Genomic DNA, 72089 nt, shown 5'->3' on the forward strand with positions numbered 1-72089 from the left:
CCTTAAAACAGAAACTCCTTCAAAGTCGAACCTGATGCATAGGTTCCCATTTCCATTCAGGACAGACTGAAGTTCTAACATATCCAACATCTTCATATGTTGGTCATAACTAGTAGGCTTTCCCATATTCACTGATGTCTTTCCTCTGCATGATCCCAGTTCCTCTGTTTAATCTTCCCAGTGAAGTAATCCTAATTTTATCCTAACTCCACTCTCCGGTGCAGCCCAGAGGAGGATGGGTTCTCCTGGTGCTGGCCCAAACAGCATTTTACAGGCTTCGAATGAGCTTCTCAGTACTACCCTTAAAAAGTTTTGTTCATTTTAATCAAAACTATTCCAGTTCCAAATTGTAACATTCAGTTTCACACATCCCTTTTTACAATGGAAGTCCCAAAGGGAGCGAAGCAGTGTTCAGCCTTCAGCTAATGCTACCTGCGTATTGTAGCCTAATATGTCCATCATTGAGTAACTCACTCTCTTTCTTTCTTTAAGAGAACACGTTTTGCGTAAAACAGTGATAAATAACTCTGAACAGTTATGAGTCTTTGAGAATTCTGGTGAGGTCTAAAAGGCTGACAGTGGTACTAAATAACTCTTGGCATTTTGAGCCTTGGTTGTTTTCAGTGGTTCCTCCTTGTGGTTTTAGGTAGTTTCTCCTTTTCAGTCTTGGTTCTTCTCAGTGGTTCTTTCTCATGGTTTTAGGTAGTTTCTCCTTTTGAGTCTTGGTTATTCCTCATGCTCTTAGGGAGATTCTTTTTCTAAGTATTGGTTCTTCCTCATGCTGTTAGACAGTTTCTCCTGCTGAGTCTCTGTTCTTTTTAGTGGTTCTATGTCATATGTCTTAGGGAGTTTCTCCTTTTGAGTCTCGGTTCTTCCTCATGCTCTTAGGGAGTTTCTTCTTTTGAGTCTCGGTTCTTCTCAGAGGTTCTTCCTTGTAGTTTTAAACATTTTCTCCTTTTGAATCACAGTTCTTCTTAGTGGTTCTTCATCATGTTCAAGTTTCTCCTAACACTTCCACCCTTGGCTAACTAGGGGCCTGGACCCACATTTCTTGAATGCTGCTTTGAGACAATGACTGATGTAGGAAGAGCTGTGCAAATAAAACTGAACTGAGAACTGAATTGAGACACCCAGTAAGGGAGCAGATTATAGTTCAGAAATGGGATATTCTAGCCGCTGTTAGTTGGGGTGCCAAAAAAAGTCACCTTCAAATGATTCTAGATGGAGTTGAACGCCAAAGTTTCAACACAATTCATTTATAGCAACTCTTGTAAAAAACATGAACAAAGGTAGGAACACCTTACGTTTGTGCATCCCTGGAGGCTCATATCTGAAACTACAACAAAACAGTCGCCACACATTAGACACAGGGTTTAATGGTTGGTTAACGTAAAGGCAATATTTTGTCTTTTCGGACTGGGCTTCCATCTTCTATGTATAACAGCCACAAAAATGACCTCAATGTGGAAGCTTCAGCCAATATACCAGTTTTGTGGAAGACCCCCACAATTAAGACCCCCATGCAGATACAGTACCAATCTTAATAAGGACTCTCCATTACTCTTAGACCAAAGCTCAACCTGTATCTATACTTACCCATCAGCAGCCCAGTGCAGGCAGAATACTGGGCAACTAATGACCATTAGTAACACTACAGAGGGTGTACAAAACAATGGAAACAGCACATTAACATTGGCCACTTTATCAGAAACACTCACTATGTAGGTGCACTTTGTAGGTTTACAGTTGCTGAGCCTCCCTCAGCAATTGTACAGTCAGCGGAAGACCTGTAGGGGGGGCTCTTTCCATGGATGGACAAGGTAGAGGTGGGCGGATCAACTGAGCATCAGCAGATGAGCAACAGTCTGTAAATGTAACCCTATGAAGGGCACGTCTGCAGTAGGTGCACACTGATAAATGGCAATATGTATTTTGTGTGGTGTTGCCATCATTTTGTATCCAAACTTTGTTTAAATTTTGTTAAAAATAAAAATAGGGTAACACTTTTTATGAATATAAAATCTGTAAGTCGTTATTTTATTCATAACGCATTATAATGCATTCAAACATGGCTATGAACATTTATAAAAATGCATTTTACTTCATAAGCATGTCTATTATGCAATCAAGGTGATTCATTCTAAATTGTGTTCGTAACAACTGCGTCCCAGCCTGCATAGTGCATTATAACCTGTCCTGCCATGAGTGCCACAACTTACATTAGCTTTAGTCTAATTTGTGTCACTTGTAGGTCACAAATACAGCTTATTATAATTTGGTTAAATTATCATATTCTATATCTGTAATGACGAGTATATTAACACTGTCACTTAAAAATGACTGAGCTATTATTCCATTTCACATCATAGGATAATAACAGAAGGCATGACATGGTTCAGCGTGAGGAGTCTTTTTTTTTTTAAACACTGTCATTGACAATATAAACAAATATGCTATAAACACCACTTGTAATAGCTATAAAGCGTAATACATGTTTGTAAACATTTATAGCCAAGGTTATAATGCCTTATGAATGCATTGTAACGTTATAAAGCTACAAAAATGGTCATGTTTGCAAATATTTACAAAAATGCATACACAATAGCTTTATGAGCACATTCATAAGACATTACAAACATAACTATTAATATTTACAAAAATTGCATGCACCATAGCCTTCTGAATCCATTAAAAACATTTATAGCCATGTTTATAAAGCCTAATGAATGTATTATATTGTCCTTACAAGGCTACAAACAATATATTTTTGTAAATATTCAGTCATGTTAACAATGCCTTATGCATGCATTATGTGTTGCGTTCATACAGCTAAATGGTAATGCCTTTTTTGTAAATGTTTATAGGCAAGTTTATAATGACCTTACGAATGTTATAACGAGTTGTATTCATAAAGTAATAGTGTATATTTTTGCAAAAATTTACAAAAGTGCATACACTTTACCTCCTTATGAACTGATGCATTTATAAGGCATTATAAATATGGCTTTAAATATGAACAAAAAATGCATTACCTTTCATAGCCTTCTTAAAAAACAAATATTTAGTCATGTTTATAATGACATGAATGCATAAACTAAAATATTGATCATAGCTGTTTAATAATGCTTTATGAATGCATTGTGTTGTCTTTATAAGGCTATAAAGTGTAATGTATATTTTTAAATATTCATTGACATGTTAATAATGCCTTACACATTGAGTTATAAACAAGCTTATAAGACTATCAAGTATTCATAGCCATGTTAATAATGCCTTATGCATTATGAGTTATAAATGAGCTTATAAGGGTATGAAGTATTCATAGCCATGTTAATAATGCCTTTTGCATTGTTATAAATGAGCTTTTAAGGTTATAAAGCATTTTAACATTTATTGCCATGTTAATAATGCCTTACAAATGCTTTATAGTATATTATATTATGAATATGATCACCGATTCTTACAGACATTGTATTCATAGAAAACATTACCAATCAGGAATTCAAGGAAATTTATTACAGCCGAGGCATCAACAGGTATGCCGTGTTGAGCAGTGTGTGAGAGGTGTTGATAGTACAGAACTGATGGATATTTAGTTCTTGCAGATCTTCGACTACCAAACTAAACCTGGGCACCATGAGAAACAACCACATTATTAAAATGGTAGCTCAGGAAAATCAATGTGCCTCATTTGTATTGGCAACTGTCTCTGGGAACCCCATTTACATCTTAACACACACATCAAACCATTTGGCAGCACACAGGCATGTTAGAGGGGGGAAAAACACTGCAGTACCTGGGGGTCCCATATGAAGACGCAGATTCACTGGCCTGTCTGGTCCCGAGTGACTGATTCAGGACGTTCATTATAATTGAGCTATAGCAGCCTCTTGTGGTTCCTCACTGTATTACAATCAATAACCATCAAAAGCAGCTTGGTTTGCGATTTTCCTCTTAAGCTACAGTCAGGGAAGCTTTGTCTGCTCCATGTCCACAATCGGCGAAAAGAAATAAAGCAAACAGAAGTGCGTCAGTACCAAACTTTGTGTACAGCACGGTAAAAATATAAGTATAAAATATTAACAAAGAAAACATGAATATATTTTGTTCCAACTGTACAATATCGACACCTCTACAGTTTTTCTGCCACAGTCAAAAATTATTTTTTTTTTTTTAGAAAGTAGTTCCTCCCAGAAACTCAATGACATCAAGAAAACAGCATTAGCTTTTCCAGTTGAAAGTAAACTATGGCTACTTCTCCATGTCAAGCAGTTATTAATTCAAAATATTAAAAATGACATACAAGCAAAGAGAAAACTCCTTCCATCAGCCCTTTCTGTAATCGAGCACTCACAGAATAAATACTGACAATAAAATTTTTTAGATCTTCCACAAAAGGGACATGAGCCACATAAAAAAGGGGGGAATAAAGCTAGAAGTGCACAGCAGTTTTTTCAGTTTAATAGTTTCCTGTTATTTTAACAGGTTGTTCACCCGTTAAAATGTATGCCGGATTTTTGTTGCCAGGTAACGTGACAGTCATTCAGAGTGGTTTGGTATGAAATGCTGCATTCTAGAAAATCTAGAGTCAGACTTGTTCTCAGTGGTGGTGACAGGAACCAGGCGTCCACCTCTAAAAGCTCCCTCACAGCAAGCTTTTCCACAGAAGACCTGTTTCAGATTTACCATCATCAACATTCCTTATAAAACTAAGAAGACACATGTAGGTTCACTGGTGGTTCTAGATGGTAAATAAAATGGCTATATGGCTATATTTGTGTTGTAGTCACGGTGACCCCTGGTTCCCATCACCACCACTGTAAAGACATCTGAATGACTGTTTTCATCTCAAATGACTGAATTATGTATTGATTTTGAAAGTCAGTGGATTTCCTCTTTAGGTCTATTAATAGGATCACTGACCCAAGAAAATGTCAGAAAACTGATCCAGAAACAGATCTTGTGAATGTGGACTATGGTTCTGGAGAACAGGAGGAAAGTTCTTAATGTAAAAAAAAATATATATATATATTAATGAATTAAAAAAACACCAAGGAATTATTTAGACTATCTTTTATATCTTCTGTTTGGTGAGGGAGAACAGTGACGCTCGTGGCTTCGTCTCCGCGGCGATCGAGAGGAGTGGGCGGAGCTTGAGTGGGGCTGAGGAACCGAAATGCGGCGGTAGGAGTCTCTGTGCAGGTGTGGTGCAGGGGGGTGCTGCTGTTGGTTGGCGGGGCTCCGCCTCTCTCTGTGTTGTCTGTGGTCTCTGATCGGCTCCTGTAAGCGAGGGTCTGAAGGCCTAGTGGACAGTCGGGGGTCTCTGGGCCTGTCAGTACGGGCCATCAGGCCGCTGGTGGTCAAGGAAACTGTGGGGGAGTGGTTCCCGCTGGAGTCAGGGGTGACGGTGGGTGGCGGAGACAGGGGCAGGGGCCGTTTCCATGGGGATGTGTGTGGGCTGTGGGGGCGAGGTGGGGTTGCCATGTCGTCGAGCTGTGGGGGGGTGAGAGTGGCTGCGAGAGAGCAGGTCCGGCTTCAGGATCTTAGTGGTGGCCTCACGGAAATGTCGCTCCTGAGTTTTTATTATGGTACCTCTACATGCTGCGTCCTTTATCAGAGCCCCCCAATCACCACTCTGCTCCTACACACACACGAGAGAGAGAGAGAGAGAGAGAGAGAGAGAGAGAGAGAGAGAGAGAGAGAGAGAGAGAGATTTTAATGCAGGTCTTATAATATCGTTGTGTGTGTGTGTGTGTGTGTGTGTGTGTGTGTGTGTGAGTGAGAGAGAGAGAGAGAGAGAGAGAGAGAGAGAGAGAGAGAGAGAGAGAGAGAGAGAGAGAGTGTGAGAAAGTGTGAGTGTGTGTTACCCTCAGGGTGTGGAGATGTCCCAGGATGAACAGACTGTATTTGGCTCTGGTGATTGTTACGTTCATCCTCTGACGATTTGCAACAAACCTACAGAGAAGAGGAGAAACAGTTCAGTTGGAGTGTTCAGGATATTTTTCATGGCTGTTCTCCTCCTCAGTGAAACTCCAGCTGATACTGATTTGAAGTTCGCTTCTTTAGCTTTGTACTGGAGCTATGAGGCTAATGTAGCCAGCACGCAATGGAAGCTCATACCCCACCGATTAGCATGTGCCAAATGTCCAGTATGGTTGCAGAAACAGTGATTTCCCATGTCAGTGGACTCCTATAGCTAATCTCACCACTCTTATCCTCATGATATGCACACGCTATAATAAAGTTATGTTACTCAGACTTCCTCTGCTCTGTCATGAGTGCTGGACTGTATCAAGTCAGCTACTCCTTCCACAACAGGCCTAGGCTTAATCTACGCCTTCTCAGCCGAAGCCGACGTGGTTGATAAGAGCAACACTGAATCTTTGTACAGCGGCCTTGAAGCTACAGCTCATCCTGAGGACACCAGATGTGAGACGAACCTGTTTGCTATGTTTGGGTTCCCTTCCTTCTCATTTGTTATGCTTAAATGTCAATACTCTCGTTTATTCATCAGAACTCGTTGTTCTCTGTTGACCAAAGAAACTTATTTTTCACCCCACTGGGGAACCATATAACTTTTAGTCTCAGTGGAGATCTTTGGGTATTTCACCAGGAGCTTCTCACTGGCCGTGATTCTTAAATAAACATTACTGTGGAGATTTATGACATTTTGCGTTTTTTGTGACTTTATTAGACGTTTCCTCCACATGATGAGGTTTCTCACACTGTACAACATAGTTATTTATAAAAAATGAAGTACACTGTATTGGTAAAACTGTAGTAGCAGCTATCTAGAAGGCTGAATCTCAATACTTGTGATGCTGATTTTGTTGAATGCATGATGCTAACTGGTGGGCCACTTACTACATTACTTCCTAGTGTCCATCTAGACCAGGGATCGGCAAGCCAAATGTTAAGAAGAGCAATTATGTCCCATTTCAACAAAACTCTGAGAGCCACAACATTTCATGTCCATTTTATTGAAGTACCGTCTTGGCTGTAAATATGTCTCAGTATGTGCTAATGCAGACTGAAAAGTATAATAAACAAAACCATGGACTTACTTTGCTCTGCTTTAAGCTTCAGCCCAGATATAGCAACTTTTCTTGCATCTCTGGCAGGAAACTTTTCCTCAAACGTAGAACAGTTTCTTATAAAGATACGAGGCTGAAGTCAATTTCTCATTCGCCAGCTTCTTGTTCGTATTCTCCCGTTCCACCTTAAATGGTGCCTGAGGCACCAGAATGTAGCTAACTATGTAGCAAATTGTTGCACCATTTAAGGTGGAATGAGAAAATTTGAACAAGAAGCTGGTGAATGAGAAGTGACTTCAGCTTCGTGACTTTAGTGTTTGACAGTTTCTCGTTGAAGATTAAACATATCAGAAAACCAGCTGGAGTGATAAATGCAAATAAGACATTTCATCTCCGAATTATCGATGTTCGTCTTAAATCTTTCTCTTTGCCGTTTTCTTAGGTACCACCTTGTCTGCGTTGCTATGGTGACCAGCAGTCTGCGTGCCAATCTTCAGAGTTAAAGAGTGAATTAGCAGCTGTACATTAACTTCGGTGTTTAAGACCATTTATTGTTAAACTGTGTTGAACGATCAGCAGAGCTTTATTTTACTGTAAAGGAGGATTATTTTATTTTTACCTACAAGTCTAATTCTGCTGTGGAGCCACAACAGGATAGCAGAAGAGACGCATATTGCCGACCCCAGTGCTAGACTACTTTTGGTAACAACAAATTATACACATTTGTTGTCGCAAACACACAAAAGCTAAAAACTGTAACAGACAAAAAAAAAAGCTCTATACATTCACAGGCATACAGGTCTTACCCAATAGAGCCTGCTTCACTGCTGGCTCTGACACAGGACACAATAACACAGTCCATCTCTCGGCCCTGGAACCCATCCACCGTGTCCACATCCACCCTGACACACACATCCACACAAAAACCCAATCAGTGACCTTATACATTAAAAAAAGGGACACAAATTAAAACACATATTAAAGTGTATTTAGCTCATCTCTTTGAACTTATGCGTTTTTAAAATCACCAACCTGTAACAGTTTAAATCAAACCTCTAAAGTTCCTATCACTATCAAAACAGGACTCCAGCCCTCCGTGTCTTTGTTTACATGCAGAGATTTGTCTATCTGATTGAACACATTCTGATTAGATTAAGACTGAGGTGTTTATTCTCACTCTACTCAACAATGTGATGAAAATCTCTGTTTACATTCACACTACAAGTAATCAGATCCACAATGATGCGCATGCGCAGAGAACCACCTAGTGTAAACGTTACCATGACAACGAGCATCACATGAGTCCAGTCAGAGTGAGACGAGCAGCAGTGAGCAGCGCTTGTGTTACTTTAAAATGACGTCAGACTCAGGAAAACGTCCTTCACATGTCCTTATTAAAGAAGGCCGAGAGGAAGACGTCGTGTTCTGAGACACATGAGCTGGACGTCCGTCCCACCGCCGTCTTTTAAAGATCAGAGCAGAAACTTTGTCTCCTCTGCAGACCAGTTTCTGCTCTGCCATGTTGAACGGTATAAACTTTCACTATGACGCGACGAACATGATCAGAACGGACTTAAACTTTCCGATAGGGAATGTAATCAGATACAGGCGTTTACACGGCTATTATTCTATTTAACAGATTATTTACAGGATTACCTCGTTCAGTCGGATAGAAACTGTATTCCAAATAGCCTTAATCAGACTAGACTATCCCGACTGAGGTGTTTTCATGGACGTATTCTATTCAGATTGAGCTATTAGTCGGATTATTAACGGATTATCAGTCTGCATGTAAACGTGGCTACTGAGGCTTACTGAGGAAATTTGCTGTCTGCTCTGCTCGACTCCTTGTTGACAGCCTCCAGGATGCGCTGCTTCTGGGCATTATAGGGGGTAATGACACCCACACGCACTGCCTGCTTCTCACCAATCAGCTTCAGAAGCATCAGCACCAGCTTCACCTCCTTCACGTTATAGAACGAACTGTGGGGAGCAGAGAAACACACACACACACACACACACACACAGTAATAACTACTTTATTAAAATACTTCAATAACTACTAACCAGCTGCTCAAATAGCCATGCACATGTCCAGTAAATGCAATAATGTAATATCACTGCTGCTTCCCTTATACACCCATCTCGCCCACCCCCAGCTTACTCTTTTTCTTTGCTCTCTCTTCCATCGGTGACATCAAACACCCTGTAGGGCTCAAACGGCCAGCTGAACGAACACCGCTTCTGAGCCGTCTCACTACAAAAGGGGAGGGAAAGAAAGCAAAAAGTGAGAGAGGAAAAAAGTAGCATTCCATCTGTAACATTCTGTCTTGCCCTGTCCTTGTCTTTCTCTGTTTCAGCCTGTTTTCTTTTTCCATGTGCTTTTTGTTGTTGTTCTGGTCTTTGTCTCCTCCCCAATCTCGCCTTCTCATCTATCTCACCTGTCTATTGCCTGTAGCCTCACCCTCCCATTAGTCCCAAGTGTTTCCGGTTTGTTCTTTGCGTATTTACACCTCTGGTTGTGTGCTTTGTGCTTGCTTGGTGTTCTGGGTTCTCAGACTGTTTTTGTTATCTCCTGTTTGTTGTCTAGTCCTCATGTTCCTTAGTCTTGTGTCCTTTCTGTTGTAGTATTTTGTGAGTGTTGTTATTGTTTTGTTACTTTGTGGATTCTTTCGCCACGGCTTTCAGTAAAAACAAGGACTTGTGCTTGAATCCTGCCTCTTCATCTCTCCCAACGTTACCCTGTCTTTCTTCAGATTCTTTTAGGTTCCACTGGAAGTAATCATAGTATCTTTCCACTGGGCTTAGAACAGAGTTCATCAGACTACTCAAATTACATCAGAACTGTCCTTACTCTCCGTGAAGGTCAGACTTAGAAAGCCTAGATTAGTTGCATATGCCAGGGGCTAACAACATCAACGAATAAAGATAACAGCCTTTCTTGAATGTATTCTACACTTGTAAAAGGCTACAGATTAAGTGACTGACAAGAACAGTGATCCATCTTTACAGCAGCAGGTAATTTATCACTGCTTCGCTGTAATGTTAGTCCATTTTGTACTTTCTTGCAGCAATGGCAAATAAAATACACCACTACACTGACGCTGACTGCTACAATAACTACGCTGACAAAAAGACACAGCCTGGTTGTCACATAAATATAAATGGATGGTTTCAACAAAGTGCTATATGAACAGTTCATCTGCAGGTTTGCCAGAATCTATTCATTTATACTGATACACTGCATGCAAACTTCAAAATGGCAGACAAAAGTAAGTAACGTTCATCACACAAACTACACCCCAATTTCTAAAAAAAGTTTGGGATGCTGTGCAGAATGTAAATAAAAACAAAATACAATGATGTGCAAATCATTTAAGCCCTATATTTCATTTTAAATAGTACGAAGGCAACTTATCAAATGTGGAAACCGAGAAACTATTGTTTTTTGAAAAATATGGGTGCCCATTTTGAATTTGATGCCAACAACACCTTCCAAAAAAGTTGGGGCGGGGGCCTGTTTACCACTGAGTTTCATCACCTCTTATTTTAACAACACTAAGCGTTCGGGAACTGAGGAGACACTGTTGTAGTTTTGATAGTGATATGTTTCCCCATTCTCGCTTAACATAGGATTTCAGCTGCTCATCAGTTCGGGGTCTCCTTTATCGTTCAGCATTAATGGTGCCTTCACAGATGAGCACGTCACCCACGCCATGTGCGCTAATGCCCCCCTATACCATCATGAATACTGGCTTTTGAACTGTGACAACAAGCTGAGTGGTCTTTAGCCTGGAGGACACAGTGTCCATGATTTCCAAAAAGAATTTCAAATGTTGATTCGTCAAACCACAGGACACTTTTCTGCTTCCCCTCAGTCCATTTTACATGAGCTCAGGCCCAGAGAAGGCAGCAGCATTTCTGGGTCCTGTTTATATATGGTTTCTACTTTGTGTTTTACAGATTTAACTTCCGTTTGTGGCTCCAGTGACAAACTGTGTTCATAGACAGGTTTTTTTATAGAAGTGTTCCTGAGCCCATGCAGTGATTTCCTCTACAGAATCGTGTCTGTTTTTAATGCAGTGCTGTACTATTTTCAATGAAATATAGAGTTTGAATGATTTGCACATCATTGCATTTTGTTTTTATTTACATTTTGCACAGCATCCCAGCTTTTTTGGAAATGGGGTTGTACTACACACAAAATAAAGAGCAGTGTACCCCATTAGCAGGGAGCTGCATCATGAGCTTGGCCATGCCACAAGTACCACACACCGACTGGCTAAGTCAGAAATGACCATTAGTTCAGCTAGAATTTTGATTAGTTGAGTGGAATCTTGGTTAGTTTGTGGAAACCTTAGTAGAGATTTGCAATTGTTTGGGGACAGAAACAGGCACCAACCCTTACAAAGAGAACTGAGGAGTGCCATTTATGCATCTAATGCAGGGAAAGGCAATTGCAGTCCTTGAGGGCAGCAGCACCATAATATTTTGCGCTTTCCATATTGTGACACACGAAGGTTCACAATCAAGGAAGCATCTCAAGAAAATAAACATTTTCTGAACATTTTTTATTCTGTCATGACCTGGTAGTCTTTGTATTTGTATTAGTTTCACAGATGATGGGCTATTTATGGGGTTCTGGTGAGGTTATTCAGTTTTTAGCTGACCATCACTTGGCTTTTTACAATAATGCAGCAGTATATCTTTTACCTAACTAGGCTAGTCACCCAGCTGAATCCAAATCAGGCTATGAGCCACAGTATCCCAGATTTATGACCAAATCAATTTGCCACTCCTACTGACAAGAGAATAGGTTTCTACAACTTTATCAAAAACATTTTTTTGGAGGCAAATTCCTACACACCATTAAAACAGTCAAAATACCTTCTGTCTTTTTGCTCGCCAAACACCCTTAAAAAAATCTTGATTATTTTACACAAAAAAACCCCAAAAAACCCCACTACCTAGTGCAAGACTGCACTAACTCAGGACTGATTTCCCACCCCTGAACTATCGGCGTGTTGACAGCTTGCATGCCAAAGCACTTCCTTCAGTTCAAGACTCACCAACAGCAACGAACGGCCCACGGCAGTCCGAACCTATAAAGCCGTCTCTGCTGTGGCGGCAGATCCCTGAATTGCAGACATTCTCCAGCCCTGAGCATCGCAATGCAACAAAACAAGGTACTGAAGGATAAAGGGCCACACAGAATCCCTAGATTCTGGAGACAGTTACAGCTAGGGGTGGGAAGGTTAAGCACCTACTGGAATATGGGTGGTAAATTCAGGAAATTCAGTTCTGTTCATAGCTGAGTAACAGGCATGTGGGCGAATCTGGACGAGTGTTGGTGTGCGTGTTGTCATACCAGTCATTTTTCAGGTTTTTGTTGTAGATGTACTTGGAAGGGAACTCGCAGATGTCGGGGTGCATTCGGTACTGGATGCTGAGGAAGATGCTGGGGGAAGGGTTCGACTGATGAAGGCTCTTACATAACCGTGCCATCAGAGACTGGTCATAGCCAAGCTCTTTTGCTTTCTGAGATCAAACACAAAACATCAAAGTTACAATTTATACATAAATGTGAATTTAACACCATCACCACTGAAACCCTGAGTGAGCACATTTAAGCTCACAGCATTTGACAGACACTTTTATCCAGAGTGGATTACAATTTAATCAAGTTACAGAGGTAAGTGAAAGTAGTGCTAAGAGTCTTGCCCAAGGGCTCTTATTGGTGTGGTGTAGTGTGGTGTGATTGCTTGGGCAGGGAAACTGAACCTGAAAAAATTGGGGTGAACAATTACAAAGAATACCAACGCTTTGCATTGGTGCCCTTTTGATCTGATATAAACAGCCCAAATACTTGTTCTCCAAATCACCCTTAAAACCATTAATATTTCCGTTTCATAATTAACCATAATTAATATTCATTACTGCAGCTCAAAATTCAGTAGGCGGCAGCAATGATACACTTCCATTGTACTTAATGTTTCAATCCATACTCGCTGTCCTATACACACTCCATTTGTCAAACTGCGAACCATTGCTTCCTGCTATTTTTTTTTATCCACTTGCATTCATCAGTGAAGCCTAGAGAACCAGTAAAATTACACCATCCTACAATCTATATCATTCTAAATTATATATACACATTATATTCATACATTTAAAATGACACACTAAAACATCATGAATTTGTCCTTCCACCTCTGCACTGTGTTGAGGAGACTCTGACACCATATGCAGTAGAACTTGCGATTTTGATTGTCCCAATACACATATCTGCAGTTTGTTGCTTTCTTTAGCTGTTGAAATATATTGTTATATGAAATATATCTGTTATAAAAAATAAAAACATGAAGCTTCTAAAAACTAAACAGAGAAACATCTACCATAATCAAGGTATTGCCACAAAGCATTCTTAAAGAACATTTGTGGTGGTACATGCAGGGGAAAATTATTTTCTCAAACATGATGCCCAAATTTGTGTTGTAGACATGACTTTCACCACTACTGTGGAATCAAAGTTGCCAATTTTATTTGTCAACAATGGGAAAAGAAGACTGCATACATTAAATTGTTCAATTCTTTTGTCAGGAAGCTGCAGTGTATTTTAGGATGTGTTACCTGGGAGACAACGGTGGGCGGGAGCTGCTCAGGATCACCCACCAGAATGAAGGAGGGGCATCGATGGAGCAGAGGAATTAGGGTCTCTGTTTCTTTAGCCTGCCCTGCCTACGAAAATACACACAAGCGAACACACACAATAGAAATAAATAGAATGAAATTTGTACCCAAACATTAATATAATACGTTCTCTCTCCATTGTAGGTAAGGCTCATAATATCTCTTCATATTTTTGAGTACATGCAGTACCTAAGACTACATTTGTGTTAAACATGCATTACTTAAGACGCAATACACAGTCAGAACATAAACTATTTCCTGAATATGAATTACAAGAAGCATCAAGCTGAACAGACCTCGTCGACGATGACGCAGCTGAAGGGTTCGTGTCCGAGGCGACGGAAGGCAAACTCGAGGACGGTGCTTCCACTGGTGCTTAGAGTGCAGCAGATGACGTGAGCATCTCGAAGAAGACCAGCCTGAACTTCCTGCCTTTTACTGCGGAACTAGAGACAGAGAGAAAGTTAGAGAGAGAAAGACAAAGAACAAAACAAGCTTTTCAACACATGATTTTATCCAGAGCAGTTTGCACGGGAGGTGAATATGTTAGAAGCCTTTCCTTATAACAGTCTCACTGGTTTTCTACAGTGGCGTTTCTGATACCTGCATGTTACCCACTGCACTATCAGACCTTTCCTAACAATTCCCAAGTTCACATGCACACAACAGCTCAAAGGCCAAGTTTAGTCAGACTTACTCCACACATACAAGTTTCCTGCTGTTTAAAAACATCCTTCCTTTATTCTCATCCTTGTGAAACTCAATATCACTTTCCCAGTGATGTAAAATCACTCAGAAAAATAGTAAGATTTCACAATTTATTCGTAAGAATTTCAATTTTTGATTTGTTGGACCACAGGACATGTCTCCACTTCGGCCCAGTCCATCTTAAACGAGCTGGGGCCCAGAGAAGGCGGCGACGTTTTTGATCCTGCTTATATGTGGTTTCTGCTTTGCTTGGTAGAGTTTTACCTTACATTTGTGGATGCAGTGATGAACTGTTTTCACAGACAGTGGTTTTCAGAAGTGTTTGAGTCCATGCAGTGATCACGGCCAGCAAATACTGTTTTTTGGCCTTGTCCTTTGCATACAGAGATTTCTCCAGATTCTCTGATTCTGTTAATGATGTTTTTAGGTAGCAGTCATCACGTGTGGCAGCGCAAACTTCTGCACTCTGCATGCGAGTTCAAAGTGTTTACTTGTCTAAACTTATTTTGAATTGTCAGTCCTGGGCCACATGTAATCATACTAAACTGACTAAGCTTCCATGTAGTTTACAATCACATCTTCATTAGACTAGCAGTCTTTGTCAGATTAGTATCGAATCATTAGTGCGCATTTAAGTGAAATTTGTCAGCTTAAGTTTTAATTATACAACACAAAAGGCCTGAAGCTTAATCAATTAGGTATTTTCCCCCAAATTGTTCAGTCCAACTTAATGCATATTAAAAATATTAAACAATAAAATGTCAAAACTTGTCAAAACTCTGTTGGTATTAATCCAATACATCACAATTTTATACTGTACTGTTTTTCTTTCCTCCCACTCTTACAAAAAACAGAAATTCTTTTAACATAAGGAGAAAAACTGTTCAGAAAACTTTCTTGGTGACGCGTTTACCTCTTTTGACTGTCGGCTGAGTTTCTCTCTCTCTGACAGACATTGCTGTTTCCTGTCCATCAACTGCTTAAACTGCAGACCATCCATTGAGAAAATAGAACAGACACAGCAAGAAGAATCCAAGCGAGGTAGAGAGAGAGGTAGAGAGAGAGAGAGAGAGAGAGAGAGAGAGAGAGAGAGAGAGAGAGAGAGAGAGAGAAGAAGAAAAAGACGAAGAAGAAGAGCACAATTTTTGATTATGGTGAACACAGCATATCACTTCACATGCACAGAGCAGACACTGCCCTCTATTGTGTGGAGGACGCATTACCTCGGGGGACTGTTTCTGAGTCCTGGCACACTGCCGAGAGAGATTCTCAATAATCTGGTCCAGTTTTTGCTTTTGCCTCTGTACGTCAGAATCTGCATGCATTTGTGTTTTCTCTGCACACAGAAACACATTCAAACAACCACTCAGTGAGATTTGGTGTGAAGACTGGATACCCAAGTTCATGCATGTGGGCATACTGTCCAGCATATATGCTTGTTGTGTCTGCAGAATTTAGTTTTTAAAAAAACCCACAACAAAAAAAAAGAAAAAAAAGAAAACGAACTAATGTGTTAAATTAGACGTAAACAGGCTAAAACAGGCTAAAATACGGTGTTGTGGTGTACAGTGCTGTGAGACACCCTGTAAAGCCTAAAATAATCATTTAAAAGTCAGGGGGCGTCAGGCTGGGAGTTTTTCACACCACATCATACATCTTTACATATTAACATGACACACAGACTCAAAAAGAAGATCCAGCTTGATGTTCAGGTCTCAAAACACAAAAAACATCATCATACATGAAGATATGATGACAACAGTAGATAATTCACTCGAATCCTCACCAGAGAGGTCTCCAAATCCCCAAATCTTGTGTTGTCGCTTTAATAGTGCCAATGCCATTAGGCCAAATTGACCTTTTTTTTTGCATTGTAACTTTTTCTTCCCAGAATCTGATAAAAATAGTCAATAAATGTTGACCTAGGCTTATAAACATCAGCAATAAAGGCTCACTAAAACCCCATGTTAAATCATGTCTGAAAATGCCTGGCAAATACACTGCAGACTATTACAAACATTCATCATTAGATATTTCATATGACTCATTGATTACAGTTTATTAAAAGACAATTTCAGTGATAAAAGGCTTTTGCTTGCCAAACAAATGCCAGCTTAAACTGCTGCCTGCTGGAATAACATCAAGTGCACCACTGTTCCAGCCCAAATGAGAAGAAATGGTGGTGCACGTTCTGGTGTGATGGGGAGTTTCACTGTAATTCACTCACTGGCAGTCTGGCTGTCGAGGCTGAAGGCTGTCAGTTCTTTAGAGATGGTCTTCTCACTGCCCAGTCGCACCAGCTTAATGTCCCCACAGTTCCCTACAGGCACCAAACAGTAACGTCACTCACACGCACATTGAGGGAAAATGTATGCAGGCAAAGCCAGATTTGTGCGACTGTGTGCTAGAGTTGGGCAATATGGTTTAAAAAATGAATAAAAATAAGCAAAGAAATAACTCTGTGTTGATGTTTTTCAAGCTATTGGGAATAAACTGTGGAGCTTGGTATTTATGCACTCTCAGAAAAGGAACATTGGTCTATAAAGAGGAATGCAAACATGGACCTAAACGAAACTGTTGCCAAGCAGGTTTAAAATGTTTACTGCAATAAGATCTAAAATACAATTATGAATAAATAATTACAAATAAAACAATAAATAATTAACAGTGATGCACCAAAACAAATTCAGCCAAAAAACAAAAAAACAAAACACTGAACAAAAGAATTTTCATTTTATGTATGCTTTTGCGTTAGTGTAATAACGCTGATGGTGCTTCAAAGCGGATACTTGCCATATTGTCATGGGGGGTGGGGGGTTGGGCAATGATCAGCGTCAAGAGTAATGTTGCCGTTTATTTATACTGCCAAATCCATCGAGGCAGACAATCAAAATTAAATGGCAGTTAGTGTTAACAGCAGATTATAAAACTGATCGTTATGGTGCTAAAATCTGATCGGCTTCAAATGCAGCTCAGCCATTGTAAAATCCACGACATACTACACCTATGACCCCCTCATAACAACTGAACTGTTGAACCACGGCACGAAAAAACCACTGTGCTGTTAATGGAACAATCTTTGACTCTCATGCTGCTCACATGGAGCGCCGAGTGTACTGATGAAGTAAGAACCTGTTTTTGTTTAAACTGAGGGGCTGAAAACTTATGTTCTCATCTAGAATTAGGCTGGTCAGCTAGCTAACAGGCTAAAAGATAGCAAACATGCTAAAAACTCCATTAATAGCACAGGCTTGAATTAAAGTACTTACAGTACGATTCACTGTAAAACGGCACTGTAAAATGTCACTTGAATGTTTTACACATTTCAAATGTCTGTGTTTCAGTCAGATGTAGCGTCAAACCCAGGCTGAGTCCCAAACAGCTGGAAAGTTTGGAAATTCTAGCCTCTACAGCCAAACAGTGCCTCTTTTATCGAGTGTGGATGTGTCTGAATCCCAAATGACTTTCTTAGCTGTATTTTGCTCTGTTGGGCTGCAGGATCCAGTATTTACACTGCTACGTAGTGCACTATGTAGGGAGCAGGGAGCTGTTTGAGATTCAGCTCCAGTGTGAGAAGAGGGGCCGCTGGATTGGTGCTAAATATGAATCGCGCTGGTAATTTGGTGACCAAAAATACTCATGATAACACAGCACTGCTTAATGCAAACACTTTTGCTTTATATGTTCATTGTTATACGACAAAAAGTTGAAAAGATTATAAAGTGACCGCAATACACAGCGATGGGCGAATGAATGTTCTCCTTATTCAGCAGCCCATGGCTGCTTGGTAACGATACCATACTCTAAAGCAACGACATTTCTTGGCGGGATACTTATGTCGATTATTATTATTAATAATAATAATAATAATAATAATAATAATAATAATAATAAACAACAAATAATTTTCAGAAAAGTTGTGTATTTTATCAGATTTTATGTTGGCTGCCATTTAAAAGCAATTAGCCACTTTAGGCCCTGCGTTACTGTGATTTTATCACAGGGAAGGGAGTTTTAGGCACTTTGCTTCGTGTCATGAAATTCCTGATTAGCTCTTTATTCTGTTTTAAACTTAAATTTAAACTTCTTTTAAACTCACCTTCAGGTTTACAGTAATACATGTATGAGAGGGTACACATGGTACCTTGCGGAGTGTGGATGTTCCTGCACTTCTCTTTGAAGACGACGATGACCTTCTTCATCAAGCTGTCAATGGCAGCGTTGGACGGAGCACAGAGCAGAACTCTCATCCTGTGGGACTTACTCTGGCGGTTCACTGCAGCATTCTCATTGTGCTAAAGTTCCAACACAGCAACAAATGGCCAATGAAAAACCAAGCAGATGATTTAATTTACTAATTTTGTGAAGCAAGCAGCAAGTCTTCCTCAATCTCTCAAACTTCAAACATATTCCCAAAAACAATGCTAAGAATGATAAAAAAGGTCACTGTCTAGTGAAGACTTGCTACATCTGCTAACTACCTTTCAGGATATATAGACAGAAATAAAAAGAAAGAGAACTTACATCAGAGAAAAGCCTCTGCAGAAGGCCAACTATGGCCTTGCTCTTGCCAGTTCCTGGAGGGCCATGAATTAACAATATTTTTGGATTCCTCTGCTGCCTCCTCACCATGGCAACACCACACCTGATTGCCTTCGCCTGGTCCACATTGTACTCCTACAGGAAAAGGAAAAGAGTGAAGTTGAAAGGAAAAGTTTTATGATCAGTATTTAATTTGTTCACTCTTCCCTTTCTTGCACCCAACGCCGACTTCAACTCTTTCATCCTAAGAACAGTTACAGCTGTGTCCTCCCAGCAAAAGGAGCCACTGGCATTATGATCCCCTTCAAAGAGACGCTAACATTCACACAAATATCTACCCAAACTCACCAAACTCAGGAGATGTCAGAGGAGACTGTTATGGCAGTTTAATTTATCTTTACTATAAACTCAGTCAGGTAGACCAACTCACCTCCTTGTTTCTACACTCATTGTCCATTTTATCAGCTCCACTTACTATATAGGTGCACTTTGTAGTTCTACAGTTACAGACTGTAGTCCATCTGTTTCTCTGCATACTTTGTTAGCCCCCTTTTACCCTGTTCTTCAGTGGTCAGGACCCCCATGGACCCTCACAGAGCAGGTACTATTTGGGTGGTGGGTCATTCTCAGCACTACAGTAACACTGATGTGGTGGTGGTGTGTTAGTGTGTGTTGCACTGGTCTGAGTGGATCAGACACAGCAGAGCTGAGGGAGTTTTTAACCACCTCAATGTCCCGGCTGGACTGAGAATAGTCCATCAACCAAAAATATCCAGCCAACAGCGTCCTGTGGGCAGCGTCCTGTGACCACTGATGAAGGACTAGAGGATGACCAACAAACTGTGCAGCAGCAGATGAGCTATCGTCTCTGACTTTACATCTACAAGGTGGACAGACAAGGTAGGAGTGTCTAATAGAGTGGACAGTGAGTGCTGAGAATGATCCACCACCCAAATAGTACCTGCTCTGTGAGGGTCCATGGGGGTCCTGACCACTGAAGAACAGGGTAAAAGGGGGCTAACAAAGTATCAGAGAAACAGATGGACTACAGTCTGTAACTGTAGAACTACAAAGTGCACCTATATAGTAAGTGGAGCTGATAAAATGGTGTACATCAGTTGTCACATATCCCTACATCCTGTTACTCATACAGATCTCCCTAAGCCAGGGGTCACCTACATGTGGCTCTTTCACTGTCCTGTTGTGGCTCCACAGCAGAATCAGATTTGTAGGTAAAAATAAAATAATCCTCCTTTACAGTAAAATAAAGCTCTGCTGATCGTTCAACACAGTTTAACAATAAATGGTCTTAACCTCTGGAGTTAAATGTAGAACTGCTGATTCACCCTTTAACCCTGAAGGTTGGCAAGCAGTCTGCTGGTCACCATAGCAACGCTACTTGCTAAGAAAAAGACAAAGACAAAGATTCAAGACTAACATCGATAATTTGGAGATGAATAGACTTATTTGCGTTTATAATCACTCCAGCTGTTTCCTGATACGTTTAATCTGCTGTCAAACTGTCAAACACTCAAAAGTCGTAAAGCTGTAATCAGCTTTTCATTTGCCAGCTTCATGTTTGAATCTTCCTGTTCCACCTTAAATGGCGCAGCACTTGGCTACATAGTTAGCTACATTCTGGTGCCTCAGGCACCATTTAAGGTGACGTGGAAAAATTCGATCAAGAAGCTGGCGAATGAGAAGCAACTTCAGCCTCGTAAAAAGTTGAATATGAAGAGACATTTTACAAGACACTGTTCTGCTTTTGAGGAAAAGTTTCCTACCGGAGATGTGAGAAAAGCAGCTGCAGCTGAACTAAAGCAGAGAACAGTGAGTGTGGATTTTCATTTATATTACACTTTAGTCTATAGTAGTACATTAGCACATACACATTCACAGTCAAGATGGTGAAACGTTACTTCAATAAAACAGACATGAAATGTTGTGGCTGCCAAAGTGGTTTGATTTTTGTTGAAACTTAAAATGGCTCTTCTTAACATTTGGGTTGCCGACCCCTGCCCTAACCTGTAGACCTCTTCATCCTGTTTTCCATTTTCCCCCTTTCTATATGGAGCACAGTTGCTCACTACCTCTCTAACCACTTCCCCATACGTTCTGAAGGACATGGGTGTCAAAAAGGCACAGACTTCTTGTTCTCTTGTTCTTAACTCTCACTTCCCTTGCACAAACACAGAGCCTCCCCCTTTTTCTTGTTCTGTTGACAGTTTTAGACACAAAACCCAGACAGCCCAGACAGTGTATTAATCCTTATCAAATCTTACAGTCATATGCTATGACTCAAAGATTAGGCATAGATTCAAACACAGATTCAAAGACAATTTTTTTCCCCATCACCGAGATTAGATACAATATATTCCACTTGCAAAAGGAAGAGAAAGTCAAAGGAAAATAAGTCAAAAAACAGGAGTGTCCAAAACTGGAGCTTGAAAAATGATCCAAAGCTACAGAGAAGATGGGCCTCCTAACAACCACCTGGAAGACCTGGTAGACATGAAAACTGACCCCATCAGATAAACAGTACTCAGGCTACGCTCACATTACCAGGTTGAAGTGGCACAAATCCGATTTTTTTGCCCTAATGTCACTCAGATCTGATGTTTTCAGGGCTGTGTGGACACACAAATCTGATCTTTTCAAATCCGACCTGAGACACTTATGAGACACTTCATATGTACCCGATTTGCGGCCATGCAACCTTAATGTGATGCTCAGATCGGAATTCATGTGCGTTTTCCCCACTGCATGCGTGCCATCATTCAGCGTTACCATGGCAGCAGGCTTGAACAGATGTTAAAGCCTGTAAACGGTGGGAAAGCAGCTCATCTCACCTTTTTCTCCTTCGTCTCGCTCTAATAATGAAGCTGAGAGCTGATCAGAGTTAATTATCTTCAGCGAAGCTCGTTCTGCTCGTTAGTTTGTGCTGATGATGCACGTGATTCATTCACGTGACGTTACTGAGTAGGATGTGCGCATGAGGGTCATTTCAGGACACCAGTTCATCACATTAATGACAGACTTGAATCACTTACCTAAACGAGTGAACCATTGAGTCAGAGAGATCGGATTTGAGAAAAAAAAATTGGATTTGAGCAATAAGACTTGTAATGTGAACGTAGCTTTAAAGCCTTCATCTTTGAGAGAGAGGAAAAAAAATCAAGCTGCTTCAGATCTGAAAACATCCACAGGTGTTTCTGCCCATCCTTCCACTGTGAGAAGACGACTCAGCGCTGTGGGTCTGAAAGGATGTGTAGCTGATCAAGAAGAACCTCACTGAGAAAAGGAGACGGACACATCAAACAAAGAAGCTGAACAATGGACTGACCACCCCAGAGTCCAGACCTCAACACCACTGAATGTGTTTGATTACTTCAGAAAATCATCAACCAGCTTCTAAGACTGAACTTTGGAGGTGTGTCTGCAGATTCTTTGAGGAACTGAAAGTGAATCTCTGGAAAAGAATGGAAGCTGGAATAAAAGGTAAAGAGTGACTCACTGAAAAATCTGTGTAATTTTCTGTTACATATGTTTTCTGTCTTTAATGCTGAAAAATGCACAACTTGCACAAATTTGACAGGAAATTAAATAAAAGGTGAAAAAAAGTGTGATCTGACTTTTGAGCTTATTTTATAGTTTGATGAAAATGTCTTAAAACAATTGGCAGTAATCAAGTCCAACAACCAGTAATGGGCCATTTAGCAAACACATCTCAAAATCCCTAAACAATTCATTGTCGTGTGATGGTCATACTGTTTGAAAATGGTAAAGTTTACCATAATTCTTAAAGGGAAGCGTTGAGATAATCTTTGTACACAGCTCAGTACACAGGTTCAGACGAGATTTGCCACTTTAGCAGAGCTAAATTAGCACAACAGCAGACTACGCTCAGCTAGCATACCAGCATTCCTTAAAAACCAAGGACACAGAATGGATCCACCTCTGAACTATCCTACTGAAAATATGAAAAAATAAAGTTTGAATCTGTTTCGTTTCTGTTTGTGCTGCACTAGACAGTCTAATTCTCGTTAAATGATAACTCACAGGCATGTCGAGGTCTGGCAGGCCCTCTTGGCTGGGCGTGAAGACTGAGACATGTGGAGTGAGAAGGATATGTGGACGGGCCATTATCCCACTCCGCAGCAAACACAGTGCTCTGAACTCCCGCAGCGTGCTGATCAGAGAGCCAATCACCTCGCAGCGCACAGGCTGAGTGTTGACGGATGACACATTCCCCTGCGTCTGAATGGTCAGGTTTAACGTCGCGGGCTGACCTAGAGATGAAGAAAGCACATAGGACCAACAAACAAAGACAGCAAATGTCTTGTTCTATTGTTATGTTTGTCACTACAGCTAACCACCTGTTTGTCACCATTAACGGAAAATTCCAGTTTTTTTTTTTTTGCATAATGAAATGTTTAAGACGTAAATAAAAAAAGTCATTCAGAACAGTTTAATACAAAATGCACTGTTCAAGAGAAACTTAAGATCCATGAGTTAGTACTGCTCACAGCGGTGCCAATGGGACCCAGACATCTGAAGCGTTTAAACACTTCTAAAGGCTCTCACAGAAACTGTTACAAATACACTGCTAATTTTTTTTTTTATTTAATCCATTCATGGTTGAGGGGTACATGCACCATTTTATCCACCACTTTAACGCTTTATGTAAAAACCTTACAAGACATGTGTAGGACCCTGGGTTCCTATCACCACCACTGTAAAGAAATCAGACTTAGTAAGTTTCTCTACAATGAACCATTTCACATGAGACTACGCTGAATGACTGTTTACAACTTAACCACTGAACTACAAAAGAATGATAAAGAATTGGACCTCATTATCCCCCAAACATTTTCACTGGTTATGAGAACCAAAGTACCTTCTTGCTGCAATATAACATAATATAAATGCACACCTCCACCATTGCTGATGACATTTGATCGCGAAACACAGCCAAAATGGGCATGCAGGTCATGGAAGTCAGATTCATCGTTGGCATACGCTCCAGTGTTCTCCGGCAGCCACAGCAAGACCAGATCGTCGTCCTTAGGATATAACTGCCTCATCTCCTGCTGAGAGTTCAGGCTTGCTACACAGACAAAAAACAAAGTCAAGAAAAGAACACATTCAGGTTAAATGAGAAACTGAAGGAAAATAGAGGTTGTGACAGCAAGACTTTTTGTGAAGATGACATTCACCTGTGTTCTACAAACAGGAGGAAATGACTGCAGAGAAAAGTGACTGATCACCAGTCATTAACAGGGAACCATCAAACAGAATTGCCAGTTCTCAAACTGGCAGATTTCCTATAAAGCAGAAACTTGCTAAATAATGGAAATATTGTAGCGTAGGAGGCGGAACCTTCCAAATTCTGTGTGGTTTTGTTGGTTTCTGTAATTCAAGTTTTGGGTTATCCTCATGTTAACGGTGGTTTGTGTACAAGTTTCAGTTCAGCCTGTATAGCTATAATAAAAGTACAGACTGGGTGACCGATAGCTCAGCAGTTGGTGTAAGACACGAGTGTCCAAACATTTTTTGAAGGGGGCCAGATTGTACTGTGTTAAAATACCGACATATTATTCACAAATGACTCAAAATATTAAAGATTTCAAACTATAAGCGCATAGAATCTGAGCTTTCTGTGAGCTACTGTGTTTCTGATCACTGTATAAAAGATACAAGGCTTCTTTTATAGCTAGATTGTTCATTCTGAGTAGTTTGGATCAATAAGGGCTTATAATAAATAAAGTGTTTAAGATTAATAATACAACCTGTCTAATGTATTAATCATATTCCTATTCAAGTGTTTACTTGTTGAAAAACATAATTTGAGAGTCAAACTAAACAAAAATCCATAAATTTTACAAATAGAGTTTTGTTAGGTAATGTTTTTTACATATCAAATATACACAGTGTAGCTACATTGTTGTTCGACCTTAAAGGGTTAATATTTACTGTACTATTATTTTGCTCTGATAAGAAGTTTTCCATCTCGCCAAAGCAGTCAGTTTTCAGTGCTTAGTTTGAGCTTTATGCCTGTATGTCTGTAGTAATGAAGCTGCAGGTCGGGTCAACTGCCACCTTCACGTGAAAGCAAGAACTGCAATGTACTGGCTGGCAGACCACTTATGTAAAACGGAAGCCGGGGGCCAATTAAAACCTGTCCGCAGGCCGCATTTGGCCCTGGAGCTGGACTTTGGACACCCCTGGTGTAAAAGCATGAAACCATTAAATTCCTCAAAAATTAGCTTTTTGCTTTATATTAAAACACATCTGTTCATCATAATACAAAACTATCAGCGTTTCCATCAGCACGACTTCCACACACATGGCATTCATGTCCAGTATAACATTTCAGCTGCACACGGCAAACATGGCTGACATTTCACAATGCCTTATCAAACGCATGACCATTCCAGCGACAAGACTAACGGGTTCACTATTAGTTGGACATACCTGTGAAGCTGGCAGTGGCAGTGCGATTGCTGTACTCAAATCCCTGAACCTTGAGGTCAAGAACGATCCTACCACTCCTAAGCCATTCACTGGCCATCTAAGGAAGAGTGGGGGGGGCGGGGTAGGGAAACACAATATGTATGACTTCTTAGATATCACAATATGAGGATATGGTATGAAATTTTGGCAATTTGATAAAGCAGCCCTACCTCATCAAATGCATTGATGAGAAGAAGTGGGTACATGATTTTGAAGTACTCTTCGTAGCTAGAGAACCGTGTTGGCACTTCCTCAGGGGTGATGGACACAAGCTGCTGGGTGTCCCAAAAGTTTCATAGTTCTCGAACATGCGGTACTCCCACTTCAGAATTGCTTGTATCAAAATGGATTGGTCATACCTCTGAGGCTGGTCCACTGTTGTCCTCGGTACTGAGACAGGATCTTCTGGTCTGGAGTAGGTTTTGTAGGAAGGTGGATGGGAAGCTATGTTATGAGGGACAACTGACTTGAGTGGCTTGTTTGAAGGATGTGGAGGGCGGGGCAGAGGTTGGCGAAATTCAGGTTGTGGTGTGGCTTTTGGTACAGCTTTTGGTATAGCTTTTGGTGGTGGAGTTGGCAGTGGTGGCATTGCTGGTGATGGACGTGCAACCTTAGCCTTAATGACGTTAGCAGCTGGCGGGGGCTTGACTGTTTTCTCCATCTCTACAACCAAAGAGGCACTGCGGGAACTGGCTGCATATATTTTTGTTGTGGAAGGCTTTGCTTTTTTCTGCAACAGAGGCATGCTAGGCTTTAAGAATATCTCAGTGTCATTTACAGAGTTGTGAGTGGACGTGGCAGAAGATGCCCTTTGGGACATTGTGGCAGATAAATGCTTAGGCTGCACATCTGTGCTGTTCACAGAAGTATCTGACTGGTTGTCTGCATCAATGTCCATGTCCACAGGTTCTCGTTGCGTGTTCTCACCAAATGCTTCCATTTGCTCCATTTGAGAACATAACTCCATGTCTGTGGGTTCATTCTGTGTGAGGTACATCCACTCGTCATCAACACAACCACCTTCCCTTTCTGTTTCAGTACATTCTTCTGTGGAAGCAGCATTTTCATCAACAACTTTATTGTCCTGATGAAAACCAGACTCACTGCATTTGACATCAAAAGATACACTTTTTGCTCCACTGAATTCAATCGCACTACTCTTGGCTTGTGTGACCATCTGGACAGTTCTTCGGGCAGGATCAGGCTGAGAGCAGGGAAGGAAACTCTGATAATCATCCTCCTCGTCCTCCTCAGCTTCAGGCTCTTCCACATTTTCAACTGCACATTTCAGTTTGGGAAGAGTCTTTGGCACAGGGTTCCTGACTGGCTTGGGAGGTGCAACAGTGGTTGGCATTGACTTCTGAAGCATTACACGGCTCTGCCTGAAGTACTGCAAGTCTTGGGATGCAAGCAACTTCTTCCCACCCTTCCCTGTAAGCTTTGGTTGTGGTTTGCTTTTGCGAGTGACCCTTTTGGTTTTCTGTGGAGGTTCCACATGCACTTTTTGGCCATGGGTCCGAAGCTCACCCAAAGTGTCCAAGGAGCGCTGAGAGAGATCAAATGCTTTCCTCTCCTTCTTTTTTAACCCCATACGTTCGGCTACTGATTGTGGCTCAACAGCTTTGCGTACCTTCTTTGGTGGGACTATGGCAGGAGTCAAAAAAGTATTTGTATTGGGGGAAACAGAGGAGGAAGTTTCCTGTAATGCAACGTTGAGTGAGCTGCGCCGCTTCTTGATTTTCTGACCCAATGGTTCAATAAGAAGAGATTTTTTGCTTGAGGAATGCCGACCTTTATGAGCCACACCAGGTTTCTTGGTGGGACTTTGAGATGGCAAAGATTTTGGCTGGACGAAACTGTCCCACTTTTCAGCAGAACTATTGGGCTTGCGCGGCACAGGCACGCTTGAGCCAGATGGAGTATGTAGGTGCTGCTTTTTACTGATCTGCTCTTCTACTTGCTGACCTGCTCTTGCTGACGTGCTCTTGCTGACCTGCTCTTCTACTTGCTGACAGGCTTTCTCAATGTCTTCATCTGTGACCGGCTGAGTCTCACTAACCCAACTTGTCATGGCTTCCATATGGGATTCTTTGGAACTGGTGCCACATTTGGGCTTCTGGATCATGACTGGAGAAACAGGTGCGTCATCCCAGGCAGACGCCACGTAGTCTTGTGTTTCAAACTCAAATACCTGTGATTCACTCAAATCTGCATCATAAGCCCGACTTGGACTCTCATTCAAATCAGGGTCTGAAGAAAGTTCAGTTGTTCCTTGGTTGCCTGCACTGCCTGAAGAACAGTCTTTTTCCAAGACATTGTTTGTAGCAACTTCATCATCTGAAATGACGATCAAGTCAGAGGTCAAGTTTGAATTACTACGAATCTGCAACGATGTTTGTCTGGCATCATTCGCTTCAGCTTCGGATTCTCTGGACGACCACTCGAGGGATTTTTTCAGACGGCTCCTACGGACATCAAGGGGTTCATCTTCGTTGTCATCATCATCATCCCATTTATTTTTAGAGGGCCTGCGTACCTTGGCAGAGTCTGAGATTGTAGGTTGTGAGGTTGTATCATTGGTGCTTAAATGCGGTGCATGTGCCTCCTCTTTTAAATCACCGCATCCATTTTGTTTTTGTTCAATCTTGTTAGGTCTTCTGCTAGCAATAGCTTGTATCTTTGAAAGGTTCTGATTGTCATTCAACCTGGATCTGATTTCCTGTATTTTCCCCAAGTCTGGCTTCAGGCAATTCAAATCTAGAGCAGGTTGAAATTCTGAAATCTGTACTGGGCTGCTAGGTTCCTTCTTTGCCTTAATAATATCTTCAAGGTTGTCACAGAAATCATCTTGACCTTTCTCATATTCCCACAGTGGTTCATCTTTAATAAACTCAACTGCAGATTCAGCACTACTCGTACCTACCGCTGCATCCTTGTATTGTGGCTGTTGCATGAGCTCAATTAATGTGGAATTTGGATGAGATCCTACATTTTCTGGTGGATCTGCTGGGGGTGTTGGCGGAGCAGAAGGAACAGTGGCTGGGACTGCAACTCTATCCATAATTGCTTTTACAAGCTTGGTTAGGAACTTCTGCAGGTTTTCAGATTCTGACGGTCTAAGACACCACACTCTGGGTGGGATTTCACGCAAGTGCCTGTTAAGGAGGTCCTGAAAGTTGCCAGATTTGGGGACCATGCGTATGCGCTCCCCTTCCCTTAACAGTGAGCGAATCAGCTTCATGCAAGCTAGACTCATTGCACCAACTCCGGTTGCAGATATTCGGTTCCCTCTACCAAAATTGAAGGAAGTGACCCTGTGAGACATACCCCTCCTATCTGGGATTCTGTTACTGCAGGTTTCATCGAGTGCAGAACATTGCACTACCACCTTCACCCATGTAGGAGCACAATAGTAAAGCGTTCTCATACAACCCTTACAGACGAGCAGTTCAACTATATCAACAAGGATTCGGATAAAGAACTCCGTGACCTTATCGCAGGTGACCATTTGTCCGGCCAGTACATCCTTATTAACTTTATTGTGCAGATAGTGGATAACCTCATCAATGTAGCCAATTCCAAGCTCACCCAGCTCCATAACGGAGCGGACAAAAGGGATGAACCAAAGAAACGTGCTACCATAGACACGCATGCCTTGTCCCATCTCAGACTGCAAGACGTTAACTAGACAGCCCATCTCTTCAAAGATCTCACTGATGTTGTTCTCACTGCTGTTGGATGACCAATCTGAAGACTACAGGATACATGGAATAAAAAAAAGAAAACAAAATAGTTTGTAGTCTACATCAAGGACTCCAATTCATGCAAATCAATGGCACAGACACTTTGTGGTCATCACTGAGGATATTTGGTTCCAAACTGCATTATTTTGTGTATTGTTCTTCAGCATTGTCTTACTCTGTCTGCTTGCTCTGTAGGGTAGCAATCATACACTATCTGACTGCATGAAATCATGTCGTCATCATCCTCAGGCTCCTCTTTCACCATCGTCCTGATGAGCAATTACAAAAGGAATTAGAGGATAATTACTTTTAAACATTTACTTATAAACCTGTATCAGTGAATAATCACATTACAGTGGTCATTTCATACTCTTCTACAGTCCAGATTTAGGTGTTAACCAGTTAAGTGTATGGTACAAACTCCAAACATTGTAGTAAGGTCCAACGCAGACTACAGCTATACTAAAATACCCAAAATACTATATAAATTAACAGCGTAAATGTGGAGTACAAACTCCACAGTACCGCGCAATTTTGGGTAAAGGTAGTTAGTTACATGTTGTAAAAAGACTGTACACAAATTAAGTACACAGTATACTTGTATTATCTAGAACCAATACTTGAATAAGCTCTGTAAAAGAAAGCAAATATTCTTATTAGGGTCCAAAAACCCCTTGTATTTTACGTCAAATAACTAACTTGATACTTGGAGGTATTTTCAAATTACTTTCTGGTTTAAACATGGGACAGGAGCAGGTTTGTATTTAACACCTTGTTACTTCAGATATTAGAGGTATTTTATTACATCCTTTATCAGTTTAATAGCCAAAATCTGTGGGTCATTTCAGTGTGCTTTAATAAGACTGTTTTGGCATCATTTTACCAAAAATAATTACACAGCACTTTGGTGACCGTACCTGACACAGACTTAGATACCTGTTTGGCATGTCAGTGTAGAGCCCAATTCACACGCGACGCGGCGGGAGTGTAAATCCAGGCCCACTCGCGCTGCTTGTTATTTTAAACTGGATGCGATGCACATGCATGGCGAAGTAAGAGCGGTTGCTGTTTGTGTTGCGTTTTCATATAATATAAACGTGTGTATTGTCCATTTATTACTCATATAAACTTTATGTAGATGACAAAGAGATCAACAATAAAATTCTGACTAGCTGCCATGACCGTTGCTGGCTTTCTCACCAGGTGATGTAGCTCTATATGATGAGGAGGAGATGCCTGTGTGTTCACAACATTAACCGACTAGAAGGATTTCAATCTACTTGTCAAGGAGTTAAAACTAGATCTGCTGATTTGTTTCTTAGCCTAGATTGTATATTACAGCATAGACATTGCATTTCTCTACTGTTTCTGTATAGAAACTGCTGCCATGCCGCACTCGGCACGCTTCGGAAACGGACCCAACGCGTATTTTTGCGCGTCCTGACCAACTGTCATATTACTCAAATCAATTATCTAGTACATTAAAGTTTGTAACTCACACTTATCTGGTTAACATCTAGAATTTAAAAGACTGTAAAAGAAAGTGTTTCCAAATAAATGCAAATGTTAAGTCAACAAGCCACCTACTTAAATTTGAAATAACACTATGAGAGAAATGTAATGGAGTGTAGGTATAATTCATCACACTGTAAGACAGTCGTCTCGTACCCTGAAGTTTTCTGACGGATATTTTCAATTTCAGCTATGTAGCTGGCTGCTTGAGTGATGGTTATGAAGGCATCTGCTGGTTCTATCTGACACCAGATTTTTGAGCCCAGTCGGTCTAGAATGACCATGAAGCAGTGCAAAGCTGGCCAAAATGGATCAGAGTCCATGTTTCCCCCTGAAAAACAAAGACGGGACTTTTCAGAGTAAGAAATTCGCCAATATTTATTCTTCATTAAAAATCTGAATGTCTAGCCTGAAAATACAGCCTGGGACACTAATACTGTTTTTATTCCAAATGTACAGCATGTTGAAGGCATTTTGATTGTTGTCAGGAAAATGGCGATGCTGTCATGTAGTGACATCACATAAGGCAGACTGTACCTTGTCTGCTTTCAGCCATGGTATTTATGATGCACTGGGGAATACTGCCCTGTTTTTCTGGGCCCATAAACAACGAATCCATTGCCTGGGAGTCCAGCTGCATCAGTAACATACAGATACCTGGAACAGATGTGAAGGCTTCAGTGCTGGAGAACCATTTCCGTAGCTAGAAATCCCACCAAAGCTCTTTGAAATCATTGCTAGAATGAATCTGGGATAGTGGTGACAAAATAATACCATTTATGATACTATTACCCAAACCCATTTCTGGGGGGAAAATAGGTTTTCTTTGAATAAAAAAAGAAAGCATTAACTGTAAATTGGGATTTCTGATAAGCAAATTAGCTTCTCTGACGATACATTCTTATATTGAAAAACCTTAAGAACTCTGAACTCTATGTTGCAACAGAGGGCAGTGTGGAGCCTACATTTTGGTCAAACTATCATTTACTTTAGTCCAATTATGTAAGCACAGAAAGACTACTGCAGCCAGCTAAAGGCAGCCAAACACTGGAAGGGATGCATCTCACTGCTCCGCATCTATAGCACATAGTTTTGATGTGGCAAAGTTAGTAACTGCTGCCTGAGGTAATAAGTTTGTCTTTTTATCTCCTTATTTTCGACCGACAACCGTTCTCAAATTTAAATACACGCAAAGTATAAAGAAGAGGCAAGAAAGAACAAAGCAAACCTAGCCAGTAATTCTTCTCATTTTTGGAGTCGTAGAGATGTGAGGGTATCCACTGCAGCTTGCCAGAACAGTATGTGTTGTCCACATCTGGAAAGTCCAGAGAGATTCCCAGTTCGATGATATAGAACATGCAGGAGAAAACCTCCTTAAGCTCATAATAGCCGTCTCTGTCCACCCTGCCCAACCACCTAGCAGTAGATATTGCCCAGCGACGCACCTAAGTGCAAGGATAAAATAAAACATATTACAACTTAACTGACAAAACAGTTAGGAACATGTATATATTACCTAATTATGTAGCAAGAAAAGTACCAATAATGACATATGACGAAGGAAATAATCAACCAGTAAAACAAAGACTCCACCCTTCAATATGGCAATTTTATAACCATATCATGAACTTGAAATCATCAAAGTTAATATTAAAACTTGCTAAATATTGGTATTAGTTATGCATTTGATTAAGCAGACACAGTTAACTTTGTTCAAGTGCCCTAATAGCATTCAAAATAAAGGTTGTAATAACCTAAATGGACAGGAGACGTTGAATAAATCCAAAGCACAAACAGGCAGGCATACCGTTTCATTTGGATGTACCATGAGCAGGTAGATTCCCTGATATTTTTCCAGCGCTTGTAGAGGGTTCTTCAAACTGTCCATTTTACACAAAACACTCACCACCGTTTCACCTGAAAAAGAACAATGAAAGATGCCCCCAGAGGAGTCAATACTATTTAGCATTTAACCTTGGAGGGCAGGGTTATTTTTAAAAAATGTAATGTTGATAAATCCTGGTTAAATAATCTGCAACCCAAATATTATTGATATTGTTAACGAAATCTGATTGTGTTTTATACTCATACAGTCAAAAGACAAGAGACATGTCAACATGACATTTAAGTCATGGCAAACTGGAAAACTGCAGTTTTAAGAACCAAAATGAAGCCATGCAAAACACAATGACTAATTGGAAAGGTCATGAAATATTTTAGTGGGGTGGACCAGGTATTTTAACACAGCAAATTAAACGGTGCATTCTCTCTTTTTTTTTATTTTACTTATTTAAGTGACACAAGCAGCTGATATGGCTCACGTTTACATTTGTACAGTGCAAGTTCTCGTTTTGTAGGACAGCTGGTAGTATGTTAAACTGATATGCCCACTGGTATCATATTACATCATGTCCAAAACAATCCACATGCCTAAAAATCTGCACAAGGGGAGATCTGTTACCACTCATTTGTGTGTGCGCAACATTGAAAGGTATGAAACTGACAAACTAATGGCACCCCCTTGTGGAGCGTTTTAGGAATAACATGATATTAGCTGACCTAAAGAACCATAATTCGCACAACTTGTGCTGTAAAGATGTGTCATGTTTGGCAATGTCAAAATAGATTTGGTAATTTCGGTAAAGGTGAGACTAAAATCAACGATTGATCACTGTTTTAAGATAAAATCATGGACACTGTGCCCTCCAGGCTAAAGACCACTCAGCTTGTTATCTGTGCACTGTTCAAAAGCCAGTATTCATGATGGTGTAGGGGGGCATTAGTGCACATCGCATGGGTGACGTGCACATCTGTGAAGGCACCATTAATGCTGAACGATATATACATGTTTGGGCAGCATATGCTGCCATCCAGACGACGTCTTTTTCAGGGAAGGCCTTGATTATTTCAGCAAGACAATGTAAAAACCACATTCTTCATGTATTACAACAGCATGGCTCCATATTAAAAGAGTCCAGGTGCTAAACTGACCTGCCTGCAGTCCAGATCTGTCACCACTGAAAACATCTGGTGTATTATGAAATGAAAAATACAACAAAGAGGGGCCCTGAACTGATGAATGAGAATGAGAAAAAAAATTCACTTTCAAAACTTCAGCAGTGTCTCCTCAGTTCCCAAATGCTTACAGAGTGTTGTTAAAAGAGGTGATGAAGCACAGTGGTAAACAGGCCCCATCCCAACTTTTTTGGAAGGTGTTGTTGGCATCAAATTCAAAATGGGTATATATTTTTAAAATACAATAACATCTCAGTTTCAACATTTGATATGTTGTCTTTGTAGTATCTTCCTTTAAAAATATGGTTTACATGATTTGCATATTGTTGCATTCTATTTTTATTTACATTCTGCAAAGCGTCCCAACTTTCTTGGAAATGGATTTGCACATACATAAAAATGAAACTAAATACATTTATTTTTATTTATGCATTATGTATTCTACATGTATTTATTTATTGATTTATTTCTATATTTCCTCCTCCGGTATACTAATAAAGATGACAAAACGTACATGCTATTGGCTAATCGTAGACAAAGCTGTGTGTTTGATTACTCTTGCCTTGTTTTTAAAATGCTAACACTTCACTGATGGCAAAGAGCAGAGGTTTCTGTGCAGTTATGCTCGACAGCGGAAAAATTAGACAGTGAACAACGACTTTGTTCTGTTTGAAGCAGATAAGTTTATTGCAGACTCAGTCAGGAACTGGAATTTGTATGGATTTCACACTGATTCTATCAACCTGCCGTTTAGGCGCATCAGGTCCTCCTCGCAAGCCAACCTCAACCAATAGTTTTATGTTAGTGTTGCCCACCTCCTGAGCATGAACTGGAGGTACAAATAAACAAGTAGAGAAATAAATAAAAGCAGAAATAAATAAAATATTAATTTATTTATTACAGTATTTCTGCTAATGTGTATATACTCATTTATTTACACTTTTTTACAGTTTGTCTCATTTATTTATTTATTTATTTATTTATTTATTTTCGCACCCATTATTAATTTATGAATTTATTTTTTGTGTTACTTCCCTCATTTATTTAATTGTTTGGCATCATTTATAAAACAAAAGCACAAATCAAATTTTTAAGATAACAGTCAAGAATAAAGTCATGAAAATGCTGAGACGGTGGCTTTACACCATCCCTGATCCCCTAGACCTGCGCTTTATGGCATCTAACGGTGCAGGAGGCCATCTGCTTCCTGCTGTGCACTGTTCCTTTTCCCTGATAAAGGAGAAAAGGAACACTCGACACTAGAAACGACATGATTTTGCTGATAAGAAAGCAGCAAAATCATGTCATTTCTAGCGTCGCGTGTGATCCACTCTGAACTGATATGGTCTGCTTTTTTGTAGCCTGCTTTTTCCAACATGTCACAAACCTACAAACATCCCAATAGAAAAAGGTCATAGGTCAAATATCACATCATGAAGCCTGTAGCGATTCCCACCCCTAGTAAAGAGAGCGCAATGGGTTAAAACAGCTTTAAGGGAAGATCAGAATAGGATCAGGTTAAATACAGCCGTAACCTGACCTGAACGCAGGCCATTCTGCCGCATTAGCTCATTAGTTCAACTGCAGTTCCACAGTAAATAAATAAAATTATTCAGACCTTAAATATTTACGAAGACTTATGATCTATTTAAAACCAAATAATTAGAAATAGCAATAAGCCAAATATATATCAAATCATCTAGAGAGTACTTTCTATTGGGAGGTGTCCCAAACCCGAAGCCCTAAATTTACACTTTCAAATTTCTTTTTTAAAGTATCTTTTTGATTTCTTTTAAAGTAAAGTTTAAAGATTTAGATCATGAGTTTGATTATTAAATAAACGTTACACACACTGTCTAAGCCTCTGACTCTTCTGGGTCGGGGGGGGATTCCAGTAGTCATTAGGAGGAAGGCAGGTCCCCCCCCCCTCAGGTCGCCAGTCCATCACAGGGACTGGCAGACATGTACATTTCACACATAGGGGCAATTAAGTGTGTCCAATCAGCCTGACTGCATGTCTTTGGACCGTGGGAGGAAACCAGAGCACCCAAAGGAAACCCACACAGACACGGGGAGAACATGCAAACTCCACACTGAAAGGACCCTGGTCGCCTGGCTGGGAATCGAACCAATGGCCCTTCTTGCTGCAAGGCCACAGCACTACCCCCTGCGCCACTGTACCGGCCTCATATCACTACCAGAACACAAAAGGTTTTGGTTCATAGTCAGAGCCTCGTTTCAACCACGCCCCTGCGTTTCAGAGCAGGAAGTGAGGCTGCATCCCTGTCCCTCATGGCCACATGGTGAGCAGTTAGATCTCATTGTAAACACATTTAGTCCAATTAAGCAAAGTTTGTGTTTTAACGAGAAGTATTATGAATGTGTGTGTGGACAGCTGTTCAACATGGTGTGTGCTAGTCATGTACTGGCTAGAGTTTTGGAGCTCTGCTGAAATTCAGCTAAAATCGTCACTACTGAAACATTCAGGAAAGTTAGTTTAGTGTCATGATTGTTTTGGTTGTGACGAAATGGACTGTTCCAACATTTGTTTTAATAAACATAATTAAGGTACAGAGTCACTCAAAGCAACAGGATTTTAGTCTAAAATCCAAGTCAGTTAAAAATCTGAAATGTGTTTTCAGCTCCGACTTTGAACCAGTTTGGTAGAATAATCCATACAGATCACTGGCTCTAATACCGATCAGAATTATTTAAAACAAAGACTTACAGAGGCCCCGGTGGCACAGCAGGTACGGGAATTTCAGCACTTCCATGAACGGGTGTCGGAGCCGGTCGCAAAATTCCTCTGTGGACCTCATGACGGGCTGCTCCTCGCCATTTTCAACGTAGAACAGGTCGTCCTCCTCCATTTCCGTCTCCAACACTTCCTGGAAAACTCTGAGTAGCCGAGTCGTCTCCAGCTCCCAGAGACGCTGAGGCAGAGTAGAGGAAAGAGCGCGCAAATGAGCCTGAATATATTAGAGTAAATAATGTGGAAATGTGGACTGTATGAACACAACCATGTTCACATGCTTTAAAAGTTTTACAAGTCGACACATTCAAGGCTCACTAGTTCCTGAGTTAACACAGTGATGTCTATCAATATATTTCTTTAAATATGTTTTTGTTGTATTTAATTTTACTCATCGTGTGTGTGGGTATGTGCTACAAAAACAGTCATAATTCATTTTATATAACTATTTCTCAACCTTTCCTCTCAAACTGCCAGAGAACAGGAGACCGGGGACAATGAGGGAGGGAGGCGGCCAGAGACCGGCAGAGAGAACGGTAAAGAGGGAGGGAGGCGGCCAGAGAACGGCAGAGCGAACGGTAAAGAGGGAGGGAAACGGCCAGAGAACGGCAGAGCGACGATAAAGAGGGAGGGAAACGGCCAGAGAACGGCAGACTGATGATAAAGGAATAAATCGTCCCTGTTGGTTCAATACAGAACCGGTTTTAAAAAGGCTCTGTTATCGTTACGATGTTAAGCTTGTAACAACAGAAGAAACTTATTGGTGCCATTTCCAAAAAGGTTCTATTTAGAACCACCTACAGCACGTTCTCCATCAATCTGAAAAATGCTTCCACGATGCAAAGAACCCTTTAATCATGCAAAGGGTTATCTGAGTATTTATGGTTCTTGAAGAACCCTTGAAGGACCATCTTTAAGTGTGGGCTAGCGGCCACCTGCCTGTACAAAAAGCTGCTACAACCTCGTAGTTGAAAGAATCCTTTAACCTATTAAATGGCCACGATGCCGACTACAGAACGACGCACCACTTCAGAGGCTTCATTGCTGCACGCTTTTGGGAAAAGCGTTTGTTTGTTTCTGGCCAGGGGTCCAAGTTTGCATACCTCGTGCAGTGAGGGTAGTCCATCTCTCGCCTTGTGGTATGCCACCACGCACTCTGAGCATAAGAGGAGGTCAGTTTCGGCTTCCTGTACGTCCCGTGGTGTCAGCCCACCGGTGCAGTAGCGCTGCAGGGTCGCCGTGAGGACAGCATCGTTTTCTGCCCTACACCACCGACACGTCTCCATCACCACCTGCACACACAGACACGCCTTCATAACAGCCGGCAACACCAAACACATTCTACCACATTCATAACGGTCTGCTCTTACGAAAGACAATCCAGCCTGAAAATACTAAAATAAAAAAAGAATTATTTTAAAAATCATGGGGAAACACCGACATGGTCAGGTAAAGGAAGACTTTAGAGGTGGGCAATATGACTACATTTTATCGTTACTGTGAATTTATTGCAATTATGGATGTGCATTCTGACAATCTGATATTCAAGTATCCATAAGAGCTAATGAACGGATATCTAACACCAGCTAGAGTAGCTACCTCAGTTAGCGCAGCTTTATTACCCCTAATATATCTTTATATATCGCTGCCTTCACCAGCATGAGTCATACACACTTGCTCACAAATTTGAGCAAAATCGTCACATTTTACAGTCCTCTTTCAATATGAAAGTTGCATTTAATGGAATTATTAGTACACAAGGAATCAATGTGTACATTTACTTCGCCTTCATGTGATGAAATATAACAAATACCCAAACAGTGACTTCAGTATTTCAATACAGGCTACTCAAACAGTCTACCAAGTACCCATGTAGCCATATACACCCCTAGATGTGAATGTTTTCTGGGTATGTTGTGGATATGGCAGACACCCCTAGTAAATTCAAAGGGGTTTTTGTTTTTTTCTCCTTTTTAAAGTCATACACATACCACATGAAACCTGACGCTTCATCACTGCCAACAGCTCCCAGGCATAGGCAACAGCTTAGGGTGGAAGCAGCACACTGTGTTCTCTGAAGCAATCATTAAGTGTGAATAAAACAAGCAATTCCACGAAAGCAGCGCAGTGAATCAGGGTTTTGATTGGCCCAGAAGCAACACATCAATGACGACTTCTAGAACGCTGACAAGGATGCAATGTAAAACCACTGAAACAGAGTACAGAGTACATACTCATCAATGTTCCTGCCCTTCCATCACCACAGCTATTCGAATACGTTCCTTTAACTACTTGATTAAACAAACTGGCTATTAGAACACTACTGGGAAAAACATGCTTCAGACATCACATACATATTTCTAAAGTTGTGCTATATGATGACAGCAAAGAACAGTTTGTTAACAATTAGGTAGACAGGCTTGCTTTCAAGTGGGCTAATCAGGCAGACATCTGACCAAGGCTGGTGACGTCAAAGACTGACGAAGAAAAAAAATAATAATAATAAAGGGTGTGTGTGTGTGTGTATGTATTTTTATATATATACATATACATATATATATATACATACATATATATATATATATATACATATATATATATATATATATATACACATATATATATATACATACACACACACACACACATACACACACACACACCAATCAAGCATAACATTATGACCACCTCCTTGTTTCTACGCTCATTGTCCATTTTATCAGCTCCACTTACTATATAGGTGCACTTTGTAGTTCTACAGTTACAGACTGTAGTCCATCTGTTTCTCTGCATACTTTGTTAGCCCCCTTTTACCCTGTTCTTCAGTGCTCAGGACCCCCATGGACCCTCACAGAGCAGGTACTATTTGGGTGGTGGATCATTCTCAGCACTGCAGGAACACTGACGTGGTGGTGGTGTGTTAGTGTGTTGTGCTGGTACGAGTGGATCAGACACAGTAGTGCTGCTGGAGTTTTTAAACACTGTGTCCACTCACTGTCCACTCTGTTAGACACTCCTACCTTGTCAGTCCACCTTGTAGATGTAAAGTCAGAGACGATAGCTCATCTGCTGCTGCACAGTTTGTGTTGGTCATCCTCTAGTCCTTCATCAGTGGTCACAGGACGCTGCCCACAGGACGCTGCCGGCTGGATATTTTTGGTTGGTGGACTATTCTCAGTCCAGCAGTGACACTGAGGTGTTTAAAAAGCTTTGCTCTTAAAACACAGCTAAATTAGCATTTTCTCCATTTCGAGTGTTCATGCTGCTTTCAAGTGCTCTCAGTTCAACAGAAAAACGGGTTTTCCATCACACGAACACCCTTTTAAGCCGCATTATGAAGGCCGGTACATCATTTTCAATGTAGCACAAATTGGCGAAGATGTGATGTCAATAAAAGGAAGATAAAAGTGGAAAGTCAAACAGCTGAAAACAATCAGATAAACTGGATAATGATAACTGGTGCAATAAAAAGTAAATTAACAATGTACAGTTTCATTTTTGCTTCCTATGAATTCAAGACACCAACTAGCTTATAAACTACAACACCCATTTAACATCCTCATTCTGTTTATCTCTCACAGTAACCACATTAAAGCCCACGCTAGGTGAAGGAGTTTCTCCTTGGAGAAAATTATTGCCCCACTCGCACTCGTAAGCAGCCTCAGTGCTGCTATATGAAGGGGTCAAAGCAGTCAAAGCAGAAGTGCTTTTGGTCGTTTGGCTATTTAAATTTGCATTTACAGAGGTGAACGACACAATTTTGCACAAAAGTCTGCAACACAAAACTGCTATACTGATCATCATACAGTTGATTGCTATATTTTGTTTGTGACATCATAATTAAAAGTGTACAAATAAATATCAAACACACACTACACTGCCAAAAGTATTCGCTCGTCCGCCTTCAAACGCATATGAACTTGAGTGACATCCCATTCTTAATCCATAGGGTTTAATATGATGTCTGCCCACCCTTTGCAGCTATAACAGCTTCCACTCTTCCGAGAAGGCTTTCCACAAGGTTTAGGAGTGTTTATGGGAATTTTTGACCATTCTTCCAGAAGTGCATTTGTGAGGTCAGACACTGATGTTGGACGAGAAGGCCTGGCTCACAGTCTCCGCTCTAATTCATCCCAACGGTGTTGTGTTGGGTTGAGGTCAGGACTCTGTGCAGGCCAGTCAAGTTCTTCCACACCAAACTCGCTCATCCATGTCTTTATGGACCTTGCTTAGTGCAGTCATGTTGGAACAGGAAGGGGCCGTCCCCAAACTGTTCCCACAAAGTTGGGAGCATGAAATTGTCCAAAATCTCTTGGTGCTGAAGCATTAAGAGTTCCTTTCACTGGAACTAAGGGGCCGAGCCCAACTCCTGAAAAACACCACACCATAATCCCCCCTCCACCAAACTTTACACTTGGCACAATGCAGTCAGAGTAGTACCGTTCTCCTGGCAACCACCAAACCCAGACTCGTCCATCAGATTGCCAGACGGAGAAGCATGATTGGTCACTCCAGAGAACACGTCTCCACTGCATTCGACGCTTTGCATTGCGCTTGGTGATGTAAGGCTTGGATGCAGCTGCTCGGCCATGGAAACCCATTCCATGAAGCTCTCTACGTTGTTCTTGAGCTAATCTGAAGGCCACATGAAGTTTGGAGGTCTGTAGTGATTGACTCTGCAGAAAGTTGGCCACCTCTGCGCACCATGCGCCTCAGCATCCGCTGACCCCGCTCTGTCATTTACGTGGCCGACCACTTCGTGGCTGAGTTGTTGTCATTGCCAATCACTTCCACTTTGTTATAAATGACAGTTGACTGTGGAATATTTAGTAGAGAGGAAATTTCACGACTGGACTTGTTGCACAGGTGGCATCCTATCACGGTACCACGCTGGAACTCACTGAGCTCCTGAGAGCGACCCATTCTTTCACTAATGTCTGTAGAAGCAGTCTGCAGGCCTAGGTGCTTGGTTTTATACACCTGTGGCCATAGAAGTGATTGGAACACCTGAATTCAATGATTTGGATGGGTGAGTGAATACTTTTGGCAATATAGCGTTCATAAAAACACATGCATACAACCAAAAGACTGTGGACATAAGAGTTCAGGTGCTTCAGCCACACCCATTGCCAACAGGTGTATAAAATCAAGCATTGTCTCCATAGACAAACATTAGCAGTAGAATGGGTCGTACTGAAGAGCTCAATGACTTTAAACATGGCTCTGTCGCCACCTTCAGTTTGTGAAATTTGTCCTGCTAGATCTGCCCCTGACAACTGCAAGTGCTATTATGAAATGGAAGCGTCTAGAAGCAACAGCTCAGCCACAAAACTGCCATTCAAACTCGGAGCAGGGCTGCTAAATGCTGAAGCACGTAGCATGTGAAATTCTCCTATCCTCTGTTAAATCACTCACTAAAGAGTTTCAAACTGCCTCTGGAAGCAACTTCAGCACAATAACTGTGCATCCTGAACTTCATGAAATGGGTTTCCATGGCTGAGCAGCTGCCTAAGATCACTACGCGCAATGGCAAGCGCTGTCTGGAGTGGTGTAAAGCATGCTGCCGCTGGTCTCTGGAGCAGTGGAAACATGTTCTCTGGAGTGAGGAATCACACTTCACTATCTGGCAGTCTGATGAATGAATCTGGGTTTGGCGGATGCCAGAACGCTACCAACAGGAATGCTTCCAACTTTGTGGCAACAGTCCTTTTCCCACCATGACTGTGGCCCTTGTGCACAAAGCGAGCTCCGTAGAGACAAACGAGACCTAAGCAGACCTAACCCACAATGTTCCTGGGGCGTGGCTGCGTCAATATCAATAGAACTATTGTACGCATGTAAACAGTCAATGATCATATCCATATGTGCACAATAATCAGATTAAATTACTTTATATTTCAAATAAGAGACAAGCCATTCCATCATCAGGCACTTAGACAGGTCGTCTTGAACACTTTACCTTTCACTTCAGATTTCACCTATTTCTAGTAAATGAAGCATTTATAGCAAATTACAAAACAAGGATGAGTGCTGGGTTTTATCTTCTCCACTGTCCATGGTCAGAGGGCTGCTTCAGTGGAGCACAGCTGGCTCAACAATGTCCTGGAAATATGCAAATGGTGTCCCCTTATTTTCCTTGAACCAATGTCAGGAGATCCTAAATGAACCCACTGAGCGTGATGCACTCCACAGCTGTAGTTGGGCTACAGATATTTAGATTAAGACAATAGCAGAACCCTTTTCAGTGCTATATAGAACCAGTTTTTGAAGATTCCTTAAAAGAACCTATGGGCACTTCTAGGCCAAGGATTCCAATGTGGGGGTAAAGTTCACTCCATCCCCTTCCACACAAATGGAAGTGACCAGTTTCAGCGGTTCCTCAGTGGGGTACCTCCTGGGCTGATTCCAGAAGCTCCAAAAGCTCCTCAATCATCCGCTTCATGCTCTGTAATTTGGCTATGACTGAGCTCAACTCAGTCTGCATAAACACCCATATGCTGCGTTCACATGTTGGTGCTAGTCGGGCGACAGCAAACCGGATGTTATACTGTTTTCAATGTAGACAGAAGGAAAAATTCCACCCCTGCTAGCAGCAACATTCCACAGACTGCAGTGGGAGGAGGAATGGTCTGTAAACAGTTCAAATTTCCCAGCTTTCGCCATTGACTGTGCCAGTGGGATAAACTGGATGTTGATTGTACACCAATTGCAATTCGAAAGAGTGCAATTTTAAAATTGCATTGGCTGCAATTTTTATTGTATAATAATGTTAAATTATATGAAATTTGTTCCATTTAAAACATAAGAGAATGTTGTTCAGGTTTTATTATATAATACATCAACAATAGTGTCAAGTTTTAAATGAAACACCCGTGTTTATCCTAAAATTAGATGGCCACACTGTCATTCCGAGCACCACTGTAAAAAATCTAGGCGTCATCTTCGTTTCCAGTCTCTCTTTTGATACGTTTGCAGTATTGTTGGAACCGAATTCTTTCCACTTGCGTAACATCGCTAAACTATGTAATATTCTAGCCTTAAATGATGCGGAATAGGTGGTGCCTTTATAACCTCCAGGCTGGACTACTGTAACACCATTTTAGCTGGATGCTCCAATATGTTACTAAATGAAGCTCCAACTGGTCCAGAATGCAGCTGCTAGAGTCTTACAAGGACCAAAAAGTTTGACCATATATCCCCAATCCCTGTCTTACACTGGCTACCTGTTAAATCTGGTGTAGAGTATAAGATCCTTCTCTTAACGTTTAAATCAATGAATGGCCCCGCTTACAAAACAACAGCCTGCTGACGGTTCCTAGAATTAGAAAAACCACAGCTGGTGGTCAAGCATTTTCCTACGTAGCCCCAAAATTGTGGAATCATCTCTCGACCTCTGTTCGGATTCAAAACTTTTCTGTTTGCACAAGCATTCTGCCAATATCAGTTGTCGCACTATTACTCACTAATATCTCTCCATAAACGGCCCTGTCCTGTTAATCTCTGTTAATGGGAGAATGGGTTTCCCTTCTGAGTCTTCGTTTTTCCCTTGGTTCCTCTACCTTGAGAGGATTTCCTTGCCACTGTCACCTTTGGTGCCGCTCATGGGGATTTGATTTGACTTGACATGTCCTGTATACATAACATCACAGCTAACTGGTAGCCCTAATGTACTCAGTGTTCAAGCTCCAAAGTTGATGTTCTGGTCTTCTTTGCCGAAAAACAGGCCTGAAAATTAATTTATGGAAGATGACTGCAATTTAATTTGTAATCACAATATAGCTCAGAAAAATCACTATTAAATACTTCCCTAGTTTAGCCCTACTCAGCCCTAGTTCCGATTTCTGTATATCGACGTTGGTCATGTGTCGCCATGAGCACAGAATTTTTTTTTCCTTCCTCCACCAGCAACATGAGCACAGCATTATTGCTGCTTTACATGATAAAAAAGGGCCAAGTAGCCAAATAACAATGAAATAACTGAAAACAACTAACTATACAGGGTGGGCCACAATCGCAGAGCCAATCACAGCAAAATTCAGTGCTGCAGCTGGGCTTCAGCCTGAGTATTAGCTGCCTTCTGTACATACTTATGGTTAATTTCGAGGTTTAAATATTACTATTTTTAAGGGTCATTTTGAGAACGAGTATTCAGGTTGTTGTTTGGAAATTGTGCTGAGTAACCAAAGCCTGGAAAGTGATGTTCGGGTCAGCCCTAGAAAACACCATAATGTGCTTGACAGGGGGGGCAAAACAGAGCTGAGACTCATCGCGCTGGCTTGTTGTCCACTCCAGCCTTACAGACATAATGATCCATCAGTGTTATGGTCAGTATTTAAGGTCTGGCTGGTCTTGCAATGCATCCCAGTAGATACATTTAATATCTACTCAAAATGTGAAAGGACCTGCGGCTAATCTGCAGTCATACTACTGTTAACTTTGTACAGAATGCAACTTAGCATGGAATTTTTCCAGGCACACGTCACTGCCAACCTCCACACCACCAGCTTAACTTGCAGTGGTGATTATCCACAACTTGAGGACCCTCCCAAGAGGTGCAGCTATCTAACTGTTGACCCCGTCATCAGGAGATCACGAGGTCAATCCCTGGTGATGTTACAGTCGTCCGTGGCAGGGAGTCTAAGAGAGTTGGGTACGATGGAAAGTCCCTACTAGTGGGTGGAATTAGACACGTCTAATTGGAGGACAAGACGTCTATTTGGTGGATCAGTCTCAGCACTTCAGTGGATCAGACACAGTAGTGCTGCTGGAGTTTTTAAACACTGTGTCCACTCACTGTCCACTCTATTAGACACTCCAACCTTGTCAGTCCACCTGATGTAGATGTAAAGTCAGAGATGATAGCTCATCTGCTGCTGCTGCAGTTTGTGTTGGTCATCCTCTAGTGCTTCATCAGTGGTCACAGGACGCTGTTGGCTGGATGTTTTTGGTTTTCAGTCCAGCAGCGACGCTAAGGTGCTTAAAAACTCCAGCAGCACTGCTGTGTCTGATCCACTCGCACCAGCACAACACACACACACGAACTCACCACCACCACGTCAGTGTCACTGCTGAGAATGATCCACCACCACAATAACACCTGCTCTGTGGGGGTCCTGACCACTGAAGAACAGGGTAACAAAGTATGCAGAGAAACAGATGGACTACAGTCTGTAATTGCAGAACTACAAAGTGCTCCTATATGGTCAGTGGAGCTGATAAACTGGACAATGAGGGTAAAAACAAGGAGGAGATTTTAATGTTACAGCTGATTAGTCCATGCCCTGTATGTAGTTCTTATAAATCCTTCCCAATTGTCAATACAGGATGCAAGACTAAAAAACGTGAGGATACATCTCAGAAGAATGAAAGCATTGTTCAATTAAACTGAGCTGGAAAACAGAGGTTGAGCAGCACACGCATGCAACCAGTGTCCAAACTACAGACCAAGCTGGGCATACTGCAGCTACAAATCTGCGTTTCCCACTTTTTAAAGAGTAAATCCAATGATTTTTATACATTTCTGCATATAAACAAGGAGTTAACTGTGTGAAATGCTTCATTCTAAAGAAACTTACCAAGTCAGAGTTCACAGTGGTGGTGATAGGAACCAGACGTCCACCTTGAAAAGCTCCCTCACAGTAAGACACTGCATGGAATGGTTATGAATTCACCACCTGAGGCACTGTTTTATGAGATGAAAAAAATCTATTCATAGTGAAGAGGTACATGCAAGACTTTGAGAGACAAAATAGTCTGGGGGAAAACAAAACACTACTTACTATCAACATTACTTATAAACACTCAGAAGACACGTGTAGGTTCACTAGTGGTTTTAGATGGTAAATACAACGGCTATATTTGTGAAATCTGAGCCTCTAAAGTGAACCATTTCACACCAACCCACTCTGAATGACTTTGTTTACATCTGAATGACTGAATTACACAAAAATGAAAAAGAAACTTGCGGACTTAACTTACTGTTTAATAAATCTCTTGCAACTCACCAAAAAATAAGCAAAAGTACCGACCTAAACGGGCCGGTTTAACCGCATTTTTAAACGTCAGTCGTGTTAGACTGAATGGCGAAGGCGACAGACTTTGCTTTAACTCGGCCAGCTCGAAGCTAAAGGCAGCTTCTTGTTCGAACTTCTCGTTCCACCTTAAATGCAGCCGCCAGACCGTACCTGCAGCACGATTTAAGGTGGAACGGGAAAATTCGAAAAAGTAACAGCAGCTCCGTTAGCTTAGCCAACATGGGGACGAACTTAGGCGAGAAGACAGAGACGTATACAATATTTAAGGACATAAATATACCTTAAAAGCGTTTTATTCTGTCTCCGGGCGGTTATTTTGAACTTCTACCCCACAGTGACACTCCTGTAGTAAGAGGAGAAACGGGCATTTTTCAGCTAAGCGCGTCGCTGCGGACGCGCCGTCAAACAAAAACAAACCCGACAGGCAGGAACGTTAACAGCCGCTCTCTCACCGAGTCTCAGAGGCACCTCATCGCTCCTCTTCGGCAGGAGCTCCCGCTGCCGAGCGAAAGGCCAAAAATTAAAACGTTGTGTGCAGTTTATTGTCGACTTATCGCCCCCTTTTCCCTCCGCGGTTGGTTCAGCCCACCAAACAGCACGGCGGTCGCGGGCTGAGTGACGTCACGACGACATCCGCCGCTGCGCACAAGCAGCCGAGCACTGCGTTTAAGCGCGCGTGGGCGCCTAATTAGCGTCTACTTAAAGGGGAACTGCGGAGGATTTCGCACCTTTTTAATATCTGTACTTTTTATAAAGACATTTTATTCACTGTCCAGCGCGTCCTGAGTTTCTATACGGAACGCTGATGATGGTGAATTAGTCATAAATCTTAAATATAATATGTTTTCTTTGGGGACTGTTTTGCCTCAGAACACTCTTCACTATCCCTTCACCATGAGTGGATTACAATAAACTGATTAATTGATCAGTGTCATGTATTCATAACCGTTTCATGTAGTAACGGTGAGGGAGCTTTTAGAGGTGGACGTCTGGTTCCTATCACCACCACTGTGAACAGTTCTGACTCAGTAGGTTTCTCTAGAACTGAGATATCAAATCACTCAGATGGCTTTAATTACATAATCAAGATGTAATTATATAGACAAAATCAGTGGATTTCCTCTTTAATGTTTATCTGATTGGTTGGTATTAATGCTACTGAGTGCTGATTGGTTGGTATTACTGCTACTGAGTGCTGATTGGTTAGCATCACTGCTACTGAGTGCTGATTGTTTAGCATTACTGCTACTGCGTGCTGATTGGTTGACATCACTGCTACTGAGTGCTGATTGTTTAGCATTACTGCTACTGAGTGCTGATTGGTTGGTATTACTGCTACTGAGTGCTGATTGGTTAGCATTACTGCTACTGAGCGCTGATTGGTTGACATCACTGCTACTGAGTGCTGATTGGTTTGGCTGAATTAACACTCTATACTGTCTTCCAGGTTTCTCAAACACTAGAGGGCGCTCCCGAGTGAATCCAAAATGAATGGGTTAAAATGGAGCATTTGAGCAAAATCAAAGTTTATAAATGCTCAAACATTTTTAATGTAAAAGAATACATTCATTTCTTGAACACAGAACAGTATAAACCATTTTAACACTGCTGTTATATTTTAAGAGCTTTTAAACTCGAGTTATAGGAGTTTAAAACGGCGCCTCATGTACGTTCATGACGTCAATGAGTGCGAACAGCCAATGAGCTGCTCCACTCGCCAACCAATCAGCTCTCGGTAGCAGTAACGTTAGCGTCCTGCTGCCCTAAACCTGTTTGCTGTAGAAAAAAGGAAACATACAGGTGAGTTTTCTCAGCTTTTTTAGTGAAATACATCCTTTTACTTTCTAAAATTAAAGGAAAGTTCCGGACAAGTGGTTAAAAACCATTCTAACCTTTCATTTTCAGCCGTTTAACTCTATTCACCCCATTCATTGAAGACTCGCTTGCGGGCGCCCTCTGGAGTTATCCAAGAGTTGAACAAGGCTTGCTGGAGGAAAGAACGTGCAAAACCGCGCCCCCTTCTGGACTACATGTAAATAGCAGCAGATTAGATCTGGCAGCCCCCAAAGTTTTAAGCTGGAACAACCCTGGTTGGTGTACCTTCCTGCCCTTTTAGTTCTGACCCCAACTCACTTGTGTCAACTAATCAAGGTTGTCTATTAAAGTCAGATGTGTTCTGATATCTCTATCTCTACCTAATAATGAGGATGTGTAATAAAAGGTTTATAGGCAACTGTGCAATGTTTATTCCATTACAAATGTGGGCCTTGGCTCTTAAACATGAATACACCACTTTGCATGTTCCACATAAGCATCCCAAACCGAGACACAAACAACCTTATTCATCTTTTTTTATTCAGCCTGATATTAATTACACAATAAAATAAAAAAAAAGAAAATAAATCTCTTAAAAGAGAGCCAAGCTAGAACGTCCCTTCCCTTTGAGGACATCCCATCCCATGAGCACTCTCTCTGTAGGCATGGTAACAGGAGAACAGCATCGTCTTCGTCAAGGTCGTCGTCAGCGCATGCTAAATGTTCACCTGAGGTTTGGGTTCAGTGTTTGTATTATCCGCTTGTGCGTCCACTCCTTAGATGAACTGGGATGGTGAGGAGCAGAAGTTTAGCAAGGTTTAAAGAGACAGTCCGTGCCATAGTATGATCAGGGACATGATAACAGAACAGACCAATAAGACAGAGAAAAAGCAAAAAACAGGTGAATAGTTCTTCTGTCCCCTTGAGATCAAGTCGCTGTCCGGTCACTGTCCTCACATTTGTCCTAAGACAGCGTCTGGATAACAAGATTTGGGCCCCGTTTGTTCTACAGGGTGTCCCAAAAAAACTATTTCGTAGTCTAAGAACAGCCGATTCTCCCTCAAATGATCTCAAATTTTAACAAAATGTGTAAAAACTGTTTAATTAACTGTTTAATTTGTAATGTCAGGTTGAAGAACGGCGTTCACTAGAAATGAAAAGGCATTTTGTGTTAGAATATGCTCGAACACAGTCAAACGAGAGTGTGCAGCGTGCATTTTCCAGAAAATTCAATAAAAATGCACCAACTGGAAAGCAGATTTGGACACTGCACAGAAAATTCAAAGAGGAAGGCTGTCTGTGCAGGACAAAGGGATCTGGACGACCACCAGTATCGGAAGATATTACATTTGTAAAGCTTTGTGAAATCGGTTATAAAATCTACATCCCTCTGAATTTCTTGTTCGAATAACTCTTGTATTGTTCAACACGAAGCCTATTTAATTTCGTTTGCCAGGACATCTCAAATGACGTCAATTTTCTCAGGACACCCTGTATTTGTTCCCTGCTCCCACTACCGGCTACTCACTTAAAGGGGACCTCCACCAGTTGTCCAAGATTTGACAACTTTGTTTTGACATGAAACGCTCCGTTCCAGAGAAACGTGCCCAGTCACAGTTGTGCACAGTGGCGGTGATAGGAACCAGACGTCTAGATGCATTTAATGCCTCTAAAAGCTCTCTCACTGGTTATGAAAGACAAAGACACCGCTTTATTACAGTTTTGCTAAGATTATGGAAAAAATAGTCTCCAAAGAAAGCGTATTCGCTCAGATTTAGCATTATTTTACTATCAACATTCCATATAAGACTCAGAAGACTCGTGTAGGTTCACTGGTGGTTTTGGATAGTAAATAAAATGGCTGTTTTTGTGTTGTAGACATGGTTTACATTAACACCACTGTAAAAAAAAATCTCTACAATGATATTATAAAGAGATGGTGCTGTAAAGAGTGTCAAAATTGGTGGAATTCCCCTTTAAAGCAGTTTTTTTGTCGCTAACACCAGAACTCGAAACCTCATCAATTAGCACTGCGCTAACTGCATGCACTCGCTTCAAACTGGGTGGAGTTGTTCAGTAATCACTAATAGACTCACTGATGTGGTTTCTGACACTGTATGACACACTGTTACCTATAAACATGGATAAAACCACAGCTAAATAAGCTAAAAATCTTTCTGTAAGTGTCGTACGAGGAAGTCTGAGGCTAAGCTAGTTTTCCCTATGAGGAAAATTAATGGCGTTTTTGAGACAAAACTGTGGTAAATGAACATGTTCCATACCTGATCTGTTTTTCCACACGTACATTTTCCTCTGAATATCACTGTCAGCTCATTATAGAGCAGAAACATGACCTTTGCTAGCTGCATGCTAACAAAGCTGCGCACTGAACCGACATAAGACAGGCAACCTCACCAAAATACACCACACACACAGCAAGCTAAGTTAACTGTGGTGGTTAAGTTGCTCTGGCAGCTTTTGGCCTACAGTCTGAGTAGCTTATGTTGGTAACTAATATTAAAATTTATTTGTAGGCCTACTTTTGTGTCATTTCAATACGCAGGAGTGCTTGTAACATGTTTGTAGTTATGTATGTTATTTGTATTTTGACTGCAAAACCTCTTCGTAATTCAGCTGATCCAGTGACATTCTGGGGATGTACGTAGAACGAAACGTATCATGTTTGGAACCGTTTACCACAGGGTGCGACAGCGGCGCCAGTCAGTTCCCTCACAGAGAAAACCAGCTAAGACTCGAAGTTGCTAATATGCCCATGATGCAGATTAGAGAATGACTTTAGAGGTCTATAATCGTGTGTCATACAGTGTCGAAAACCACATAAGTCTTTTAGAGATTACTGAACAACCTGACACAGTTTAAGATGATTTAGGCACGCAGCACAATGCTAACTGCTGAGGTATAGGCTTGCATTACCCGTTAGCTACATTGCCAAACTTAAGAAGCGAACTTCAGACACTGAAAACGTCTTGGCTGATCGACTACTGAGGTGAAGAGATCGGGCAAACTTGATTTTTCACCAACTACCACTTTAGTCATCACCCTGCAACGCTGTCTGCTCTGTTGCTAACTCAGCTCTATTTTTACTCATTTCATTTCTGCCACTTACTCCTAGTGAGTCTTCCTTCAAGTGTCACTTATTTTATGTAGATTAATTATAAAATAGGGTTTACAGTAAGAGATGGCGTGAACAGACTTCACGACTGACTGGGTCTTAAAGGAATATTTCAGTGTGAAAAAAAAATCACAATTTACAATTATTCACTCACTCCAGGTGCAGTTGATCAGCCAAGACACAAGTTTGGTGTTCTGATCTTGCTTCTTCAGTTTAGAACTGGAGCAATGAGGCTAACCTTGCTAACAAACACTAAAACTTAATAGCCATCCAAACAGCTCAAATACTTTCTTTTGTAAAAATATATCACCAAAATGTCAACCTCCTCAAACCACATCCAGGTCTTCATTAGGGTTTAGCACAGACTTGTCGATGTGGTTTAGGACACAGTATGACTCACTGTGAGCTATAATAGTTAACAAAACTTTGCTGCTACAGGCAACCGTTTCAGACACCAAGGGCTAGTGTTCACAATGCAGGACTGCAGATTGCTCTGTATTTATAATCATCACAAATACTGATTCTAGATCTCCTGAGGTGGTTTGTGAATACAAACAATGTTGTGTAAAGTGGCTGTCTCCAGTTTTGTTCATTTTATAATTCAAAGTAAGTCATATTGTGTCCTAAACCACACAGAGAGTTCTGTGCAACCTGTATAAAGATGTGGACGCAGTTTGTGTGGGTTGAGAAAAGTTTTAGTACTGTATTTTTACTGAAACAATTTGGGTGACTATTGAGTTCTAGTGTTTACTAGCAATGTTTACCTCACTGCTCCAATTCTAAACAAAAGAAGCTATATTTGGACTTGGTTGATCAGCTACGTCTGTGGTAAGTGTAAAACTGGCTAAATCTGACTTTTCATTAAACCATTCCTTGAATGCCCTTCTTTGCAATGTGCTGAAGGTTTTGCAGCAGGAACTGCTGTACAGGTCCTTACAATGTAATCGCTCAAGTAGGCAGGTACAAGCATATTGTCACGTGTATACGTTTAAGGGAAATTCCACAGATTTGTCAAAATGTCTGCATAATTAAATAGTTAAGATGCCGACAAAGTCATTCAGGCTGGTTTGATGTGAAATGCACCATTGTAGAGAAACTTACTGAGTCAGAATTCTTCACAGTGGTGGTGATAGGAACCAGACGTCCGAAAAGGTCTGTAGAAGGTCCCTCACAGAAAGTTATTAAATGAAACAAGGTCCGAATACTTTTCCTTATGTGTGAGACATTAAGATAGTTTTGAGGCAAAATAGTGCCCAAAGAAAGCTCATGTTTTGAGATGTACCATTACCTTCTATTATTAACACTGCATATATAAACTCATGTAGGTTCACTGGTGGTTTTGGGTAGTAAATAAAATGGCTATATTTGTGTTGCAGTCATGGCGACCCCTGGTTCCTATTACCACCACTGTAAACAAATCTGAGTCTCTACAACAAACCTTTTCACACCAAACCACTCTGAATGAGTTCACATCTCAACAACTGCATTATGTACAAATTTTGAAATATCGGTGGAATTCCCCTTTGAAAACAACAGGTGCTATCTTTTTTAAACACATCTGTTTTGAGAGTGTAACACTGGTGTAAAAGCTGTTAGCCGAGCTAAGAGAAACTGTCCCGACAACTGTAACAAAACTGCAGCACTTTCCCGTCAATGCACCTAATGACCAACGTGCTGTGGCAATGCCAGGGGCCCAAGCACTGCTATTGATGCGAACCCACCAAATCAAACCCACGCACAGGGCAACGTGGTAAACAAATAATGAGACTGGGATAGTATTCTGACCAATCACAGCTCAGAGTGGGAAATCCCTCACACCAACTGCAACTGATTGTCTGTCGATTAACAATAAAGGGACAAACAAAGTAGAGAATGAAAGATGTTCATTTTCTCTGATGGTAACTAGTGTTAATAAAAAAAAAGGGGAAAAAAAAGAAAAGTTTTTTTTTCTCTTTCAAATTCACAAAGTGCAAATTATCTTACTTGATATTACATGTTACCAGAGTACAGAAACTCTTCTCTTTACTGAAATATAAGAATGGAGGGGGAAAAAAAACAAACAAAAAACGAACAAAACAGGCAAAACAAATACAACACCCACCCGAAACATCTATTCTTCCCTTCTGCTATAAACCCCAAAACCCTAATCCAAATCCGAAAACATTTAACCCCTTACACAGTTATTAAAAAAAAAAAGGGTCCACTATGTCATGCTGTAGCAATGCCTGCCAAAAGGTTACACACTAAAGAAATCCTCATTCACTCTCTCTCTCTCTCTCTCACTCTCTCTCTCACACGCGCTCTCTCTCTCTCTCTCTCCTTTACGCCGGACACAGTTCAGTTCAGGGTATTTTGATTTCGCCCGCGTGCGTTAATGGTTAAAATATATATTACATTTCTCATTAAATAGCTTTGCCTCTTGCACGGTCAGCATGCATTAGAAACACAGGGCCGGTCTTGGTGGGAAGGGAGGTGTGGTGTTGGGGGGGTGGTTGGGGGGTGGAGAGGAGAGATGCGGTCCGCCACACACTCTGGTCACTTGGATATTAACAGTCGTGGCTGACCTCTCCCCCTTTTGGTCCACCTGAAAATGGTCCTGCCCTCGAATCTCGACCAGAACAGTCCAGACGATAAATCTCCAGTGTGTACGAGGATGTAGGAGCGTCTGTGTGTGTGTGTGTGTGTGGGAATGTGTGTGCACGTGTGTGTGTGTGTGTGTGTGTGTGGGAATGTGTGTGCACATGTGTGTGTGTGTGTGCTTGTGAGAGAATCTGTGTGTTCCTTTTTGTCAGTTTGAACCAGTGGAGAGAAGATCACTGAAGCTTTGTTCCCAGCTTTCGTTGTCTGTTTCTGCACAGAGGGGAAAAGAGGTCAAGTGTTAATGGGTCATTAAATGAAAACCTTTCATCCACAGTTAGTCATGTGCCGATATAAATGATAATCATACTGCAATAAGTGTTTTTGCAAGCCCTCATTCAATAAATGCCCAAACAATGGAACAGAAAAAGTGAAACAGAGCTGCTGACTAGGAGAGAGGAGCTGTTAGCATTACCTTAGCTAGCAGGCTAACAGCTCTGCTCACCACAGAACATGTCTAATTCTGGTTAACTAAAGCACAAACATGAATTTAGATCATAGTGAGTCAAATCTGAGGGAGTGAAGTCGAGCAGCTGGAGCTGAAGAGACAGAAAAGTGAGATTAAACCAGTCAAAATGACTGGTTTTTGTGGCGTTTGGGACTTTAGCATTTTGGCTAAGCTAATGATAGCATAGTTAGCAGGCCAAATGTGCCACACACCACAGCACAAGCTTGATTCCAGCTAATTGACTTTAAAATGATGCCCATTTAGAGGATATCTGAGAGTGAAGAGTTGAGTGACCGGTGTTGGAGAGAAAGCTGAACATGTTCTGTGGTGAGTGAAGCTCTTAGCCATCGCTGAGCCGCTGTCATGCCTAGTTTTTCCTGCCTCTAATTTTTCCTCTCTTTCTTTCAGTGCCACCTATCAGTGAGCTCCCACAGCACAAATCAGTGAACCTTCTAAAATTTTAATGGGTGGAATGTGTTAATTTAACAATTCAGACGTGAAATAGAACTTGGCACGTCATAAATGTATGTAGTAAAGTAAAAACTAAAAACATAGTATATTACAAATTACATAAAGCTGTTCCTGCTCAGCAGAATACTGATAGGTTTTTGTGAAAAAACAAAGTTTCTAGTTTTGATATAATACCTGTATATAATGCATTAGCGGTGTTCTTAATGTCATTTTTAATAGCAAGTATGTGCTGGTGGTTAAAGATATTGGCTCTTAAGTGCGACTTATTTGATTAAATGCTATCATAGTTGTTTGAAGTGTCCACAATAACAATACTGTGTGTCGAAAGTTGTGCAATACCTCGTTAATGATGTTGAATGTCTGTACGCAACACAGGTAACAGATTTTTTGTATTCTTTATGATAATTTAGAGTCTACAGACTTTGCGTGTACAGAACAAAACTTTAACTGCACTGAAACAGTAACAATTTGTAAGTTTAATAGACAGACAGGTACAGCGTGAGCATTACCTGGCTTCTGATCTGGTGACCGTGTACTCAAACCATAAAATATTAGGAATGAGACTTGTATCCCTCACCAGGAAAAACTCTGCTATGGGCCTGTATGAGAGAAAGGGAGAGAGAAAATCATAAAATGATCGTAATATACTGAGATGGTCTTAAAGTTGCACAGTATAAACAAAATACTAGTATTGCAATCATATTGCTGCACATTGAAATTGCAATACACCGAGCAATAGTATAATGGATAAATAGTATAATGGTTAAAGATTGGCCTGCATTTTGAGCAAAATAATTTGTTTTTAATTGGATTACATAAAAATCTTGATCCCACAGAAACTCATCTGGAGCTGTGATTGGTCAGGTTGCTCACAAAACACTCAGCAAAAGTCACTGTGACTGGTTACAGGGCTAATTTGCACGTTGCAGCCTTCAGCGATTTCATTATCACAAAGACTAATAGGATAGCGGATAAAGAATAACAAAAGATAGATTTGCAGCTCTATGCTGTGACTGAAATGGATCCCTAACCCCAAGCAGTACTGTGCTATTTAAGAGGGACTATTTAGTTTACTAAAAAGCAGTAAAACATGAATAAATAAACGAATACGAACACTCACTAATTATCAGCATGCATCAGCATTCACCAGTCACATAAACAAACTGCTATAGCTGCTTGAGCGAGGCTGAAGGCCCATTCACATCAAATACATTTTTTTCGGACGAAAAAAATGGATGCGATTTTTAACGCAGTGGGACCTTCACACCAAGTCTGAAGCAGTTTTCTGTCTAAACACTCTGAAAACTTTTTTTTTTCTTTTAAGCACTGCAACTAAACAATGCATATGCTGGGTAACGTTACTGCCCATACAAAAAAAAAAAAAGAAAACAGCGCGGGAAGTTCCACCGCCTCTTAAAAGAGTGAGCTAAAGCTACTTTAGAAACAGTTCTGCAGGTATTTCTGTATGTCAATGGGGGAGTTCAAGGCTCTGCTTCTGCTTGCTGCTCCTCTCGTTAAAAAGGAGCAAATTAACTAGTTATATACAGCTGCTATAATGTACTCATTGACATTCATAAGTGTGGTCCACCAGATTTTTTTATTTTTTTTTGAAAAAGTTAAAACTTTTGTGCTCTACAAGATTAGCTGTTCTGCCGGTATCCTGATACACATTTGTTTGGGCTGCAACCATGACAACGAAGCTCTGATTGGTCACTGATTTTTAACACATCGGTACATTGGCCCAACCCTACCGACTCAGAACTGTGATAGGAACCAGACACCCTAAGCATAATGACTCTAAAAGCTTCCCAACACAAAGTTATTCCATGGTTATGAATACACTGCCTGATGTCAGAGACAGAGTGAGTTTACATGCACTCAATAATCAGATTTGTGCAGTTACATGATTATTCAAATAGTCGTGTAAAAAGCACACTCTGATTTCTTAGATTGGAGTAAAGTCTAGAAATCTGATTAAGAAATCTGATAAAGAGGCTGGATTTAGCTCAGTAATCAGATTTCTCAGTGCACGTGAACTCTTACTCTGATTTCTTTCAGATTTCTCAGCCAACGCATGTACAGACCCCAGTACCGAAAATAAGCGAGCAGCCCTGCTGCGGGACGCCGCAAAACACTGTTGGAGCGATGCGGAAACCAACTACATGCTTGACGAAATGAAGGATTTAAATATTCTTCATCTTCTAAATGATGTTTGTTCATATTTTCAGGTAAAGTGGCGCAATGTTTAAAAAAAAAAGCCACGGCATGAAGTTTGAGTTTTACATTATGTTTTTGTCACGTTGTCTTCTGTGAGTTTATTGGCTGGTTGTAAAGCAGAAATCTGATTACTGTCTGACTCATGTAGACCTGGTGTTTCCCCATTATCTGATTACTCAAGTACATATAAACACGTTGATCAGATTACTGACAAAATCTGATTTTCTGCAGTTATTGGACTATTAAGTGCATGTAAACACACTCAGTGTTTTATTATAGTTTTGCGAGAAGGTTTTGGTTGTAAACATATTTTTAGAAAGCCATTCATAGCAGAGAGGTGCATGCAAGGTGTTATAAAGGGCAAATAGTCCCCAAAGCAAACTTACTTCATCAGATTTACAGCTTAAAATGATATAAAAACTCAGACGTGTACATTCACTGGATGTTTTGAAGGGTAAATAAAATGGCCACATTGGTGTTATCAAGACCCCTGGTCCCTATCACCACCACTGTAAAGAAAAAGGGTCTAGCAATGCACACTGGTATACATGGGGTGGCCAGTAGCCCAGGAAAGGTGATCTAGCAACTGGCAGGACTGACTAGGTGTACCTGGGTGTGCTTTTGGGCAAAGAAACTTAAGACCTCCCACTGCCCCAGGCGGCGCTGCTCCACTGGTGACCAGGCTTAGTTAGACAGCAAAAAAACATCCTTATAGGATTAATAAAGTACATAATGTGTGCGTTTGTGCATTACCAGGCTGCTATTTTGGGGAAGATGGGTGTCAACAACTCCTGCGTGATGAAAAACCACACCACCCCCTACCACCGTTCCAGCCACGCCCCCATAGATCACCTGACTCCAGGTGTGGTACAGAAGGTAAACTCTGTAAACACAAACACAGCATTTTTAATCAATAATTCAGGGTAACATTACTAAAACACAATTTTATTTAAACAAACCCACAACTAAACACTGTTTACTGTACCTGCTGTACGATACAGCCAAAGCCACACCCAGTAGGATGATTGAGAGCACATGTCTCCATAACAACTCCACGCACCTAGCATTGTTTGTCTGATGCATTCTGTGGAGTGAATAAATTACTTTTAGAAAATGACTTGTTCTCTCAATTTCATGTCAAACATCTATTTGTAGACATTCTCACAGACGTTCAGAGCATCTGAGTAGAATTCAAAAGTAGTGAAGCGCATGATGACTCACCTTAAATAAAGAAAAAGGAAAAAGTAAACAACGAAGAACCAGATGAACTGCGAGTGGCTGGAAGGCATGCCGTACTCTGTTGTTACAGTGCTGTGGCCTCCTGCAAAGTCACATACAACCCAACACACACGTATTCAAAACACTGCAGAACGTTCCAAAGTCTCTGTTTCAGCAGCTCGAGAAATATCCTACCAACATCTGAGCCACTAATGACCACAGCTCAGAGTCCCAAAGACTCGCTGCACTTGCCCGTTTAGCAGTTTACCTTCCCTCATATACACGGACCAGGCATAACATTATGACCACCTCTTTGTTTCTACACTCACTGTCCATTTTATCAGCTCCACTTACTATATAGGTGCACTTTGTAGTTCTACAGTTACAGACTGTAGTCCATCTGTTTCTCTGATACTTTGTTAGCCCCCTTTTACCCTGTTCTTCAGTGGTCAGGACCCCCACGGACCCTCACAGAGCAGGACCTATTTGGGTGTTGGATCATTCTCAGCACTGCAGTAACACTGACGTGGTGGTGGTGGTGTGTTAGTGTGTGTTGTGCTGGTCTGAGTGGATCAGACACAGCAGTGCTGGGCACCTCAGTGTCACTGCTGGACTGAGAACCAAAAATATCCAGCCAACAGCGTCCTGTGGGCAGCGTCCTGTGACCACTGATGAAGGACTAGAGGATGACCAACACAAACTGTGCAGCAGCAGATGAGCTATCGTCTCTGACTCTACATCTACAAGGTGGACTGACAAGGTAGGAGTGTCTAATAGAGTGGACACTGAGTGGACACAGTGTTTAAAAACTCCAGCAGCACTGCTGTGTCTGATCCACTCATACCAGCACAACACACACTAACACACCACCACCACCACCACATCAGTGTTACTGCAGTGCTGAGAATGATCCACCACTCAAATAGTACCTGCTCTGTGAGGGTCCATGGGGGTCCTGACCACTGAAGAACAGGGTAAAAGGGGGCTAACAAAGTATCAGAGAAACAGATGGACTACAGTCTGTAACTGTAGAACTACAAAGTGCACCTATATAGTAAGTGGAGCTGATAAAATGGACAATGAGTGTAGAAACAAGGAGGTGGTCATAATGTTACGCCTGATCGGTGTATATAGCTCATGCAAGGTTTGGTAATTAGCCTGAAACTTAACCCTTGTGTGATGCTGATGTGTTTGTGACTCAGTGGTCTGGTGGACCCACCACATTATTGTTTTTTTTTTGTTTTTAAAATCAACACAGCCATAACAGTTAAAGTAAAAATATCAGATGTTTAAAATATCACAAGTGTCCAATGAAAGGTTCTCCTTTAGCAGCTGTAGCCAGTCAGCAGCCTGTCCATGTTGTACACACACACACACACACTAACAGCAGGCCATGTAGGAGGAGAACAGAGTGAAGGACACAGCACCTCCACACTTTTACTCCCCGCTGGTTCACCCAACACCACATGTGTAATATAAATGTGTGGGGGGTGAACAGAGTGAAGACACTGAAAATGGGTTACTTTATATGTTCTTCACAGAAACGAGCAAAGACCAAGAATCTGAGGTTGAAATAATAATAAATCACATCTTTTTTTCTTTTTCTAAACACTGAAAATGGGTCCCACAGACCCCAACACCACACAAGGGATAAAGGGGAATTCCTCCAATTTTTCAATATTAATTACATCATTAAGATGTAAACAAAATAATTTGGAGTGGTTTGATGCGAGATGCTCTGCTCTAAAGACACCTAAAACTATTTTCACAGCAGCATTTAACTAGCTTTTATTATTTGACTTACTTTTACTGGCACATTACATTCATGTTACCTTTAGATTATTTTAATTGTTGCACTTTTAATCTATTCTTCATTTAACTGCTATTATTAGTACTATTATTACTACATTTTGTTTCTTTTCTTTTTCTAAGTTTCCTTTACATTATAAAACACTCTCAGCTGTGTTTTTAGTATATGAAACATGTTAAAAGTAAATGTTTTTATCTTTTTATCTGAATAATTTTATTTGTAGTTTTGCTCCCCTTTAAAGGGATATTTTGGCAAAAAATATAATCTACACAGTATCTCTCCTTACGCCAAAGGTAGCTGATCAGTCAAGACATGTTCGGTAAGTTTACGTCTTTAGTTTTGCACTGGAGCTAAAAGCCACTTTTTTTCGGTTCTGTAATCTCTAATAGACTTGCTTAAGTGGTTTGTAGCACTGATCTATAAACATGGATGAAAACACACAGCAGTCATGCAGTGTTTGGGTGTGATCTTACCCCCACATGGGCGGGGCTCCTGCAGGATGTGCTTCAGTAGCCAGTTTAGCCCTTCATTCATCACCAAACCACCAAAGAATGAGATCTATGAGGGAGAGACAGATTATTTAACAGCCTATATGGTTCAAAACATTAAGGCATAACGTCAGTCAAAACTTAAATTCACGAGTCAGTCTGTTCTGAAATGCATGAGGAGGCCTCACAGCTAATTTTTTGCCCTAATGTGACTCAGATCTGACGTTTTCAGGGCTGTGTGGACACACAAATCTGATCTTTTCAAATCCGACCTGAGCCACTTTAGCTAGGTTCACATTACAAGCCTCATTGCTCAAATAAGTGATTCAAATCTGTCATTAATGTGACGAACCGGCGTCCTGAAATGACCCTCATGAGCTCATCCTACTCAGTAACGTCACGTGAATGAATCACGTTCATCATCAGCACAAACTAACGAGCAGAACGAGCTTCGCTGAGAAGATCATTAACTCTGATCAGCTCTCAGCTTCATTATTAGAGCGAGACGAAGGAGAAAAAGGTGAGATGAGCTGCTTTTGCACTGTTTACAGGCTTTAACATCTATTCGATGCTGCTGCCAGAGTAACTGAATGATGGTGACATTAAGGCCGCATGGCCACGAATCAGATACGAATCCGATCTAGGACTACATATGAAATTGTCTCAGGGTAGATTTGAAAAGATCAGATTTGCGTGTCCACACAGCCCTGAAAACATCAGATCTGAGTCACATTAGGGTAAAAAATCAGATTTGTGCCACTTCAACCTGGTAATGTGAACGCAGCCCTAGTAAGCTGGATAATTTCAGCCCAAAGTCAAGGTTTGATAGTTTGCCTCTAAAGCCCACATTTGGCCTAAATCAGATCTGATCTGGGAAATCTGATCATAAGTGTACAGTCTTGGGCTCTGTTATCATATAAAACACTAACATTTTGTGTTACAGTGTTTACAGCAAGTACACTGCACTCAATTCATGTCATGTGTTCATCAGATATACGCTACAGACACTGGAACGCTTTGCGAGCTACTGTTTTAAAGCAGATCAATCCCAGATATCCTTGGCAGCGTATCAGAAATGTAGCACCAGGAATACAAACAGCAATTATTTCTATAAATTAATGACCTCAACTGTTTAACTATTAGAACTTCTTCGGTTCCTGTGCAGCCAGCATCACTCAAAGTACCGTCTCTGTGGCAAGTTTCTTATTTATGATGAGTGAACCAACAGATCCCCTGTGCTTCCTGTAGCACACTGAGTCTGTCAGGATGACCGCACAGGCATGAAATTGGAGCCAGAACTTAATCCATATCTGCGACTTTGAGACCCAACCCAACCAGGCCCGTCTGGTACTGCTAAATTTGAAACCCCATCGCAAAAACGTTTTACAGAGCTTTACTTTGTTACTAAGCGATCAAGTTACTAAAGAAATCCCAGAGAAATCTAAAGGCCGATGTGCCCTGACACTACTTTGTTTCTGGCTAGAAGCTGCTGTGGAACAACTGCATCCACAGTAAACGTGTTGCTGCCATCAAAGCTCAAAATACTACCATAAACTCTACCGAAGGGGTCACAACCCTGGCCCTGAAGACCTACCATCCTGCAGAGTCTAGTTCTAGTTCCAACCAGAATCTGCCACACCTGCTCCAGCAAATAAATGACTTCAGGAGGAGAAGGGCTGGTAACCACTGCTGTACGCAGTACGTGACCAGTGTGCTTTTATCTCACGTAACAACCAGGTCACCGTGTTTCCACAATGAAGACGACCTTCAATCACTTGAATCATTAAACAGTTCTCCTTTAGTGAGATTTCTTTTTATTTCGTCCATAGCGAACAGTAAGACTGGCTTTGTTGTACATGTAGGTGCGAGAGAGAGAAAGTGCACAAGGCAAAAAGTGTGTGTGAAATTTCATAGGCGTTCTCCTTCAAGCAAAAACAAATCTATTACGTTAAAAAAAAAAAAAGAAAAATTCACACATTAGGAAACCCAGCACTAGCTTTATTTTTTGTATGTGAAAAATCGCATGTTTTGTCCCGTCAGGGCCGAGGGTCAGGTACCCTTTTCCACAGAGAAAGGTACATATTCGTACCTTTTCATCTTAACCTAATATTTTACACTTTAAGAAATAAAGGTAGTAAACTGTCACTGGATCAGTTCCCCTCTTGTCACTGGGGTGGAACCCTCAAGGGTCCATCTGAGTACCTTTAGTCAGGGAACATAACTGAACCATAATCCACTGAAATGATATGTTCTGAGCTGTACTGACTCCACACACCCCGTCTCGTCTCCAGGCTTTTATTTTACTGTTCTGTTTTAAATCATTCGGTTATGAAAAGGTACAAATACAAACTTTTCGCCTGGAAAAACTTAAGGTTCACTATTCGACCTTAAAACCACTGTTGTACCTTTGAGGGAACATTTACACTGTTTGTACCTTGATGAACGAAAAATGTACCAGAACAGAACCTTTATTTACAACAAAGTATAATAGGAAAACAAACTAAAAAGGCTGGAGTGAAGACAAGGCACGTATAGTCGATACAAGTTATGGTACAATTACCTAACTAAAGGTACTGAAGACATACCACCCCGGTGACAAGAGGGGTACCAGCTCAGTGACACTATAGCACCTTTTTCCTCAGTGTATACACTGTTACACCCCTACAGCAAGGAGTGCTTTTGTTTTTAAGTAAACAACACATCAACTATAAAAATCCTTATTGACGTTTTTTCACCCATACACTGTCAGAAAAACGAGTGCCATCTTGAAAACCTTTAGCTCCCCAATGGTAAACATAGTAAATGTACCCTCAAAGGTACAATGACAGCCTTAAGGACAAACCGTGTAACGTAAATGAAGTTTAAAAGTACACGACAGAGTAAAGGGGCTTTCGTAACGATCCGCACCGCGCCTGAGCACGTTTGACCCCCAAAGTCCAGTTCCTTTGACTGGTGTGATCGCTGAACCGAGCCCGTGAAGAGAGGTTCAGCAGGACCTGGGCACAGAATGCATCTAGTGTCACTGCTAACTCGAACGTGATACTAGAACTTGACATCAACGACGCGACTGCTCCAGTTTTCAATTCGTCTGAGAATATTTAGGTTAATAACAGGTCTGGTTCTCAACTTATTGAGGAACATGAACTGTGGTTGGCGAGTAAAGCTGCAAATTCCTCCCTCAACGTCAGCCACAGCACGATCAACAGAAAATCACTGTGCCGCTGTGTGTCTGTGCTGTGTCTCAAATGAGCCACAAAGGAAGTACAACCATGAACTACACTGTGCTGTGTGAGAGCGCTTTCCTTCAACTCAAAAAACTGCCCCGTGATGATGTACGAACGCTCAGGCCCAGAACGTTAAGTGTCATTTCAGCGAAGACCAACAGGAGTGGGGAGTGGGGGAAATCCTGCTCAGGCACGGTACAAGACAGCTTGTACAGCGTGAGAGCATCCATAATGTCTGTGAGTAGAAAAATAAAGTAAGAAGTCTGGAGTCAAGATAGGGAGTAAGGAGTTAATGCGACTTAAAAATATATAAAAATATAAAGAACATTTTTACAAAAATCAAAAAATTTGCAACAGTATAAGGTATAAATTACGTTCCCTACACTCTTAAAGAAGACGGCTCTTTTTTAAGTGGTTCTTTAGTAAAGAAAACAGTTCTATAAAGAACCATAAACTCTCAAGGATGATTAAAGGGTTCTCTGCATCATGAAAGGGTTCTTCAGAATGTGCTGGAGATTTTTGAAAACAGCTCTATATAGCACCGGAACAGGTTCTTCTATCATTACGATATCAAGCTTATAATGATAGAAGAACCCTTTTGGGTACTATATAGAACCCAATCTACAGCACATTCTCAAGTGATCTGTGGAGAAAATGAAAAAGAACCTTTTAATCATGCGAAGCGTTCTTTGAGTGTTCATGGTTCTTTAGAGAACCCTTTTCTTTACTAAAGTACCCATAAAGAATCATCGTTTTTTAGAGTGTAGCTAAAGATACTGAAGATGCACCCTTGAGGGTGGGGCTGGGCGATATGGCAATATTATACAACAGTTAGTTCCGGCCACGCAAGCTGATTGGTTGAGAAGCGTTCTAACTGAGCTGTTATTTCACCATAACATCACAGGTTTTTTCACAAACGCTGTATCACTCCGCTGAGACGCTGTTGCTATGCAACGACTTTGACAGCTGTAGGAGACGCTCAAGCCATCTGAACGTTTTTACTTCTTACTTTGCCACAAACAGAAAATGGACACTTTTAAGATCACATTTGACCGACAGCCGATTTGGTCAGACTCCAAAGATGAGACGACACTAAATTCCCAAACTGTCATCACCACTGAGCAGCTTTTCAGTCGGCAGCTGTGACAGAAGAACAGCTAAACAACCTGGAATCAGCCAGAAATGAACCCAACACCATTCGCCAAACTAAATGGGCTGTAAGATGCTTTACAGACTGGCTGGAACAAAACAACATTAATACTGATCTGGCAAAAACTGACCAAACTGAGCTGAACTTGATATTGCGGCAGTTTTATGGCTCAGTCCGACTTGGTCAGACTCTGAAGATCAGACTACACGTTTGGCGAATGGTATTGGGTTCATTTCTGGCTGATTCCAGGTTGTTTAGCTGTTCCTCTGTCACAGCTGCCGACTGAAAAGCTGCTCAGTGGTGATGACAGTTTGGAAATTTAGCGTAAGGAGCTGGAGAACGAACTGCCGGCTGTGCAGCGAGTGGGCGGAGCTCATTACTCTGACGTAGCAACAAGCTGCTCGTTAAGGAACCATAATTTGGTGAAGGAACTGCGAACATTAAAACATATTAAACGCTGCGTTCACGGCCCAGTTTATTAATTTATTACTTTATTTATTTAACTGTTGTATATCAGCAGTAGAACACTCGAGGAGTGTGTTATCACCAATAACATCACGGCTGTGATTTGGTCGCCGTAGATCATCACAGCCGTGATGTTATTTCGTAATAACACACTCCCTCTCAGGTTCTATTGCTTAAATGTCATGTCAAGATACACAACACGTACCACGCTATTTTGACACACCGACCACCGTCAAATAATGTTTATTCTATGTTACACATAGTGTACTTAATCCAAGTAAACGAGACCAATTAGGCCTTTTTTTTTAGTTAAATATGTAGCTGTCTGACAAGATCCATGATATACTCAGAAAAACATACTGTTTCTCACAACATCACCAGAGTGACACCATTTTTTCCTAAAAGCATGGCAGACATAGAAAGCACCACCACCAGAGTTAAGTTCCAACTGTAATCCTACACACCTGGATCTAATACCCAGTTACTCCTGAAGACTGATTAACCAGGCCGGGAGTGTTACATTAAGGCTGGAATTAACTCTACAGGGCAGCAGATCTCTGGTTGGAAGGCTCTAGAGTGTCGAGAATATTTGAGACACTCAGGGCACCGATCCCAGTTCAGGGGTCAGAGGTCATGCAACTCACCGTGTGCAGCTCCCTCTTAAAGATGATGAGCGTGACGAAGCCGACCAGGATCGCCATGGGCAGCAGACTGGTGTAGGCCAGCATCTGTCCAGTCAGATCACCTGTACACACACACAAACACAGACACATGGTTACCAAACAAGCATCCTCAGCAGGACTCCAGAGTATCATCGGTTAATTATGTTAATCATGTTAATTATGGAGTACCACGATCACAACATAGAGTAATATAATCACAGTAATAGTATTTTGTCTACATCTTCATCACAGGTCTAATACAAGGTGCAGTTGTTAAACAGAGATGCAACATGAGGATGAGTGGGACCACAAGCAACCTGCATTAGTATATATGTTTTTAGTATGTGTGAACTGAAATCAGCTCTTTTTGTCTTGTTTGATCTACAGTATCATCAATTCTCCGTGTTGTGGAGTGACAGAGCGCTGCTTCTAGTTAGCCAGCTGCTAAAAACAGTTAGCCTGGAAAGCTAGCGCTCTCTCACTCTCCAAAGCCTCACAGCTTCCTCAGTTTACTTTCGTTTATATCAGGGCTGTAATTTACATGAACCCACTTCTTTCTTTCACTTTCGTTGCTGGTGAATGCACTTATACTTAAATATGACTGAGCGCTGTAACAGCGCTGTAGTTGTGAGGAGCAGACGTGATTTACCACGTCTCGTCACTCACACTCGGTCACAGGAGAACAGATCGCCGGTCGCTCCACTCAAAAAGGGAATGTATAATTCCACGTTTCAGATGTTGCTAAAGTATATTTGGCGACTTCTTTAACTCGTCGTAGTGTCGCTTTCCTTGCAGTAGAAAACGCCACGGCTGTCGCTAGAACGCAGAACTGTGAGAATACTCTATTATATCGAACACTTACCCGAACATTTCTTGTAGCTCTACTGAGGAAAAAGTTATATCATGATAATTATCCTTATCGTTTTATCGTCCAGCCATACCCCTGCTTTAGATCAGAAGCGGGAATCACTCCGTTTCTGCAGCGCTGGTAGAAGACAACAGCAGATAGTGCTGTTAAGTGCACGGTTGCATCTCATTTGAAACTCAGCCGCAACAGTTGCAGGCATTGGAACTTCACGGAACAACAGCCAATCAAAACGTCCGTAAGGTGTAACAAGATCACTGATCGTACTTGACCGATGCACAAGAACAAACAGAAGATGGTTAAGGAGACGCCCCCTCCAACTGACTCAAGGTTGGGATTTTTACTGTGTCAGCTTTCTGAGCCATGACGACTAACATAATGGCTCTGTAATCAGCTGCGTTAACTAGCCAGCTAACGCTAACAGCAGTTTAAACGGCTGCTTGTGCTGTCGTTTATTCCTCCAGCCTGCTGTTATTGTGATTTACGTGTATAAATTAATTTTCTCCTCTTTTGATGGCTCATAGTTTTACACAGAGCTCAGATTAATTTAGAATCCAAAGGATAAAAATCATTACAGAAGAGCAAAGATTCACTCCTCAATGAACTTCTTGTGTGTCTAAGTCTAGATGAGTGGAACATCAAAGAGGCTGTAACTGTAACCATACTGGATACTTAAACATTTGTATTCAAAGGCACACAACATACACACTATATATTGAGATTAAAACTCAAATACACAGTAAAGAACCCCAGATAGACAGATTAAAGATGTATAAAGAAAAAGAGAATAACAATAACAGCTGAAAAAAATACAACGATAAAGCTGCCGCAAATATGCGAACAGCACCTTGCAGGTAACAACACAGCGAGAACGTCACGATGCATCAAAACTATGAGCAGCGAATTTGACTAGTGGAGTAACTGAATGTGTTGTGAGATTGTTTTTGAGTTGGGTCCAGTCCCATTTCACCCCTCGCCCCTACCACTTAGTCCTATCCCTTGGGTTTGCATGTTCATGTCTAGGGGTAGGACGACCCGATTCTTGTTGAGATAGAGGGGGAGGGTGAAGTGTTGGGGCTACACGGCCCCCCAAACGGAGGTTTTTCAGAGACTCCAAACAGAGAGATATGAGGAAAAAAAAACGTCAAGATGTATGGCTGCGCAAGCGACCAAAGAAACCCACAAATGTACGTTTTTTCCACGTTAAAAAACAATAATCACTGTATTATCTTAGTTAAATGTCGCTTCCATGTATTACGATCCTTTTCTTCATAACAAGTGTAAAAGTGAGCACACTTGCCCAGAGCGGTGGGCAGCCCTATCCGCAGCCCTCGGGGAGCAGTTGGGGGTTAGGTGCTTTGCTCAGGGGCACTTCAGTCGCATACTGTCGGCTTGGGGGATCGAACGGCGACCCTCCAGTCACAAGGCCGGATCCCTGACCTCCAGCCTGTGACTGTCCACAAAACAAACAAACAAAAACCATCAATGATCGTGCCTCAGATTAACTTCACGCGCTACGATATTGCCTCTGCAAAAGAATCATTCGAAGAAGAAGCTGGCGAATATCTGACTTCAGCTTCATATCACAGACTGGCAGGTAACTCAGTTCCAAGGGGCAAAGTGACATCGAAATCAAGGGGTAGGGGTAAAAATAAAAATATGTTGCAGGCAACTCACAACATGCAACTAGTTGCATGGAAGATTCACCATGTAAAGCCAGCCTAATGGGTTCACAGAAGACGAAGCCTCCAAATACTAAGTAAGGAAACGAATACCAACATGATGAACGAATACTCAAGTAGGTCAGAAGTGAGTCTGGACATTTTGGACAGATATGAATGACTTAAGATGTTCTGCATTCACCTAGTTTGCTTTAGTTTCTACGTCACATACTTAAGGCACCCTGAATGGTTTTGGCACAGCTGCGGAAGCCTAGGAAAGACGGGCTCTGTCATATTCCTCTCTCGGCTGCCAAGTGCGCCCTTAGGGACCCCTGGATTGGCAAACGGCACAGCTGGGCCTCACACCTGAATCCCTGCTGTGTTGTGTACGTCTGCGTGTGGGTTTCCTGAGAGTGCCCTGCAAAAGGCTGACTCGAGCACCGCGTCTGACGCTACACGCTAGTCAGCTGGTGGAAACAGGAACGATAAAATGATGGGTACAGCAAAACAGACCGATCTGGACGCAGAGGCTCCAAAACTCCGTTCTCAGAGCGAGGACAAACAAAACTAGCGGTAGTGGATCTGAGTAAGCGCTGTGCTTAGTGTCCTGATTCTCCGTCCCATGATATTCAGTCTTCACAGAGAGTGGGAGGATTTTTTTCTCTCTTTTCTATTTCAGTGAGGGAGAAGTGTGGCTTAATATAGCCATCCTGAAAATAATTAGGACACAACCGCCTTGTCTTGGATGGATATTTTCACTCCAACGCAGCCAAGTAGTAGACTCCGCTATGAAGAATCCACTGCCCACAAGGTGAGGGAATCCCGCTGGCCGTCTTGGTGCACATTAATAGGGCAGCTCACCTGTAAAATGGCACTAGCAACTAGCAGGGAGGATGGGAAGACTCGGATTATCAAAGCAAAGCGACACTCCTTTACTCTCACATCCTCAGTGTAAAATCAATTTCAATGACCACTACCTTTACTCACTAACGAGGACCCTCTCCAAGCTCTCTAAGCTGGACGCGCCCTCAGAAAAACAGAAAATATGCTGAACTGTGATTGTTTATGCTGTGATTTAATGAGATCAAACTAAAAATGTGTATTATTATAATTCTTCAGCTTGTAAAACAGATGTAAACATTACATTGTGTTAAATCTCGATCGGTTCGACTAACTTGGCAAAAGAACCAGTTCAAAAGAATTATTATTCACGAGTTCCAACAAATTTTGGAATGAAAATTGGAATTGTTGAAAAAGCTAAAAATAAAAGATGCTGAACGTGACATCACTTCGTAACTGTGCGTCGATTGATTACAAAACCAAATACAGCTTCTATGCCAGCCAAAAAGATTCTGAGTGACATTCACTCTTCAAAAGGATGGTTCTTCAACGGTTCTTTAGTCAAGAAAATAGTACTGTAAGGAACCATGAACACACAAAGGACACTTTGCATGATTAAACAATCCTTTGGATTGTAAAAAACGTTCTTCAGATTGATAGAGAAAATAGTGTAGACGGTTCTACATAGACCCTTTTTTTTTTTCCTATGGAGCACCAAAAAGAGTTCTTCTATTGTTTCAATTGTCAAGCCTGTAACCCTTCTCAAAAAGGTTCTTCATAGAGCCATCTACAACACTTTCTCCATCAATCTGAAGAACGCTTTCATGATGCAAAGAACTCTTTAATCATTCAAAGGGGTTTTGAGTGTTCATGGTTCTATACAGAACCATTTTCTTTACTAAAGTACCCTTTTTAAGTGTGTAGACTTCCACTAGCTTGTAGCAACAACAGCCACTGCAAAGCTAAATAAACAAACTTTAGGTGCCAATCGTGTTTAGGCTGATGAACATTTGGGAGAAGAGGAAAAAACATTATGTACATTAGCTTTTCCAGTAAACCACTCCTTCAAGGTCTCGCTCGGTACAACTAAGAACATCAACTAACCCCAGCTAAAGAAACATCACGAATACGGAGAATCATTCATAAATAATAATACAAGAGAAGAACTATAATAAGTGGCGACAGGAACCAGACGTCCACCTCTAAAAGCTCCACGACTTGAAGTGGTTAGATATGCCCTGCCTGATGTCGGAGACTACGTTTTAAAGTTTTAAAGTCTTAAAACGTATTTGAATACATTTATTTTAATCTATTCATGGCAGAAGGTACATGTAGGGAAGCAGAACTGTCCCCAAAGACCAGGTTTTGGATAGTAAATAAAATGCATACATTTGTGTTCTACACATGGTGACCCCCGGTTCCTATCACCACCACTGCATGAGAAATCTGAGTCTTTAAGTTTCTCGAGAATGAACCATTTCACATCAAACCACTCCGCATGACTTTGTTTACATCTCAAAGACTGAATTATTCAGACATTTTGAAAATTCTCTCGAATTCCCCTTTAATAGTGAGCAGGGTACTCAAAAGCACTGACAGCTACTGGGCTAACTTACTGACTGTACAAGTAGCGTTATAGCTTTCTGTCTTATTTAAAATTAAGCACAATATAATTCACAGAGTCGTTTCGGCTCCTAAGGGGTCAGAAAAGATTACAACTGCTTCAAAAAACGTGGAGGTGATGCAACATAAGGTTAACCAAGAAGGCTAGCAAGGCAGCCCATAACAATAATGAAGTTAGCCAGCTAGTTAGCCAGCTAGCTAACCTAGGCGACAAAGCTGACTGACGTTCTTCAAAACAAACATGTAAACAAAATCAAGAACCGGCTTTAAGGAGAGAGTTCAGAGTTTGCTTTTGACGAGGACTGAAGCTGGCTTCCTATTCGCCAGTTGTTTTTCGAATTCCCCCGTTCCACCTTAAATGAAGCATTAGTTACATTCTGAGCCTGAGGCGCCAGAATGTAATTGCTGCACTATTTAAGGTGGAACGGGGAAATTCGAACCAGAAGCTGGCGAACACGAAACTGACTTCAGCTTTCGTGCAGTTAAAACCATAAACATGTTTTCACGGAAGGAAAAAACAAAGGAAAGAGCGGTTACAGGACAGAAGAGAGAGGAGAGTGTGAGCGGAGAAGACGCATGCGGGTTAAACACGCACGATTTGGCAGTTGTTGGTGTTTTAAGTTCTCTGCGGATGCACGATTTCTTACGGTAACACTATTTGGTAGCACACCCCCCACCCCGCTCCCTCCTCCTGTCCGCGCGTCCATTCAGTTGTAAACGTTCCCGGCGAGAGCCAGAGCGCCGTGCGGCGACGCGGGTGGCTCTCAGCGGGGAAAACGAAGACTCGAAACGGGCACTCACCGGCCGGATACTCTACGT

At 41.3% G+C, this 72089-nt stretch overlaps 2 protein-coding genes and 1 long non-coding RNA gene across 3 annotated transcripts in view; all 3 read right to left on the reverse strand.

Moving 5' to 3' along the window:
• Nucleotides 1-3494: 3494 nt before the first annotated feature.
• setx (senataxin) lies at nt 3495-46114 on the reverse strand. The gene is given in 27 exon segments (XM_036587835.1): nt 3495-5369; nt 5407-5641; nt 5868-5955; nt 7841-7936; nt 8850-9017; nt 9199-9291; nt 12403-12572; nt 13665-13772; nt 14021-14170; nt 15346-15417; nt 15656-15768; nt 16660-16752; nt 18577-18727; nt 18957-19109; nt 23034-23263; nt 23908-24081; nt 25449-25545; nt 25658-25740; nt 25743-29241; nt 29406-29499; nt 30899-31073; nt 31280-31399; nt 31971-32187; nt 32550-32659; nt 36486-36690; nt 37613-37894; nt 46085-46114. Coding segments are annotated over 26 exon segments (7233 nt in total). The 5' UTR covers nt 37850-37894; nt 46085-46114; the 3' UTR covers nt 3495-5067.
• Nucleotides 46115-46156: 42 nt separating this feature from the next.
• LOC118819873 lies at nt 46157-47146 on the reverse strand. Its single transcript, XR_005008210.1, has 3 exons — nt 46996-47146; nt 46824-46886; nt 46157-46191 (listed from the first exon to the last, which is right to left on the reverse strand). It is a non-coding gene; the product is annotated as an uncharacterized LOC118819873 (long non-coding RNA).
• Nucleotides 47147-53359: 6213 nt separating this feature from the next.
• The window catches only part of dolpp1 (dolichyldiphosphatase 1), an 18808-nt gene continuing 78 nt past the window's right edge, over nt 53360-72089 (reverse strand). Inside the window, 9 exon segments of the mRNA XM_036589084.1 lie at nt 53360-54341; nt 55557-55646; nt 58018-58082; nt 58084-58147; nt 58250-58348; nt 58486-58585; nt 60766-60850; nt 66264-66364; nt 72072-72089. The exon segment at nt 72072-72089 is cut by the window's right edge and continues 78 nt beyond it. Coding sequence (XP_036444977.1) covers nt 54305-54341; nt 55557-55646; nt 58018-58082; nt 58084-58147; nt 58250-58348; nt 58486-58585; nt 60766-60850; nt 66264-66364; nt 72072-72089 — 659 coding nt within the window. The 3' untranslated portion in view covers nt 53360-54304.

The sequence above is a fragment of the Colossoma macropomum genome, unplaced genomic scaffold (genome assembly GCF_904425465.1).
Source record: "Colossoma macropomum unplaced genomic scaffold, Colossoma_macropomum, whole genome shotgun sequence".
Lineage (NCBI taxonomy): Eukaryota > Metazoa > Chordata > Actinopteri > Characiformes > Serrasalmidae > Colossoma > Colossoma macropomum.